The sequence below is a fragment of the Rattus norvegicus genome, chromosome 10, assembly GCF_021556685.1.
Source record: "Rattus norvegicus strain SHRSP/BbbUtx chromosome 10, alternate assembly SHRSP_T2T, whole genome shotgun sequence".
Lineage (NCBI taxonomy): Eukaryota > Metazoa > Chordata > Mammalia > Rodentia > Muridae > Rattus > Rattus norvegicus.
Window position 1 is genome coordinate 34,904,882 of NC_141543.1, and position 72,089 is coordinate 34,976,970.

The 72,089-nt window shown below is 43.1% G+C and overlaps 1 protein-coding gene and 1 long non-coding RNA gene across 3 annotated transcripts; one reads left to right on the plus strand and one right to left on the minus strand.

The window, feature by feature from the left end:
• Positions 1 to 9,188: 9,188 nt before the first annotated feature.
• On the plus strand, positions 9,189 to 17,689 carry LOC148002829 (uncharacterized). Its single transcript, XR_015632383.1, has 3 exons — positions 9,189 to 9,881; positions 11,249 to 11,429; positions 16,500 to 17,689. It is a non-coding gene; the product is annotated as an uncharacterized LOC148002829 (long non-coding RNA).
• An 11,323-nt stretch (positions 17,690 to 29,012) lies between these two features.
• Ublcp1 (ubiquitin-like domain containing CTD phosphatase 1) lies at positions 29,013 to 44,323 on the minus strand. 2 transcript variants are annotated; one of them, NM_001394310.1, is given in 11 exon segments: positions 29,013 to 30,095; positions 31,537 to 31,664; positions 33,310 to 33,426; positions 36,005 to 36,103; positions 36,589 to 36,626; positions 38,544 to 38,642; positions 39,919 to 40,004; positions 40,113 to 40,198; positions 40,548 to 40,639; positions 41,335 to 41,531; positions 44,253 to 44,323. In NM_001394310.1, coding segments are annotated over 10 exon segments (927 nt in total). In that variant the 5' UTR covers positions 41,489 to 41,531; positions 44,253 to 44,323; the 3' UTR covers positions 29,013 to 30,067.
• Positions 44,324 to 72,089: the final 27,766 nt, after the last annotated feature.

Sequence of the window (72,089 nt, forward strand, 5' to 3'; positions counted from 1 at the left end):
GAGAAACAAAAAGAGAACACAGATCTGAGTGAAATGGGAAAGTGCCCCGTGCTATTGTCTCGCCAGCAAGAACACGCGGGGACACACGAATCCTTCCGCAGCTAAACGTTTATTGAATCTTAAAGAGAGGGCCCGGGGCACCAGCATGACGAGGCTTATATACACCCTAGCGCGGCGCATCCACACCAGATTGGTCACTTACCCATGATCTCATAGGCATGCCCCGGAGTGGGCAAAGACCTGGCACGAAGGCACTCTTGCACATGTGCACACAGTTAACTTCCTGAAAGGAAGTCGTCTGGCGTGGCGGAGGCCAGCGCCATCTTGTAATGGCGAAAGCTATCCCGGCTTTCCACGTGGGGTGCAGTGGAAGCCAGCGCCATCTTGTGGTGGTGAATGTTATTGTGGCTCTCCATATCTCCCCCTTATTGTTTTACTAATATGAGGCTGGTCTAGGTCCCTGTAGTTACGTCCATCTGCTGTGGCTCCTGTCTTAGGTCGTTCCTCTATGTCACAGCCTTATCCGTCGAAGGGTAACCCTATCGCCACCGGGCCCCGTGTCTTAGATTGGTCTGTGCATGAGGAAAGTTGCCCGTCTCTGGATACCGCAGTGCTGTGTGACAATAACTGTTAAACGACCTAGGGCGAACTCTATAAAAGAGGCCAGCCAGAAAATGAGTTAGTGGGGAAATCATGATCACTCTATCATGTGCAATGAGGAAACCTCAGCGATGTAGAAGGGCTGATCAAAGAATCATTGAGTCTCTCTCATCCCAGTGTAAGAGCAGAGAACTCAGATATCGACTAATTCTTGAGCATAGATAACCAAATTCTAGGGGAGGCCCCTTGTTCAATGGCCACAAGTGCTTGAGTGATAACAACCTTGTCACGTTTCTGTTGAGATCTGAGTTTGCAAACCAACCATAGCATGAACACTAATCCACAGCATAGGGCTGCACCAAACAGAAGTAGTTGGCACCTCATCTGATTTTCCTCAGCTGCTACCACCAAGGGCTGTAGTCAAGCCGCTCCTATAATAAAATTTAGAATTCCCAATTGTTAGCAACTACTCCAGAAAGTTCACCCACTGTGCTTGCCTAACAATAGATTGGGGGAGGGTAACTTTAGACATTGTAGACACAATGGCTGCAGCAGTAATGGCTGCTACAATAGCAGCAAAAATAACAAGGTCTTTCCCAGGACAGTTCAGGATCAGCCATTCTTTTCTGGAACAACCAGCAGGCAATGGAACCATGTCTGAGATCTGCATAACCAGGACAGAGTTCCCCAGTCCACAGCAGCTTTACGCAGGTGGCATTCCTGTGAAGCTATAGACTGCAAAATGACAACACCAATTAAGGCAGCAAGAGTCACCAGGGGAATGAGGGGGGCAGCAACGGCTGGAGTCCAGTCTTCTCCAGCAAGCAGCAGTGCACAGAGGGTCAGAGAGCAGGCCACAGTGGGACGGGACACACACAGTGGTAACACTGACTACAGCAACGCCAAAATCTCTGTGATGACAAATGATGAGGGGGAATCTTCCATCTTCCTCTCAGGGCAGAGGAATGACTCCAGAGACCCGAACCAGGAGAGCTGAATCTTCATGCAACCAGGATCAGCAAGTCTCACCAGCCACTCAGGCAGCTGGTACACTCTTGTAGCATCCTGTAGAAAAAACACAAACATTCCCTCTTCCCCATATAAAATATCTGGACAGGATCATGTCAATACGTGGATCTTTCTATTTCACCTAGGCAGAAGTATGCCTAGTTGTAGGGTGTCATAAACACTCAAGGGTTCCTTGGCATCCAAATTTTAAAATTGAAATAAAAGGAGCATTATTTAGCATACAGGGATAACTCCCCCTTTTTATTTATTAAGATATAGTAAAGATATTATTTATTAAGGTAAATCCTCGAGGATTGAATTGAGGACACTGAGCACTTGTATTTATAAATTGACTTGAATACCAAATTATTGTCTCCAGCATTATTGTTTTGGATATACAAAGAATGAGATTTTTTGACTAATTGTTTCTATGTAAGGCCTATAATCTGTCTGGTATCATTGTCCTCCCTTGTTAAGGAGTCTAGGCAATCTAGTTTGAGTTCTTAAATGTCCTATAAAGGAACAGTACTTAGTGTTCTTAACCACTAAGCCATCTCTCTAGCACCTCACAAACTTTATTTACCTAAACATAAGCATTAATTAGAAATGTCAAAACCTATAAATATTGTCCAATTTCAGTCTTACTAGAAATCTCTGAGCTGGCAGGGTGAGGCTGGGAATTGAAAGTAAGCAAATGGAGTCTTCTTCTTTACATATCAACTCATTACCATTTTCAAAGAGCTGGGTCTATGGTTTTGTTTAGTTGTCTGAGCCAGAGCACTGAAAGGACAGTGAGTTGTCAGACACTGAAATCATCACTCACTGATTTCATGTAGAAAACTTGTCTCTAGTAAAGCATTAAGTAATTGAAATCAATTGTAAACCACAAGCCACACATTGGCTATCAGTATGTGAATTGAAAGCTTGATTTATAAACAGTGGCTAAACCACGGAATTTAATAATCTGTGTTGAAGCAACAGAAACTCAAGAGAATAAACAAGTGATCCAATCATACATGTAGCCTTTTCATTAGATGAACCACCTATAAATACAGTAAGCGCATTTCCTATGGGTTGTATGCACAAATATACAGGAAGTACAAAAGCATGTAAAGAGTAAAATTATCAATTTTGCCTGAAAATTTTGTATATGTAATAGGTCAAATATCAGTATTTTGTAATAACCAATTTACTGTTGTTTGGAATAAGATATGTTTTACCAGGTTTCTTTTTAAAATACTTCCATGACTCTAGCCTACAATTCTGTATTAACACAACTGAAGCTTTATCTCCAATGTGGATAACAAAGACCTAAGTCCTCTGGTAAGGTGAGGTACTTAGCCAATTAACATATCCTTTTTAGCTTAAAATTAGTTTCAAATATTCTTTTCTGGAGTAGTGTAACAGCTGCTCCCCAAATATTAAAGCTCATTTTGAGAGCAAAGGTCTGTAGTAAAAATTTCCATATACACTGAAAGATTTAACTTTTTACATTGAAGAAGCGACAAAATTACATAATACAAGGCTGTTAGCCATTTCTAATGATATCACTTTATGGGCTCTCTAAAATTATAAGCAAGCTCACGAAATGAAAACTCACAATCGCCAGGACGTAAATAAATTGTATAAAAACAATCCTCTAAATCTATCTTGAAATGGCAGTTGAAGTAAGCAAACTGGCTGTAATGTTCTCACAAGTTCCAAAACCTCATCAATCCTTTGTAAATCCTGTAACAATCTCTACCTGTTTGAATTTTTCTCAATTTTAAATAAGTTTGAGTTAGTCAATGTAACACTGGCAATCTTTAATCAAATCCTTAAGTTCTCCTTGTAACACCAGAGCACAACCACAAGGTCACCTGAGTTCTGAGTAGTGTCTAGGCAGCTGTTCTTGGGGCAGTGGAATTAGCATCAAAATACAGATAACTCCAGGGCAAACCACAACTTTGGAAAGCAAAACTCAACCTCCAGCAATGTAGTCTCTAAAATCCAGTCTCCAAGACACCGAGTCTAGCCTTCATGCTACAAAGTTTGACTGCTAATTCCTACATATGAACGCACGATGGTGTAGTCTCCAATACCTCAACAAAGAGACATTGTCCTAAATTCTTTTAGAAGCCTGGTTTCTAGAATAAGAATTCCATTAAAATAGTATCTCAATTTAGACCTGTTTCCCTAGGTTGGCTCATGCCACATGTTGTCTAGAATGACTCCGTCCAAATTACCAGTTTTATGTCAACTTTCTGTTACCAATATTATACCTTTTTAACCATATCCAATAACTTAAAAGCCAATAGTTCATAACCAAGGCATGTATAGCATATTTATACATTTAAAACTGATCAGAAACAAAATTGAAGTGGCTACACATGTCTTTTTTTTTCTTTTAAAATTGTTTATTTTATTTACATTTCAAATGTTATCCCCTTCCCAGTCCCCCCCCGCAAATATCCTATCCCCTTCTCCTGCTTCTATGAGGTGCTCCCATATCTGCCCACCCACTCCTACCTCAGCACCCTAGTGTTCCCCTACACTGGGTCATTGAACCTCTACAGGACTAAGGGGCTCCCCTCCCAGTGGTGCCTGATAAGGCCATCCTCTGCTACATATTCAGCTAGAGCCAAGGGTCCTCCGTACCATATGCACTCTTTTTTTTTTAAATTTAGAGAATACTTTATTAGTTTTTGTAATCAAACCCACGTAGATAAGACCTTACATATTTAATACAGTGTGTTACTCCTGTACAAATGGAAAAAACTTAAGTTCAACATTTCTAGACCAATATGGCTGTTAATTTCTGTACAGTGCCAACTCAACACAGTAAACGGGGATACTTTTTTCCAAAGTTGACAGCACAGCTAAAGTTTCAAAAAATTCAAATTATATATCTGTATATATATATTTATATTTATATAAAAAGACCAATAATAGCAGTGTGTTATGCAGCAACAGCTTTTCCAGGTTCTGCAGTCATCTGAACAAAACTGTAGAGACATCCAGCACACTCCATTAAAAAAAAAAAGTAAAAAAACAAAACCCGAGAAAACAGAACAGTTCTGTTACTCTTGTGGTACCTGGCACCATTTTTTTTTAAATTAGCTTCTCAATCATCATCTGGAAAGAAAACATTCTGAGCAACATCATTAAAAACAGCTCTGATAAAGCACGGTCACTACTACGTATCATAAAGCAGGTACAAGCTATTTTACATCCACAGAGGTATGATACAGTACTGTCCTACATCTATAATACTAGAGGATACAATTTAAAAGGCATTATTTGAGACTTGATTCTACTTTTCCAGCAGAGGGCCCAAAGGATGGTGTGACACAGCTTTGTAAAGAAACATACTCTAGACAGGATTTCCTTTCACTAGTGGCACAGTTCTAAGGATTCATTCTCTCCATGAATGTCAGCTAAAACCGTTATTAAAAAAATGAAATATCCCTAAAACAAAACCGTATAACCACCGGATTCACATGAAGATGACCTAGTGGAGACAAGCTGGACCTCACCTTACCAACAAGCTATCAAATCTGTTATACACATGTCTTTAATATTTAGACCAAGCACCATTTTGACCTTTTTAGCTATGATTTTAAGAGAAGCACCTTGTCACCTGTTGAGTCTAATAATCACAGTCAAAGATTTTCTAAGGGAAACAGCCATCAGTTTTATTACCATAGAAGCTGAGAAGCTCCTGGTGCCTTTAAGATCAGCTCATGCAGACGTTCAGCCCCCCGGGCAGCTTCTCCAGCTGACCTAGACTCCTGGCTATAGGTACAGGGCTCTAAAGGCCTGATTGAAACTGCTTTTTATTCATTTGTTCCTTTTTGAAACAAGTTAAAACCAAATCAAGGTGTGAACGACCAGCAGATTTTTTCTTTTGAACATGAAACATAAAACATTTAAGCAACAAGAAACAAAAACCACAGACATAAACTGACATATGTGGACAGCTTGGTGCACCAAGGACAGACAATAGACAAAGAGGGAAAAAGTTAGATGGTGTCCCGCCAAGGGGATCCAGATTCCAATCGGAGTCAGCAGAGAGGTAGGATTTCCCCTTTCCCACCACTTCCACGGTGACCATCCACTCAAGTGGAGTTGATATGGATGATGGATTGTCTCAATTCCTGGACTAGTCCATCAACGTGTTGAAACCAAATTCCTGTAAGATACTGAGATATATTACGGGATATCTGAGCAGCACAACTGACATTCACAAATGGTATGGAAGTGAAACACAGTCCTGAATATTTCCACTCACAACCCATTAACTCCATCAAACTGTGCATGGGCATTGAGATGTCCTTTTGTTTGATTCTCCTGAATAAATTTTCAGGCGGTCTACTTCTATCAAATCTGATCAGTATGACTCTGTGAAGCTCTTCTTCATAGCGAGCTGCCTCATCTTCTAAATCCTCTTCCTCAGAGGAGCCAAGCTCGTCTGTCTCTGAACTATCAAGCTCTAAAGCCTCTAACTCCTTTACCGGATAAAGGCTTCTCCTTTTCAAAACTTTTTTCTCCTTTCTCTGTTTCTCTCCCGGGGTGTTCTTTCCCCAGCCTCTCGCTCCCTCAGATCTGAAGTCTTTGGAAGGGTCTTTTTGCTTATATTTATCTTTTCTCTTTGAGCTCTTTAATTTTTTTATCCCGCTCTGTTTCTGACATGCTGCCTTGTAACTTCCCTAGCACTCTCTGTCCTGCTACCACAGTTGGGCGGCATTTCCCATCTTCTAGGCATGACCTCTGATGGTGCCTAGCGGCAGCCACGAAATCAAAAACCAAAATAGAAAGCATGAAGGCTGCTAAAACGATAACAAAAACTTCCGCCGCATCTTCTAGCAGGGGAGAGAAGTGGAACAGATCAAGACCAAACATATCTTTCAGAGCTTACCTTAAAAACACTGCAGTTCTGGATTCCCTCCGCGGACGGAGGACCCCTCTCTCGGCGCCTGGCGATGGTGTGGCATTTCTATCCCGGGTTTCGGCACCAGATGCCCCGCGCTATTGTCTCGCCAGCAAGAACACGCAGGGACACACGAATCCTTCTGCAGCTAAACGTTTATTGAATCTTAAAGAGAGGGCCCGGGGTGCCAGCATGGCGAGGCTTATATACACCCTAGCGCGGCGCATCCACACCTGATTGGTCGCTTACCCATGATCTCATAGGCATGCCCCGGAGTGGGCAAAGACCTGGCACGAAGGCACTCTTGCACATGCGCACACAGTTAACTTCCTGAAAGGAAGTCAGCTGGCGCGGCGGAGGCCAGCACCATCTTGTAATGGCGAAAGCTATCCCGGCTTTCCACGTGGGGCGCAGTGGAAGCCAGCGCCATCTTGTGGTGGTGAATGTTATTGCGGCTCTCCACAGGAAAGTGCTGAAACAAGTCGTGTGCCGTTTTTAATTTTACCGCAAGGCACAGGTAGGGGAGAAAGAAGGTTAATAGGAAAGGGGGGTGGTGAACCTGTTTAGTAGTAGTTCTTTTGGGGTGATTCCACTCTTTATTGTCAAGATACCAGTAGTCCAACTCAATCAATAGCAAACACCAAATATGAATCAGTAGCAAGGCCACAATCCAGCAGAAACCGCAAGGCTCCACTGAATCTGCACAAGTCAGCAGAAGGGGCCAGAATCAGCTGGAATACCACAAAAAGATCTTTGGCATAATTCTCACTATGAAGACCAGTGCTTCATGCTCAGCAAAACCAAGGAGGCCAGTTCTGGCTAACAAGAAGTAAGAAAATCCCACTGGAGAAATGCTGAAACGCCTTGGGTTTCCTGACAAAAGATAAAGCTATGATCATAGTTGCTTAATATCTCCAAGACCCAGCTTTCTCATCCTTCAATGGGATCGTTGTAATGCCTGCCTCATGGGGAAATTGTAAGGATTAACGAGGTATGGGATCAGAAAAGTGGATAACTCCTGTACCTAATGCAGGAGTCACGCCAACTTCCCCATAGCCAAGGCAAGTTAACATGAGAAAAATAGCACCAACTTTATCGAATTAAACCGTTTCAGAAATGAACGCAGGCTCAAAGCTCCAGAGGAAAACGTTCTGTGCTTTGATTTAATAAAGGGCTGACAGCAGATAGACATATGATCAGGTGAAAGGCTCTGATCTAATGGTGAGAGACTGGGGACGGGACCCCAGCAAAGCCTGTGTGTTCGTATTCTTCTTGGTCTCTTTGTGCAGCGGCCCTTGTGCCCAGCAGTGGAGCAGGACACTTCCGGTATGTGGGTTTTCGAAAAGGGAAGGAAGGAGGAGCGAGAGTGAGCTCATTCTCCAGGCTTTGTAGCTTGCTTGGGTGTGAGAGGCTCTAACTTCTATAATCTATCATGGAGAAAGCAATTTTAATCTATGTGAGTTGCTTTGGCGACAGAAGGAAAGAGGTAGGACACGAAGAGAGCAGAGAGAGTGATGGAACTAAGTGGCAGGTTTCCACAAAGTCACAGCATGTTACAGGTCTCACCTGAGAGGTTTATTAAGAGGGAAAGGCCAGGGGCACAGAGGCTGTTTCTGGGAGGAGGAAGGGAGAAGAAGGAAAGGGAGAAGGAAAACTGCGGCTTTTTCATTCAGGCCTGGGCGCATGCGCAGGAGGACATGTGACAGAGCCCACAATGGGAATGGGTCACCTCTGGTCCCCTGGTGAGGATACATCATGTTGTGCTGAGTCCCTCAGGACTCAGGAAGGTGCCTGATCGCTAACACTGTTGCAGGGTCCCTTTTGGGCTTCCTGGGGAAGTGCCTAATTGCTAGTCTTCCTCCTTTTCTTAACAGAAAGAGGAGAATCATAAAAGTGGGTGACAGTGCAGGAGGGATAGAAACATCGGATCTCTTAAACTGCTTCCCGCTGTCCAGGGGTGTCATCAATCCTCACCATCCGGACACATTTGATAGTTGTTGACTTCAGGCTCCTCCGTGGCCAGCGGTTGGAAATCTTGTAAGAGGAACTGATTAATCCTTTGGTTGATTTTTCTTTCTTTCTTCCTTCCTTTCTTTCTTTCTTTCTTTCTTTCTTTCTTTCTTTTTTTTTTTTTGATTTGTCGTTGGAGGAATGTGGAGAAGAGGTTGATGAAGCAGGGTGCAAATAGTAAACTCAGAAAAAAAGAGAAGAGGAGGGGTCAGGAAGGGAAGTATCCATTTCCATATGGGGTTTTCAAAGGCCCAGGATCAGAGGCATCCTTACCTTTTTGGAGGTCTGTTTGGAGTTGTTGGTTTTTGTTTTGTTTTACTAATCGGTCAGGTGACTGATTGACTGTAGAAGCAGCATTTTTCTTGGATAAAAAGGGGTTTTCAGGGTCTAGATTAGTATATTGTAAGAGAGCTTTTGTAACACACTCCTAAACTTGAGATGAATTTTCATGTTTGTCTTGGGTGACTTCTTGGAGTTTTTCATAATTTACTGAGTTAAGGGCAACCTTATAGAGAGGAGACAAGTTGTAAATTGGTCCCTAGCTAAAATGCCCCCTCGGGTATTATGATTCCACTGGGGACCCTGGTTGGGCACTGCCTCAGATCCAAATCCAACAGGGTGTGCTGTGTTAGCTTGGGGTATTTTTTTTTCTTTTTTTCAGAGCTGGGGACCGAACCCAGGGCCTTGCGCTCGCTAGGCAAGCGCTCTACCGCTGAGCTAAATCCCCAACCCTAGCTTGGGGTATTTTATCTACATGTGGTCTAGCCTGCTCCCAAACTCAGGGAGTAAACTGTTAGGGAGGTATATATGTATATATGGAAAGCCAGACTATAATATTGAGTGATGTACTGAAAATCTTTAATATTCTTTAATGAAGGTGGAGGAATTAAAAGTATAGGGTGTCAGTCTTGTTTTCTACTTGAGAAAGTTCACTTAAGGAAAAGGGGACATGTACCCTAATTAGACCATCTACCCCAGTGACTTCACACAAAGGAAGAGTCACGGCTTGGTTAGGGGGGTAGGGGAAGAAGGAGGGGTTTGGCTCCCAAGTGAGAGCTGGCAGTGGGAAGGCTAAAAGCCATAGGTGGGGTGCTAGAGTGGCTTGTGACTGGCCAAGGGAGGTAAGAGTGGAGAAGACAGGCCTGGAGAGGGATGAAGAGGACTGGCTGAAGACGCCAGGAGGGTGGAGGAATTTGAAGAAGCTAGGGGAGCAGAGCAGGCTGAAGAAGCCAGCGGAGAACTGTAAAGAGAAGACTCATCAGTCAGAAGTAGGATAGTGGAAGTTTCATCTGGCTGAGATTTCATAGCCTGGAGTCGGGGAACAGGAAGAACAGAAAGAAGGTTTGGAGTGAAGGTAAGAAAAAGCCTGAACATAAGAAACCTCCTTCCATTTTCAGCAAGTTCTGACAAAATTTCACACAGGTCTCATGTGGAAGGTTTATTAAGAGGGAAGGGCGAGGGGGACACAGAGGCTGCCCCTGGGAGGAGGAAGGGAAGAAGGGAGGGGAAAGAGGAAAACACAGCTTTTTATAGGGGCTGTGGTGTGTGCTCAGGACACGTTACAGGGAATATGTCTCCTCTGGGCAGCTAGTGATGATGCATCTTCTTGTCGCACTGCATTCCCAGGGGCTGGCCAGGAAGGTGCCTGATTGGTAACATTGTTGCAGGGTAATTGCTAAGAGGAAGATTTTGCATTGGAAGCCCTTCCAGCGCCCTTTTGCTTAAACAACTATGTCAAAGTGTCACTCTGGACTTCCCTATCCCAAGTCCCAGTGATGCTTTGGAAGCTAATTTTTACTAAGATTTATGTGTTGGCTACGTTTGCACTGCAGTAATAAAATACCTGACAGAAACCATTTCTGGAGAGAGGGTGTAAGTCACGTCTGAGACTGATATTGTAACAGGGAAGACACCAGGGGGTGTCCTTTTGACCACAGGAGAATGTTGTGAGATGTTTCACCTGGTTGTGGTTCAGGAAGAAGACTGAAAGCAGAATCCATAAGTCTGACTTCTCCAGGGAGATCTCTACTGATTTATCTCCACCAGCCAACCCCCACCTCTTAAAGGCTCTACAGCCTTCAAAATAGTGCCACAAGCTGGGGGCCAAGTATTCAAAACATGAGGCCATGGGTATGCCTCAGATTCAAACCATAATCAACTTACACTCCTTCAGAAAAAAAAAAAAAATCCTGATTCTGGACCTGAGCTCCGTGTAGGGGTGAGGGTGAAAGGCTGAAGTGTCTGAGAACTAGGTTGGGACCAAGGGATCGTTCATCAATGGGGGAGTGGGAAAAAGATAATTTGGCACAGAATCTTTTTTCCACAAATAAATTTGCAAACCCTCCTCCATGTGGAGCTATTAAGACACAGCGATCCCAGCCCCTGACTTCAGGGATCACGCAATCTGTTAAGAGAGTATTTAACACACCGCTAAAGCGAGTGAATTAAAACAAGCCAGCTGAGATAAAGGTATTTGCGCCATAAATGTTTCCTTTACAGAGATTTCTAGCTCCTGGGAGGAGCCCTTTTTTGTCATCTTCCCAGAATATAGTAATTTAGCGTCAACCTACCAATTCACCTTGCCTATAAATCAGACTCGAAGCAAATCCTTCTATCTCAGTACAGCCCTTCTTCGGGAGAGCATTTGTGAGGAAAATGTCTTTGGACAAGACTTTCTCCAGAGGGTTGTATTATACCAAGGAAATTAATTCCCTCTTTCAGGCTCATAAAATGCAAAACTAAAATCAGCATTCGAGCTGAAGGCTGAGGGAACCAGGGGCGCATACTGAGAAGCCTCCTTCTGCGGGAAGCATGCTGCAGGGGAGTCGTTTGCATTCATCTTCACGAGGGCCTAGGTTCTGCAGAGCCCCCCGCACTCTGGCTGCCCTCCCGCTTCTCCATGGTAAGGCTTCTCCACGCCAGGGCAGGATGGGCTTTCGAGCTTCACAGCTGCTCACTGAGCTCCTCCCACAAAGAGCACAGACCGCCTCCAAACTCCCCTTTGCCCAGCCCTCCTGGCACCCCCCTCAGTTGCTGGTAGAAGGCATTAACTGAAGAATGAGAGCCGACAGGGTCATGAGAGAAATGCGTCTCAGGACACCAGGTGTCCTCCAGTGGCCTTGGGTTTGAGGGGGAGGGAAACACAAGGGATGTCTACTGTGGTTGCTGGTCTTCTCGGGTCAGACACAGGAGAGGCCATCCTAAATCCTCTCCTCTTCCCTCCTCATGGTGTGGACCATGTGCTGATCCAAAGCTACGTTCTGCCACTTCCCAGGCCCATGGCAATGGGAGGGCTTCCAAATCACAGAACCCAAAGCAATGGCCTGTTCCAAAAGCCCATGTAAATTTGTTCTGCAGAACCTTCTAAAACATCCTCCTTTCTTCAGTTGTGGCCAATTCCCTTCACTGAAATTCATGCACCCAGACACACACACACACACACACACACACACACACACACACACACACACACACACTAAGGTTCCCGACCAAAAGTTGCCCCGTTGGTTACAGTCAGGGTCACTCTGTTCAGCTGGGCCTCTTAGACAAAGTGCCACCACACTGTGCTTTAGCGGGACGATCATAACAGAGTATCAGCTGCACCCACAATGCTCTGGTTTCTTTCAAGCAGAACGTGTTAGTTTATTTCCTGCGTAGTTAAACTTGAAACCTTGTGTGTCCTCCCATGAGCAGACAAAAGCAGACTTGTCCCACCCCAGGCCCCGGACTCTTGTTCACCACAGAGAGCCCTGGGGCTCTCCATACTCCCACAGCTTTGTGGGACACGGTTGAAGAATTTCTGGCCCTGTAAAAGGAGAAAAATGAAGGCGGTCTGGTGCCTTGCCCAAGGACTAGAGCCTGATTGATGTCAAGGCTCACACTTGAACTTAGATCTCCTGACTCCTACTTTGTCCAGCCCTTGTAATGAGTCATAATTCCCAGGAGATTGGCATTAATATGACCAGTCTGTTGCCAGAGTGAGACAGCGCGTTAAAATTTACTATCTCCCACAAGGGCTTCAGGGCTAATTACCTTCTCAAAATAGTGTCTGTCTCCTTGGATCGTGGTATTAAGAACCTGGGGAGCAGCTTCCATTCCACTCCATGAGAGGCTGGAAAAACACCAGCGACTGGGTGACTCTGGATGGTGGCTTTTCTTCATCTCCTGGAATCATCATGGAGACAAAGTCCTGAGCGTGTCTGGGCTTCTGAATTGGGTTTCCTGAGTCAGGAAGACCTGCCCTGTGTAAATGATGCACTCTCATGGACGGAGATTGCAGATGGGATCAAAATGTGCAAAGAAGCAGAGGACTAGTGTTCATCTCTCTCTGCTCCCTGACTGCAGACGCAATGTGTCTTTCACCACCAGACCTTCCCTTCCATGAGAGACTGCACTATCCAACTGTCAATCAGAACAAACCGTGCTTTGTCCTTAAGTCACCTTTGTCAGATATTTTGTCAAAGCAACAAGATGAGTAACTGGTGTGGTTTATCAGCATGGAGAGGTCATGGCTGGGCTTGTCCCACACTGCCTGCTGCAAGCCTTCGGTAACCCTGTGCTAATTAGGTCATGTGCCTGCTTCAGGCACCCAGCATCAAGTCGGCCCATGTATTTGGTAGCAGAGAGCTAGATTAAAGTCCTCACTTGATTCATTAGTCATCTAAACTCAATTAAAAAAAAAGTTGGTGCTGGGAGAAATTGAAGAAGGAGTTTCGTCCATTGTTTATTTCTTCTTTCATTTAGCAAATAGTTACTCTGCCTGCCTCTGTACGAGGTGCAAAAGAGACCACATGAACAAGGTGGCCAGAATGACTGCCCTTTAAGATCCTCCACCCTGGACAGGGCAGAGGACAGTGTGGTAAGAGCTTGCACAGGTGAGAAAGGGAGTTATAAGTTGGGATATTTTCAGCTACAAGTATTAAAGCTGGCTTGACCAACAAAAGGCCTGAAGGGTAAAAATGTTAGGAATTCTGGAAGGAAGATGTAGCAATTAATTAACCCAGCAATTCAATGACATCATTTACAAGCTAGGGTCATCAGCCTTAGTGTTTTGTTTTTCCTCCTACAAGATGGCTACTACATCATCAACCAACACACTGCCTCCTGTTATCAAGTATCAAAACCGGAAGGGCAGTTCTCTTCTAAAAGAGGGTTTTTGTTGATGTTATTGTTGTTGTTTTTGTTACTTTTGGTTTTGATTGTTTGTTTGTTTTTTTTTCTTCAACTGGGAAAGACAACCCCCCCAGTCCCCTGACACATGCCCTCATTTCAACTGTAACAGGAGCTTAGAAAAACAAGTCTTTCCACCCCCTGAGAGCCAGAAGGAGTTGAGAATGGGAAGGCGCAGTGTGTTAGACTGTGGACAGTGCCTGCTACCAGAGCATAGAGGAGGAACATGAAACCCACAGGTGGAGGTTGGGAACACGTGGCAAAGAAACATTGGTCCTATAGGGTGACCACCCTAGGTCCATTTCTGATGCTGTGGTAAAATGTTCTGACAAAAAGAAGCAACTGAGGGGAGAAAGAAAAGGGTTTGTTTTAGCTCACAATCCCAAGTTACGGCCCATTGAGAAATCAAGATGAACTCTGAACACTAGATACACACACCAATGGATATGAAGAGAGAGAAAAGAGCCCATGCCACCTGCATGCTCGGGGCAAGGTAAAACTGACAGGATCTATTGAGGGCACATGAGGGTGGAAGGGGAAAAAGCGAGAATGAGGTGAATTCATTCAACCCTTGATTGTTAGCATTCTTCAAAGACAGACATCACTTCAAAGACAGACACTCGGGCAAAACTGACATCATCTCTATTCACAAAGAACTTAGAGGTGTTTCACTGCCCAGCTTGGTCACTGGAGTCAGCCTTTGCTGCAGGAAAGAGAGCAGGTTTGATCTGAGGAAAGAGCAAAGAGTGAACCACTGCCATTTCATATCTGTGGCTGTTCATCGCTCAATCAATGGCAGGATCCTCCAAGGCTGGAATAATGGGTCCAGGACTATATGTGAGAGCTGGCCTGGATGATCAGGGCTAGAGATCATGAGAATGTACAAGGCAATGACCTTGACTCATTCCATAGGTGGGCATATAGTACAATGATCAAATAAATGTATGCTTAATGTGCAGAAGGACCCATCCTGAGTGAGTGGCCAAGTGAAGACTAGGACCGCCTTCTTGAAGCCATGCTGGCTGAACTGGTGACAGGAAGCATCAGGGGTGGTCAGTACAGACAACTGAATGAGGGAGTGACTGAGAAGGGCAAATGAATAAAACCCAATGGACAATCCTGTCTTATACTGCTTTAGATAACAGCGAGGAAAGCCTTGCTCTCTGCTTCACGGCCCCAGATTGTGCCCTCTTGTGGTTTAGATGTGGGTGCTCTCAGAATGGATCCTCTCCCTGGATGACTCCTGCATTCCCTTGGGAGGACTCATAAGCCTGACTTTCAATGTTTACAGAAAAGCAGATATTTCATTTCACAAGGCTGAGGTGGTTGAAGCAGGGGTGGGCAGTAATCAAACTGGCTATGGTATCCATGTGTGCAGTTCACTGATTCCCATCCTTGGACATTATGTACGGTATATGCCAAGAAATTCATAGGCAACTGTGGTGGTTTGAATAAGAGAAAACCCCCATAATCTTGGGAATTTAAGCCCTCAATCCCCCATTAGTGGCGTGTGGGGATTAAGTTTGTCTGGCCTTGTAGGAGGAAGTGTATCACTGGGGCCTGGGTTTGAAAGTAAGAATCTGTGTGTGTTCTATGTCCTCTATTCCATGGTTCTGCCCAACATGTGAGCTCCCAGCTTCCTGCCTATCCTTTCTCTGCCATTATAAACTCACATTCTAGAATGATAAACCCAAAGAAACTCTTTCTTCCCTCGGTTATCTTAGGCACGGTGTTTTATCACAACAGAAAAGTAATTAATCCAGCAACCATCTCCAATCCAGTAAGAAGTCTTTGGAATTAGAATCCAGGAGGGAAAAAAAAGTTCCACGGGGGGGGGGGGTGTGGGAAACCTGTTCTTCCACATACCAACTGTGCAACTACAAGATGGTTGTCTTACCTACTCTGCACATCAGTTTCCTCAGCCGTAGGGAGCACAGATAATGCCTATCAAGAACCAGAGGGAAAGAGCTCACCCTGGGTCCTTAACGTTAGGGTCGAAATTCATGTCACCCAGGGTATTAGTTTCCCAAGGCTCTTGTTATGACTTAGACAACAGGCTGGTGCGGCTGGTGAGGGCTATGAGGGATGGAGCTACACTGTGCCTCTCCTTAGTTCTTGCTGTTTTGCTGACTGTCCTACTGTCCCTCAGCTTTCTTGTTTGACACTTTTGTCTGCCTATACCTTTTTTTTTTTTTTTTTTCCGGAGCTGGGGACCGAACCCAGGGCCTTGCCCTCGCTAGGCAAGCGCTCTACCGCTGAGCTAAATCCCCAACCCCACTGCCTATACCTTCTTAAGATGCCTCTTTGTGTTCCCATGTATATCCAAAGTTCTACAGAATCAAGGAACATTGGATTAGGGAAGCATCTTACTGCCATAGAACCCCATCTTAATAATTACATCTTTGAAGGCCTGTGGGACTGTGAAAGGTAGCCTGGTTCCCAGTTGAGCTAAGTCTCAAAACTCCAGAGATTCTGAAGGGGCGGTAGGCACTTCACCTGTTCCTGGGTACCAGGCCCTGTCATTAGCCACATTCCTCCATAGATGTAGGGCCATCAGTCATATAAGGGCAATGCCCCAAACGCCTCTGCATGTAGAGGACGTGACCTGTGGTCATGTAGGCTTAAGACAGATCTCTATTTTAATGAGATACCTAAAGGCCTAGAGGGCTTAGCCCATAAGCTCTCCTTCCCAAACACTCCTCCCTGCAAAAGTATTTAATCTCAGGCCCACCCTGAGAAGTGGAGTATGGTTCTACACATCCACTTTCCACCACGACAATAAATGGCTGTCTCTTTTCATCAGGATCTGCCTTGGGGAGCCATGGAGAAGTCCTTTGCTTGTAGAGCTGCGTCTAATCCCCGGTAGAAGGACTCTCTGTGCTCGCAACTATGGCCACCACCCAGCCCAAGCTCAAGCCAACCAACCACGGTAAAGCCGAGGACTCTCCCGGAAGGACCACCCAACCCCCCCCCGCCCCCCAGGCTTGATCCAGCCCTCGGGGTTTGGGGGTCACTCCCTTCTCAGCTCTTCCGAGGCTCCCAGCAGTGCCTGGGTATCCAAGAGCCTGAGAACAGATACCCCCAGCCTCATCGCAGGCCCAGGGACCCTCAGGACAGCTCCAGCTGTCCCGTGATGATGCAGACTGTGTTTCCCCACCCCTGGAGCGGTGTCCTGGGATTTCCCTAGGGCCCAACACCTGCCCTGCAACAGTTTGGGGTAAGCATGGGGTAACTTCCCATGCCCTGCCTCCCCGAGTGGCCGAGCCCTGTGGTGGAGCAGATTCAGGACCCTACAACCCTACAAAAGCCTACTTCTAGCACATGTGAAAACACCAAGTTGCAACGCCTACATATGAATTTTACAGAATCATGTCCCAACCTCAACAGCCAAGCATTCTGGCTTCAAACATTATTGCCATACTCACACCAGATTGCCAAGTAAAGATATGTAATTTTTTCTTTTTACCCATTCAGGTTTTGTTTATTTGAGGATTTAAATTTTCATTAGCATTTCCTATTACTGTCACCAGATTTTCCCTAATGTTAACATAATTGCACTCTAATTACCTAAACCCGGAATTAATATTTGCACAGTATTATTACCTTACCCCTACTTCTTAATTCAGATCTGTCCCATTAATGTCCTCATGGTGATGTAGTAATCAACTCCAGAAGCCAATGCATTTGGTTTCCTACCATCACACCAACTCTAGGAAAGTTCCCTGTCTTCCTTACTCATACATTGCCCTGACACTTTTGAAGAACAGTAGCCAGTTTGTTGGTAATTATCTCTCATATTTGTCTATTTCCTCATGGTTAAGTCCAGTTCTTGTTCTTCTTGATCTTGTTCTTGTCCTCCTCCTCCTCCTCCTTCTCACTTCCTCCTCCTCCTCCTTCTTCCTCTTTTTCTTCTTCATCCTCCTCTCCACCTCTCCTCTTCCTTCTCTGTCTCATCCTCTTCCTCTTCTTCATTAAAGCCACACTGGTAAGCTTATTTTTTACTTCTTTTTTTTCTGTATAGTGGGGGAGCGAGCTGAGCATGCTCCAGCAGGATGTGGAGGTCTAATGGGGGAGCGAGCTGAGCATGCTCCAGCAGGATGTGAGGTCTAATGGGGGAGCGAGCTGAGCATGCTCCAGCAGGATGTGGAGGTCTAATGGGGGAGCGAGCTGAGCATGCTCCAGCAGGATGTGAGGTTAGAGAATAATTTCCAGTCCAAGACGGTTTGGTTCTTTCACCACGTGAATCCTGGGAACTGAACTTGGGTCATTTTTTATTCCACAGAGCCATTGCCCAGGTCCTCACACTAGCCATCCTGTGCCTGTCTCAGTGAATCCTGTCAGGAGGTTGACAATGTCAGGGTTGGTGATGTTAGCTTCGGCCCTGTGTTTTGAATGGTGCCTTCAGGGGTTCCCTACTGTGCTACTCTTTTCCCTGTGGGATGATCGTACCTCTGGAGGTGCCCTGTGAGACCCTGCTTATGATCACACTTATACACAATAACTTTGTGACATATCGCTAATACTTGGTTACAAGAATTATTCTTTAATGATGATTTTCCTATTTTCAGCCATTATCAACCTGCATTTCATTGTAATTTATGTAATGATATGTAAGACACACAGACACACACACACACACACACACACACACACACACACACACACACTCTTCCCATTAGTGTTATTTTTGTTTTTACTAAAGCCTCCCTCTAACTTTATATACTATCAGAAACCATTCTGTGGACTCCCTAAGACTTGCTTCTTGAGTCTTCCCCCTTCTGAACTATCCTCCACAGACTATACAAAGGAAAAAAAATCCTTTGTTTTGCATTTAAACCTCATGACTTCCCATTAATAGAATCTTTGAAGGCCCAGTGTGGCACATACTTCTTGGGGCGAAGAGGATGTTTAAATTATTCAAGAGAACTGTTTTTACACAACTGGATGTACACATAAAAATTAATGCTAATTACATACAATTTCCAACTATTCATTAAAACCAACCCCCAAGGCATTCCAGAAGGCCTTAGTTAGCCTAATGTTATTCTGGGTGCTTAAAACAAATCAGCCTTTCTTCAGAGAGGAAAATCCTGAGTCATGCTTCATAAAAACATGTATCCTCACTAGCTGTGAGCACGCCCTGTTCCCATTGGCTAGGTCTCCTTATTTCTTTCTCCCAGGCATCCATTCCACAACCATGTTTGAAAAACCTACTGTGCGCCAGCCAGCTCTCCACATGCTAGGTTGAAAGCAGTGAGCAAAATCAATCACAAAACCTGTGACTCCAGGTTCCAGTCTCATGGGAACCGATCCTGTCTGTAGCAGCTGCTTAGCGGAAAACCTTAACCACAGAGGCCCAGCAAGGTGACACGGGACAGAGAAGACTGTCGATTTGGACAACCTGACCATGCCTCAGATGAGGTAGAAGAGGTCAGGTGGCACAGAAGCCTGGAAAAGGGGGTCAGGAAGTGCTATGGCTTTAGGGGGAGGACAATCCAGGAAAAGGGAGCCCAGGGCAGAGCAGTGATGGACAGCACTGGCTAACGGGCAAGGCGGGGGCGGGATTGCCCTCCGACCACCCACCTACCTTCTTCTGGCTAAGTTTTAAGCTTCCCTCCTCCGCTTGATATTTCTGAATAGTCTTGAATATATTTCCGTCTCTAGAAGGTAAGTATCTTACATAGCTGGAGATAAGTGGAGAGAGATTAATGTAATACTGCTTCATCCATCTGTATTCCTTCCACGTTGCTGTTTCAATGGTTTTATTATGTGTATTATGTGTATGTATTTTTGCACGAGCAGAGACTCAGGGACAACTTTCAGGAGTCAGTCACTCACCACATGGAGTGAGGGATCAAACACAGGTCATTAGGTTCAGGAACAGCTTCCTTTACCCGCTGAGCCATCTCACCGGGCCCTCGTTCTGTCATAGTTACTGTGTTTGCTGTCAGGTCCCACCACCCTCTTACCCTTCTGCTTCCATATTCAGACCTAGACGAGCTGCTAGGAAAACCAGGAGTATTTCTCTGTAAATATCTCAATCTTGGGAAAGAAAACCACAGCCACCTCTACTGGCCTGTGCAGACAGGCACCAGCACGTAAACCCAGGACAAGCTATGCCAGTAAAAGACACTGGGTTAGTGTAAGAGAGTGTAAAATGACTCGCTAATAACAGTTGTGTTGTTTATTTATTATAGTCATATTTTAATATTAAGCTAAAATCTTATTAACCTTTATGTCACCTTTCTGTTAACTGCAGGTACAAGAACATTTTAAGCTATGAGTATGATTCATGTTCGTTCCTCTGGTTTTACTTCTTTTAGTCAGCATTCACCTAATAATGTTATGTCAGTAGTTTTGAATTTCTTCTTTGGGCATCTGTAGAATCTTCAAATGTGATTTAAAATAGTAAAGATAGAACTGGAGACATGACTCGGTGGTTGAGAATATTGCTGCTCTGAGAGGACTCCGGACATGCCCGAGATGCTCAGAGGGAAGCAGGAACACACATGTAAACGTAAATAAAAATAAATACATAATTTTCAAATTATGACAACGCTTCCTGGAGCTGTCATCATTAGTGAGGCTGTGAGCTGAAAAAAAAAAAAACAAACAAACAAAACAAAACAAAAAAAGACTTCACAAATAGAAAAAACCATTTTCCAATCATCCATGATTCTAAAACTGATGCCCGTCTCCAAATGACTGTTCAACTGAACTAAAGTGAGCAGAAACTGTGCCCACACCTTGAATTCCTACATAATAAACTACAACCTATTTTAGGAATTTTTTTTTTTGTCAGATAGCTGAGTCTTCGCCAACAGCAACACCCAAGCTTCAGACTATCACGGACTGCCAGATCATCAGACTATACCCAAATAAGGCAAAGGTCTAGTTACAGGGAACCCAGCTTCTCTGTCCCGCACCCCATCCCCTTTCCTGTCCTTAAAGATTCCCCGCCCTAGCTGCAAGATAGTCACTGAAAAATGCTAATGCAGGCGGCCATGATGGTGAGGTGTTCTTCAGGATCAACGAATAGCTATCAAACTTATTATGTCTAAAGTTTCAACAGCACCCATACCCCCCCCCCCCAAGTGACGGACAGCTTGGGAAAAATTTACAGCAGCGATGACATTAGAATCGAGAAATGCACTGATGTGCCTTGGCTTGCAAGCCTTGGTCCAATGTCTCAGGGCTGACGTCATATGGGAAACCCACCGCATGATGGGCTTCGGCGTTTCTAGGAGACTCTGTAACATACGCACTGTACTCGCCCTTAAAGAACGTTTCCGTTTTCTAGACCCCTGTCCATAAATCAGCAGGACCAAGTTTGTTGGGACAGGCACGGACCAGCCTGCTTTGCAGGGTGGTGTTTTGAAACAAACTATACAATCTAAACCATGCAGAAATGTTATTGTGTTGAAGAGGTTAGAATTTAGAACATGCTTGGCCGACTCAGCAATTGTGCTTAATTACTGCTGATTCTGGTGAGCCGGAAAGAATCCACCTCTGCTATTTAGTCGGCAATTTATGCCAAAGGAATTAATGCTCTGAGAAGGCACTGTGTGGGGGAGGGAGTGAAAAGTCAAGTGGATTGATCTGGATTATTATGTAAATACTGTCCCAGGGCTGGAGAAGTGGCTCCGTGGGTTAGGTGCTTGCTGCACTAGCTTGAGGGCCTGAGTTCAGAGGCCAGCCAGCCTGTCACCTACAGTGGAAAATAGCAGAGACCCTGCCTCACACAAGGTAGAAGGTAAGGGCCGAAACTCAGTTGGCCTCTGACTTCCACATACACACACACGACAACATACACACACACACACACACACGCTCGTACAACCACATACACACACATAACCACATACACACACATACACACACATATAACCACATACACACACACACTTATAACCACATACACACACACACACTTATAAGCACATACACACACACATAACCACATACACATACATACACACACGCACACATAACCACATACACACACAAAACCATATACACACACATAACCACATACACACACACACACAACCACATACACACACATAACCACACACACACACAACCACATACACATTCATACACGCACGCAATACACAACCACATACACACACACACTCTCACACAACTACATTCACACATATAACCACATACACACACACCCACATACACATACATACATGCACGCACACACAACCATATACACACACATAACCACATACACACACACATAACCACATACACACATAACCACATATACACACATACACACACTCATGCACAACCACACATACACACACATGCTCACACAACCACACACACACACACAAGCACATACACACACACGCACACACAAACCACATCTTTGCACTTTCCGAAAGAAAAATGCAATTCCCTAAAATGATTTTTTAATTTATGTAATTGAAAAATACTAAAGCAATTCTAACTTTAATAAGTAAGAAATTATTAGCTCCTACTCCCCATTGGCAAAAATATACACAAAAAAAAGCAAATCTATGAGTTTGTATTTAGCCCAAGGTTCACAAAAAGAAAACATTTCACTTCTAAATAGTAGAAAAATTACTCAAACTAGAAAAATCCTTATGTGTGGTTTTATACTTCCAGTTACAAATTGAAAATCTTGTTAAGTTTTACAACTTAACAATTTTTAGGATTAATCTTCAGTGTATGCGTGTGTACGTGTGTGCTTGTGTAAATGTATGTCACGTGTGTGCAGTGCTCACAGAGGCTAGAAGAGGAAATTGGTTCTCTGGAGCTCCAGTTACAGGTGAAAGACCCCAGCTTAGCAGCAGTAACGCCATTTTGCAAGGCTGTACTTAAGATGACTGGTTCAGGGAAAGGTTAGAACACTGAGTACACAGCGGCTGCCAAGCAGGATGTGTTTGGTTGAAGGCCTGGCAACAGGACGACTGCAGTTGAGCACCTGTATGAGAAAAGCCCCGGGAGAGGTCCCACACCCTGGTGGGGGGCCGAGTCAGTCGTTATGTTTCAAGAAGGTAGCTAAGAAACTTGCCCCCGGGCTGAACCCTTGGGGGGCTGAGTCAGCCGTTATGTTTCAGGAAGGTAGCTAGGAAACTTGCCCCCGGGCTAAACCCTTGCCATATTAGAATCCACCAATTATATCCCTGTAACCATGCATCTGCTTCTGTATGCTTGCTTCTGCTTCCCAAAATCCTATAAAAGCCCATCCTTGGTTCCGTGGGGCGCGCCAGTCCCCCGAGTGACTGAAGCGCCCGCAGGTGCCTGTGCCTGTGTATCCCATCAATAAACCAAATCCTCTTGCTGATTGCATCCTGTGGTGTCTCGGTCTGGTCTTTGGAGTTGGAGGGTCTCCATCCCGAGGGAAAGTTCTCCATGAGAGCTTTTCATTTGGTGCGTTGGCCGGGAAAGGAGATCCTCCACCCAGGGACCACCGACCACCCACTGGGAGGTAAGCCGGCCGGCGTCTGTCTGTCTGTCTGATTTTGTCTCGTTCTGCCTTATTCTGTCTGTTCTGTGAGCGCTCAGCCAGGTTCTGTGAGCGCTCAGCCAGGTCTGTTCTGTGAGCGTTCAGCCAGGTCTGTTCTGTGAGCGCTCAGCCAGGTCTGTTCTGTGAGCGCTCAGCCAGGTTGTTTGGAATTTGGGCGGGACGAAGAAGGAGCTGACGAGCTCGGACTTCTCGCCCCGCAGCCCTGGAAGACGTTCCAAGGGTGTTAGGGGCCCGACTTTTCGGGGCCCAATCTGGGAGAGGAGAAAGATCCGGACTAACGGCACTCTGTCTGTATTTTTGGCTTTCAGAGGGCCCCGGACCTTTGCCACCTCCATCTGACTTTTTGCTTTCAGTTTGGTACCAAAGCCGTGCAGCACGCCTGTCTGTTGTTTGTTTGACTGTTGGTGTTGTTTGTTTTCTCTGTGTTCTAATCTTCCTTAGAACTAACATGGGACAGTCCCTAACAACGCCCCTAAGTCTCACTCTTGATCATTGGAAAGACGTCCACGACCGGGCACACAACCAGTCCGTCGAGGTTAAAAAAAAAAAGAAAAATGACAGACTCTCTACACATCCGAGTGGCCCACTTTCGGAGCGGGATGGCCAGTGAATGACACATTTAATAAGATCATTATTTTACAGGTTAAAGATTGGGTCGTCCACGGACATCCTGACCAGGTTTCTTATATTATCACTTGAGAGAGTCTCGCCTTAACCCCCCCCCCGGGCGGAACCCTTCGTGGACCCGAATTGGCCTCCCCTCAACCCCCAGTCTGTCCCCTCGGCCCCGCCCGGTCCGCCGGCCACGTCTTCCTCTCTCTACCTTTGTGAAATCAGAGCCTTCTAAGAAACCTGTCCTCCCGGCAGACCCAAACTCCCCTCTCATAGATCTTCTCTCTGACAGGCCCGGCTAAAACGGAGGAGGCAGAGCCGCCGGCCAGATCAGTTGCCGGGCCACAGTCTGATAAGGGTTTCTCCCCTGTCGCAGGGAGATTGCACAATAAGCGCGAGGTGATGCCAGATACAACCTCCCAGGCTTTCCCACTTAGACAGGGAACCGGTGGCCAGACCCAACACAACCTAAATGCAACAATCCCTAAATGCAGTTCCAGAAAATTGGATGCCCTCTCCTGCCCGCCATTGTCTCCTACATGTACACAATGTATATATATACATACATACATACACACACACACACACACACATACATACATACATACATACATACATACATACAAGCAAATGGTCATACACACAAATATGAAGAAATCTTCCTATAAAGAAACATTTATAAACTACATCCTTTGGAAAATGTTGCAAGACTTTTCAAATTGTGCACTGTCCTCCTCTGGCCATTTAAACTTATTTTCTTTATATTTGCTTTGACTGAAATGTCATAAATCTTATAGTCAAGTATGCCCTGAAGGATTTGCTTGTCATGAAGCACCTTTCCGTCTATTTGTAAGAGATGCTGACTCCCGGGGACAACGGAGCCAGGATTAGGGGACACACTGGAGCTTTCATTAGAGCCTAGGGAGGAGGCGACAGGAACACCCAGGAGAAAGAACGCATCGCATGCATGATGCTCTGTGGATGGACCGCTTGTTCTCAGCTGCTCGTGTATGACCCATGGAGAGCAGTGCTCTGGCGACAGCATTTCCAGGGGGAGAATTAACAGGGCACTTCTTCCTGAATTTGCTTTGCCACATGATGCATGGCTGCGCCTATGGACACCTGATGTCAGGACTCTGGACAGAGAGAGGATAGCAGTCACAGATGGCGGTGAGACTTGGATACACTGAGCTTTCTGCTCTCCATATTGACTGACAGCGTGAGAAATATGGGAGGGCAGTATTTCCCGGGCATGTGCGTAGACACTTGCTCCTGGGGCAGGATCTCAACCTCTTGCTCCCACTGAATTCTTAGCGCCTCAGTCCATCATGATAGCTCAATAGTAATTGGGAAATTAAATAACAGAATGAAGAAATGCACTCTCCTCTGCTTACATTAAAAGGCTTTCATCTGAATACAATCTGTAGTCCCCAGACTGGTCGCAGCCTTTTACTTCTTAAAAAAATAAATAAATAAAAAATAAAAATAAAATACACACACACACACACACACACACACACACATAATCGATCAAACCAGAAGCCTTACACATGCTGGTCAAGGACGCCACACCTGATCTAAACCCCAGCTGACCTGCGTGTGCTCTTGGAAGGCATCACGGTAAGCCACTCTCTCTGGCTTCCTGCTCTGACAGTGTGAAATTTTCGGGCATAGTCTTATCACTGCTGGCCACGGTAGTTGGATAGAATCAGGAAGAGCTCTCCGAGGACTGCACCCATGGACTTTCAGGCTCTCTCTCAAACTGTGAATTAAATAAACCTCTTAACAAACTGCCTGTCTCAGGGCCCCAGCTTTACCTCTAATGCTGTGGTTAAGCATCGTGACAAAAGCAATTTTAAGGAAGAGACGGTTTATCCGGCCACAGTTCCAGGTTATAACTCACCATCCTGGGGAAACCAATACGGGAACGTGAAGCAGCTGCTCTCACTCAGTCAAGAGCAGAGAGACAGTGAATACACACATGCTTCTCATGCTCAGCCCACACCCGCAACTCCCACCACACACATAACTGTTCCAGGACTGAACGCCAGGGAATGATGTCATGTGGGTCTCCCTACATCAATCAACTGTGAACAACCCCATGTCACACAAGCCTACAGGCCAACCTCATCAGGACGGTCCCTCGCTGAGACTCTTCCCAGATGACTCTAGAGTGTATCAAGTTGGTAAATAAAACTACAGGGATGGAGAAATGGCTCGTAGACAAGAACACACACTGCTCTTGCAGAAGACTCCTATTTGGTTCCTAACACCCATGTCAGGCAGATCACAATTCCAAGGAACTCCAATGGCAAGGAATCAGACGCCTTCCCCAGCCATCTGCACTGTAATGCACACACCTTCACGCATACCCGTGCACATTAAAGTGGAACACATTTTAAGCTTCTTAGAAAACCAAGGTGCTACTATTTGCAAGGTATGTGTCTAATCAACTTCTTTCCTTTTAAAAGTACACTCTTAGTGATGAGAATTCCGGGACTAATAGAGCTTGTATAGGGATATAGGCCAGGGGTTAAGTGAGGCCCATTGTTCCCGCCAGAGCACTAGAAAAATATAAAGAATGGCACAGCTCACTTACAGACATGTGGCTTAAACTGCACGAACACCTGACCTCATGCCAGCCTTTGTTCAAAATCACTTGAGCCTCTGTTGCCCCGTTTAATCTTTGCCACAGTCAACGAGAAAAGCAGAATGCTTTTCTTTTTGGTGCTCTGTAAGGAGGAAAGACAAGTGCATGGCTGAGGTCACTTGCCCAAGGACCTCCTGTTGGTAAAGAGGGCCCTCTTTCTGACTCAACACTTGCACTTTCTTCTCAAAGCCGTAGAGGGGAAAGCACAGCCAGAAACAGAGACCCCAGAATGGGCTAACATCACATATTCATGACAAAATGAGGAGGAAGAGGAGTAAATGGTAGAAGAGGTGAGGGGAAGAGGAAGAACTATTATTGAAAGGCTTTTAGGTGTTGTGAGTTTTGCTGTTGTCTTGCTGGAGGAGTCTTGCTATTACCATATTCTACAGAGGACATCACTCTCATTTCCAGACATGCACGTCTAGCTTAAAGGTCTGAGAGTGGCCTGTCCTTTCTCTTCTAATGTACTGTTCTGTCCCAAGTCTTAGATCAATCAGAGAATCTCCAAGGAGTTTTCTTCAAGCTCAAAACACTTGAAAGTCCAAGACCCAGTTTCCCCAAAACTATTCTGAAAATTAGATCCTTATATAAACAGCTAAGCGTTTACTCTCCAAGGCACCTCTGAAGGCCTGATGCACAAGTGTTTTAGTGGAAACTTGTATTATAACATTCTGTATCGTGAGACAGTTCCGTTGAAGACTTGGAGGAGAAAATTCCCCACAGACTTATTCACACCTCATGATTGTGCAAGTCAAGTGTTCTGTCGCCGTGGCAAAGTACCTGAGGTAAACAACTTAGAAGAAGAAAGTTTAAACTGGAGGTGTCAGTGAATGGTCAGTTGACTGTGCTGCCTTTCAGTATTTGACAAAGATATGGTGGAGAACACTGGTTACCTGTGTAGGCAGGAGGCAGATTTCGTGTCTACAGCAAAACCCTGCTGCTGTGTCTAACAACCTCTGGATCTATTTATTAGGTCAGGACCCTTGGAGTCCAATTGCTTTCCCAAGGCCCCGCCTCTGAGCACTGGGGTCCAAGTCTTCAACACATGAGCTTTTGGGAGAAAGTTTTGAGAATAGTATTTTTATTAGTATTTACAACTAAACGATACTGAGCATTTTTGCATATTTTCTAGTCTCTTGCTCTGTGTAGGTCTATCACCTCAGAAGACAACTAGTTCACTTTCCGTAGTGGAACATGCTTCAGTTGCTTGCTACTCCCCTGCTCACTTGCCTCTGGGGCTGAATGCTACCACAGACACAAATAATTCAATATTCCAGTGTTTGCTAACGCAAACCCAAAGGGCTCCTGGATCTCACTCTCTGAACGTACAGTTTCATTGATGTTATGTAGTCATTAGACTAAATGTATTCCAATATCAGTTATTTTAATCTTGGAATTATGCCTGGTAGAAGTGAGTTTTGCCTCTGAACTGTCAACTGTGTGCCACAGAGGTAAGTCTTGAAAGTTAAAAGGTAAAAAGGGATAGACCTTGGATTAATCACACAAAGCACAGGATCCCAAACAGCCTCGGTGGTTGGGGACATACTGGCTAGCAAACTTTGGTTTGAGTGCCACCTACTGGTAGGAAAGTTAAAAAAAACACACCTGGCTAAGTGTAGTTTAACTTTTATTAAGAATGTATTTGTTCTTTCCTGACCTATGTTAATAACTTATCTTTCATGTTCAGCTCCCTTTAAAGTATGAAGCCCTTTTCTATTACTATGTGGAACAATAAACAGTCATCACACAAGGAAAATGAAGTGAATCTTAAATACTTTTAAAAACTTCTTGGTCTAAGGCTGGGGAGGAGGCAGGGCCTGAGGACCTGTGTCCAGATCACTGGCACTCATGAACGAGCCAGCACGGGAGCTGGCTCACTGCGTAGTGCTTGCCATCTGAGTACTGAGGACGAGCGTTTGGATCTCTAGTACCTACACACAAGACAGAGGCCAAGTCTGTAATCCCAGCACTCAGGGCAGGGAGATGGGGACTCCTGCTGTAACCTGGCTTAGGTTTACTCTACCTAGTTCGTCAAGAGACCCTGCTTCAAGTTAAGTGGAGAGCTATGGCAGAAAATGTCCAATGTCAACCTCTAGCCTCCATGTGCACCCACACATTCCATATCACATCCACATCCACATGAGGAAAAAGCCAAACACCACAAAAGGAGCCTAGAATCCCTGCACAGGGGAGGCGGACAGGCAGATCCTGCCGTACCAGGAAGAGATAACTGAAAAGGACAAAGGCACACGCAAACATGAGTAAAAACGCAAACATTCTACTGGCCCTTAATTGTTTTTAAAAAATGCCCAGATGTTTAAGAAACATTTAATAAATTATTTTCATTAAGCATGTTACCTAGCTGCTAAAACCATTTTGAATGTATAAGGACATACACAGAACAGCACACTTATTTGTTTGTCATCATTGCAGCAGCTGGCCTCCAGCTGATTCTTTCTGCCTCTGCATTTAATTTTCAGAGTCCTTGCCTGAACATGGTTGGTGAATTGACAAAATATTTGAGACATTATAAAACAGATAACCAATGTTTTAAGAAAAGATATTTATTATTTACACCACTGAAATAGTCCCATAAGAACAATGTACACCATGTTCATTTAAAAGGAGCAATTCCCTTCAATGCAAGAACTGTATAAAGCAATACTGTCAACATAAAACAATAGTCACATTACATATTTGCACAAGGCTTAAGCATTGCAAGTAACAGATCTTTTTACTCTCATGGCTAGATGTTTGGTGTTAGCAGTTACAATGACACTAGGTGGAGTAGGCAGAAATGCTATCCATGCTTCTGAGAGTGGAGTTGGTGACGGTGCCTTTTTACTACTGTGGTAAGCTGTGCTCAGGACTACAGTGTAGGCAGAAAGGCTTTTTCTACTTAGCCACCAAAAAGAAACATATTCTTGTCCTGCAGTGTTACTTCAGTCTGCTTGTTACCCTGTCATCTAGGGCACAGCCATATCACACAGATGTTCTTCATTCTTAAAGAACACTGACAACTCCAGCTTCAAGATCTTCCTGGAAGACTGCAGTAGAGAAACTCTGACAAGGAGACAACTCTTGGGAGTTTTCAGCATAACAAACCAGGTCATTACTTAAAAGCTGGTCTGGGATTTTTGGTTTTGCTTTTGGTTTTAAGGGGGAGAACACTAGCTAGTTGAAGATAGATTTGGTCTCAGACTCAGGCAGCGGATTATACAAGGAGACAAAAGCATAAAAGCATAAGACAAAACTCATTTCCAAAGTCACAGGATGACACTGGTAGGTATATTTTCTCCACTTTTCATTTTCCTTTCTTTTTTGCATGTTTAGAGGGTTTGGGAAACACCTCAATAATTAATGCCCAAAAACATTTCTTCAGGAGTAAATTAACACAGAGGGAAGAGAACTTTTTGTTTTGTTTTTTAGCACTTTGTTATGATCTTCAAAAAAATACAAAATTAAATTTACAAAGCATTGGAAGACCACAGCTAGGCAACCTGGCATCTGCTTCAGTGTCCAGCACAAACATGGTAATGCCTAGCAAAGAAAAAAAGGTCCATGGACCTCAAGGACCTTCAACTGTGAGTGTAACTGGTAACTACTGTCCTTGCTTCTTAGATAGATACCTGCAAGGAAAGAAATAAACTCATCAAAACGGAATCAGACGAAGCTCAGGAACGCAATCTACTTCTCCTGTCAAAGGACTTACTTCAGTGAGGACCTTTCAAAATGATATCGTTAGTAATTACTAGACATTGCTGAGTGTTATGTTCCTTGCAGTATTTCTCAGGCACGAAGGTTAAGGAGTTGCCAACTCAGGCTGCTCAGTTCACAATCAGCCTTTTAGAGGATGCAAACATCAGTTACCACATCATACTGCCTACTTACTAACATTAAATAGAATGGTGATTTCTAATTAACTCAGACTTCATTTAAAGATCTTATTTTTTTCCTGCAGTGAAATAAAAGATACTAGCGGGGGGACATACATATATGCACACACCCCACACATAAAATATATTAACCAAACAAAGGACTCTAGTAAAAAACAGAGAAGGCTGTAGTGAGAGGCACAGTGGCTGTACAGCATGCGTATGGCTAGGCTCAATGCCCAGCACTAGAGAAAGAAATGACTGTGTCACTCCTTACCAACTCATCAATAATCCTTATATTATTTAACAGGATTCACTACTAAGTTAAAACTTCTCACACTTAGAAGCTACCACCATCACTAGCAGTGTGGAGACAAAAGCAGGAAACAGATGAGTCTCATGGTGAAAGCTGCTCTCTGTGTGGCGGGGGCCAAGTATCGCTCGCCTGCATGACTCATACACCATTCATTATACACTACCAAGAAGCCCTGTATCAAAGTAATGTGGGAGCCAGAAGTGGGAGCTGAGGAAGCAAAGTGCCCACTGGCAGCTTTTTCTGGAGATTACACTGGGACCAAACTAATATAGGTCTGATTTCAAAGCACAACCCTCCCATGTCTACAGGTTTTCTTGGCTTCATCATTTAGATGTTGACTATAATTTATATTGGACTTCTCCATGGCTATATTAGAAAAAGAAGACCAGAAGATTCTACACCAATATGGTAATCTTTAGAAAGAAAAGTCATAAGGTTCTGTTTTCTATTTCTGCTGCTATACACAGAAGTTTCTTGAGTTTTAAACACTGTCATCCAGACACAATTTACAGTGTGATAATATTGGTCAACTTCTAGTCAGTCCCATGTGCTGGCATGTGTTTGAAATTCCAGCAGCTGGGAGGCTGAGGCAGGACTACAAATTTGAAGCCAGCATAGGCCACACAGAGACCTTGCCTTAAAGAATCATGATGGGAGGAGTAGGGAATTCTCAAGTTCCTACTACTGGAATACCAAAGACCTGAAGGAATGCGGGTTTATGAACAAATTAAAGGTTAAAAGAAATAGCTTTGAGGGGACTCCAAAAAAACAGTTCCACACCTTCCACACCTTATATAAAACATTAAGAGCACAGTTTGGCATTGCCAGAGTGTTTTTACTCATTGGTATCAAGAGGAAAGTGATGCAGTCAGCATTTACCGTTCCCAGTACTTGTGATTCAGCTCCAGGAAGTCATCAAGCTTGGCTATCTCCTTGAGGTACTGAGTGAGCTTCACCAGTTCCTTGTCTTTATCACGATTTAGATGAGCTTTCATGAAAGGCCGTATCTGTCAGAAAATGAACAAAGTTCACCAAACTTCATCTTGTGGCAAGAAAGTTAACAAAAGCCTGTGCTACTCCACCATTTCAGTCAGTTACTGAGGCTAACATACCAGTGCAAGTGACTTTCACACCACCTAAGTTTCTAAGAAGTCATGGGTGTTATTTAAGCTCTTCTACCTACCTATTCTACCTCAGCCTAACTGACAGCATGGCCTCTCCCAGCCCGGGGTCTGCAATGCTGCTCACCCTTGGTTTCTTTCTGACATTTGCGTGCTCTCTGCTAACTCATTTCATTGACTCTGTCCACTGTGAACAGAGCCAGCCGAGATTCGAGCTTGGCCCAAGCACAGCAGGACTATCCTTATCGGAGCACTCCCGCATGAGCTTTCTATCCTTGTCTCTGTATATACTGTGTGCCTGTGCACATCCTCTGTACACGCAGAGGACACTTCCAGAAGTCAGCTCCCCCTCCACCATGTGGGTCCTGTGGAGGGAGCTGCCATCATGTAAGCCCCATTCCTCACTTCTATACAGCTGGGATTATTATACAGTCATACCAGTTTTCTGCTACATTTTGCCATAAACATTTCACTTAGCCATTTATTTATAAAGACCAGTTTCCATAAAAAGGGCAATCAGTTATGTTCTCCCAAATTGTAAGATTGATAGATTTTATATTATTAATACTTCATTTAAAAGAATTACTTCAAACTATAAAAGTCAGGAAAGCAAACAGAAGTGAGAGGCTCAATCTTGACTACAATTTTGAATTATTTAATTTGACACACTTCTGAATGATTTCCCTAATTGCTTTTCTTTTCTTAAGATCAGTTCAGACATGTTTATACAACTTAACATAGCCTATCACATTTTACTTTTAATTTTAAATAAAACGTTTGGGGGGTTTGCTTCAGAGTGTGAGAAGACAGAAGACAGAGTACAGAGTGAGCACTCTTGCTTCTCGTCCAAGCCAACAGGCTACATCTGCAGGGATAAACCCCAGGCTTGCGTCACCACTCCTGACACACTCACAATGCACTAACACCAACTCAATAATTTATAAAGGCTTACGGACATACTTTGTACACGTTCCCATCCCTTTCTGTACTTAGAACCTAACTGGCTACATACATAGTCCAGGTCAGAGAAAAAACACCTTAGCACCAGGATTTCCAGTTCACATGGAGACATCCTCGTTGCTGTCACAGAGCACCTCTGTGCTACACGAGGCAGCTACGTTAGCAGCATTAGAAGCATTCAGGCTCTAGCGTTCTACACCGCAGGATACAAGACTCGAGTTCCTACAGATTTCATGTGACCTGTGCTCAGATTATCACTGACCAGGAGCCACGTCACAGAGTAGTCCAAACTCTGTCAAACACCCATTACATACATGACTTTGAGCAAGTCTTGACTTTTCATCCTAGAATAAAAATCACAGAATATTCTCTATATACACCTAAGCCTCATGGGATAGCCTGCTGCTCCCAGGCCACAAACCACATGTTCCTGTATTAAATACTATAGGCAACTGTAGCACAACTGAAGACAATGATAATACTAGTCCACTCTTAAGTGGAAGATCATCTAAAATTTCAGGGCACACCACGGTTCAGGCTACATGAGCTTAAACAAGTAAAACTTCCTTACCTTCAGTCCATTTTGTGGGTTCATTAGAAAATTTCTTCCTATGTCATCAAACATAATGGTGTTTTTTTTGCTGTAGAATTCAGAAAACTTTCCCCAAATGACACCAAGAGGCTTCACCTTAAAATAAAGGTTTGTATTTATCTCAGAACGTATTAACAGTTCACCCCATCCTAAAAGGAAAGCAAGGTCCTTCCTACCTGTGGGGCTGCTAATCACCAAGCACCATGTGAGCCTCGAATGTTCACCATTTGGTGCACGTCCAACTCACCCAACCCAACCACGACACTTTACATATTTCCACATGAACACTCGGGGCAAAAAGAGTAGGTACTTCCTGGACTGATCAACAGCCACCTCTCTCAAGACCGTCAGACTAGAACATCTTAGTGAGGACAACTACACAGGCTCTGCAGTTAATGCTTTTGACATCTAATGCTAAATAACCCCGTGGCTTCTGTCTGTAGTGTCTCTTCTGTTTTGTCACTTGAGTCTCGCTCTGCAGCCCAGGTTGGCCTTGAACTCATATTCCTCTAGCCTCAGGCTCCTGAGCACTGGAACACAAGTGGTTACCACTGTGCCCAGCTGATTTTTGTCACTGACAACTGGTGCCTGATTTCCAGGGCATTTGATCCATCAACTTCAAAAGCACCAGAATTTTAATTCTTGGTTTTGTTTCAGGACTACAAAGGTCTCTATACAGACATATCTGCCAACATTCACAGTTTCTCAAAGTCTAACACAACGAAAAACGCTTCTCTATAACAAGGTCACTAGCCTGCATGAAATTAAGGAGTATCTAGGATGGTGGTTCTCAACCTTCCTAATGTCATGACCCTTTAATGCAGTTCCTCATGTCATGGTGACCCCAACCATACAATTATTTTCACTGCTACTTCCTAACTGTGATTTTGCTACTGTTATGTGCTATAATATAAATATCTGTGTTTTATGAGTCTTAGGTGACCCCTGTGAAAGGGTCTTTCAGTCCTCAAAGGGGTTTCAACCTCCTAGGTTGAGCACTGCAGTCCTAGGAAGACAAGTTCACTAACTATAAACCTGACTTTATTTTGAAGAATAAATACACATGAATAAAACATTGAGAAAATGCCTTAAATACATTTTTAAAAAGTGATTCTTAGTGGCAGGAATCCCACTCAGTGACATGAGGACTAGGCAGCAAGGACAGAAATGCTGTCCTCGGGGCCTCCGTTCCTGCTTGGCCTAACATGACATTTTCTTCTCTACAAATTACTATTTTAATTTTGCTAAACATTTTTTCACCTAAATTATTTGCTATTTGTTTATTCTCAAAACAGAACTGCCCAATTCCTGAGACAAGAATATAGGAACACAGTAAGCCAGAACCTAGGGGTTTGTAGGGAACTTGTCTCAGGATGTTCCATGGCAAGACTGCTCAAAGACACCAGGACTGAACAAGACGAAACCCCACATCTGCTTGGAAATTAAGTCTGGCACACCTGTTCCCCCCAAACATGGACTACCTTTTAAAAGTTAGAACCCTAATATTATATTGCTGACCATAGAATAATCTGAAAATACAGAAAGGCACAAAGGAAGTTTCCAAATCAGGTACTAGACAGTCTGATTTATTTACCTCCAGGCTTGTTTTCTGTTTTGTTTTGTTTTTTAAATAAAAAAACTGGCTCAGGAAATTCACCAAGCTGAAAGGACTACTACAAAAGAAAGGCTAAGAACCATTCTCACTGGCCTGCCGACGCCATGTAGATACTCCTACTTGAGTCCTTAACTATTCTACTACATCAGTGGAGTAAGCGGATTGCAGCCCACTGTACCAGTCCCAGCTCTCATTCCTAGCCAAGGGCAGTTAGCTGTCCTTTGATGCCCCACGATTACAACCCTGCTGTACTTAGCAGTTCCTGAGCTCTGTAACACTTGTATGCAGTAGGTCGTAATTCTACTTCTCCCCTAGTGTGTGCACTGAGCAAGTCCTCACGTGTTTAGATGACTCTCTTCTCTTTTTACCACTGACAGCACCCTAGACAGCTCCAACATGCTAACCTCTCTCCATTCCTAGGCTGTTTTCATAAGACATGGATCTCTCTAACCACGCCTGCGGCAGGGTCTCGTAGAAGCAGTCACTTGAGGAGTAAACCGTGTTACATTTAGTCATTTTTTAAAGCCCGATCCTGCTGCTATTTTCTAGGGTAACATGTACGACCTGACCCTGTATTATTAGCATTAGCTTCTTCTAGAGAACAGTGAGTACAGTTTGCTTTGTTTCCAGCATGTTTCTTGTTAATAGTCAGTGTTTTTCTCACCTACCTTGTCTGCCATTTTCACAGCCTTGACACAGTTCCTTTCTTGATGGTCCTTCAATACCCTTAAGTGCATCATTGTAGTTCATGTATTAATTTTTTAAAATTAATTAATTTAATTTAATTTTTTGAGATAGGGTCTCATTATATATAGCCCTCACTAGCCTGGAATTCACTATGTAGATCACACTTAGCCTTGACCTCAGAAAGATCTGCCTGCCTCCTAACTGTTCCAAATCTTAAATACGAGGTTTCTGTCAACATTCAACTGTCATTTTACTACTTGTTCAGATGAAATTCTAAATTCTTTCTAGGTTTTTTTCTGTCAGACTCTATACAGAAAGTGTCCTATCTAAAAATACTGTTATCGTTCCCACCAGTGAGTCCCAGGTTCTTACGTCAATGAGCCCCCTCCGTGGTGTGTGCACAGTTATCATGGCGGCACTGTCTAGCATGAAGGTAATCTTATAGTTGGCATTAGTGCTCACTCCCAGCTCCTGTAACACAAACGGTCATAAAGTTAAAATACAAATGTGGGAATTCCAGACTTTCTAGACATTCTATCTGCAAAATTCTCAAAATGTCAATTTTCTACAGCGATGTACTGAGATACATTTTGCTACACGACAGCAAAGCGTTTGCTCTGCTGAACTGTGTCAGTGAGTAAAGCAGAAGTGGATTCACTAACTGACCATTTAGATATGAATCACCTCTTCAGTATCACACTAGAGCAAAGGGCAAAGCAAACATTGGAGTATAAGGGCAATACAAGGGGGCTTAGCTTTTTCTTGAAAACAGCTTAGACATTCAGATCAATCCACCATTAAGCAGGCTCACACACACCTCTACTCCCAATATTGATTGGCATTCTGTATCTACTAAAAGACAGCCAATAAAAGTGAAATTGATTTCAGTCCTAGAACCTCTGATCTCTCAAATGTGAATTCAAAACATGGTGAAATGGCTTGTTTCTAACACTTACTTTCATTTTAGCTTCAATCCACTTCATATTTGTTGCAGCTAAAACATGAGGAATAATACAATACATATGAAAAGTTTTGAGTTTCATTTTTTAAAAAAATTTTTGTTCTGAATAAATAAGCTTTCTATGCGAGATAACAATTTTAAAAACAGTCCCTAAAAACTTACTTTAGTGCTTCTTCTAAAAAGTATAAAACTTAAACCACTTTTATTATTAGACAGAGGTGGCCATTACACTAAAACCCAGGCTCCTTTTAAATCAGCCCTGCCACTATTTCTTCATTCCAAAATAAGTCTGAGATGAATGAATCCTAACTTTCTCTGGCAGCAGATCCAGGCAGTGCATAAGCATATGTAGTACCAATGTTCACATATAAAGTGTGGAAGACCAGCCAGGACTAATGACTGTATGCGCTTTGTCAGGCTTCCAAATTAATCTCATTAAGCCCCGCACCTTACAAGAACCAGAGACAAATGTATAAAGACCCTCTACACTACATGCCTGCTCCAATAGACTCTGACTGACAGTCACTGACAGAAAATCCAGTCTTCATCTTTGCATGCTCTCCTCGTCTCTTGCACTTTACATACAGAATTGGTCAGTAAAACTGTAAGTTTATAGAGTGTTCTATTTACAATACAAACATTAGTAAGAAAAAGTTAGCTTAGAACCTGTTCTACACGTAATTTCCAGATGAAAAACAAGGAGACACATAAAGTAAATAACTGCTCACTGTGAGGTAATCACTGTATGTGAGCAATGGCGCAAGTTACCATCCAGGACACCTAGTCTGACAACCCATCTAAAACACAGGTCAAGTTACTACTTCAAAGTGAAGAACACGAGGTTCACACAGATGAAATGTCCTCCCTGATATCACAAAGGACACGATTAATATCCTAGTATTTAGCTTCAAAGTAAAATCTTTCAATCTACAACAATAGGATAATTTACCAATAACATTTTTAAATATATGCTATAAAGGTTGTCTAAATGTCTAAGTCAAACTTAGTAACTGACTTTGTCATGTCAAAATGCTCAAAAAAAAAAAAAAAATGCTTCAGTGAGCTCTCTTCTCCCAAACTGAACAATGAAATCAGCACACTTTGATCATGTTTTTAATCCAAACAGGTGTGAGCTCAGTGTCAATGAACATGGGAAACATTCTGAGTTACAAGGAGAGTACAAAGGAAGCTTACAGACTCCACTGTCTGGCTTCTCATCAGATGCCTACTACACACTTTTACAATTGATGGGATCTTATTTCATTCAGGGCAACTCTCTGAGCAGGAAACTGCCAAGAAGTAACTGCAAATGTCTGCAGGGGTGGGGTGTCAATCAGTGCACTGCTTCATTTACCAGGGAATAGGACGAAAACTGCCACCCAGACCAAAGCATGGCCTTAGCAATACTTAAGTCTCTACTCTGCAGCAAACGCATGGTCTATTGTGGGTCTGCATGTCACTGAATGGCCAGACCTCAACTTCTGAAGCCTTCTGCTTCTGCTGTGTATTAATTTTTCCTGAAGCAATTCATTTCTTCATTTCTGTCCATCACTAAGATTTGTTGTTAAAGAGAATGTTTGTCTCCAAATAGTTGGAAACTAGAGTAAGAAAGGAAAGGAAGCATTAAAGATTAAGGGCTTGAAATATAGCACAGGGCACTGTCTAGTGTATGCAGAAAGCACCAGTTCAATCCTCAACTGCAAAAACAAATAACTACTTTTATTCTTAACACCATAGCCTACTCTTATCCTATATTCACGTACCACAATGTTATTAAGCAAACATACATGTACTTCATATAATAACCTAAGAAAGTCAAATATCATTTTAGAAATTTACTTAAAAAAAACTTTTTTTAAACAAGTCTTTTTAAGTCATGCTTTACACAGTAGAATAATATAAGTAACCACCTTATTTCCATGGAAATCTAATAAAAAAAATTAAGCTTACACCAAATAACAATGTCATAATCTTCATATGCAGATGTTAGAAATTCATGAAGATATGGCCTCATTAACTCTACCCCAGTCTCTGCACAAGACCTATGATCTAAAAAAAAAAAAAGTGGATCATAAAAACATTATTAGTTTATTATCAGGGACAAGTACTGGGTATAAAAAGTAGTCTATGAGATACAAGACACACAACTACAAGTCACATGAGACTAAAAGACACTGAGCACAGGTAGATGTTTTACAAAACACAGAATGTAATGCCTGTGAACTGCAGCGTCATGGACCATTTCTATATAATGTGCAAAAAAGCAACGCTGAAAATTCAGGCTTACATGATCTGCTGTCCACTTTCTTACCTAATCTGAATATCATTTACAGTAATGATCACTAAGGCCCCATACTCACATACTCATCATCTTGAGGAAATCGACTTCACTGCACAACAACAGTTGATTAATTCTTAAACAAAGTGCACATTAAGTTACAAAACATTTAATGTTTAGGGTTACAAGCAAGAAAATTCTAGTAGCAGAAATTATGTGTTGTCAAGGCAAGATAAAATGAATGCCTTTCTTTTTCAATTGAAATCAGTAATTTTAAATTTAAGAAAGGTGTCTGAATATAAACAAAAAACAAGGGTTAAATATAAAACACAACACTATTCTTAAAATAGTCCTCATAAAAGTGTTAGTCAGGATTGAGTTGGTTAAATTAGGATAAATCCTTATTCTGTGTCCCAACAAATACCTATGTGTACATACGAATATTTTTAGGTGACTTAGTTAGGGTTTCTATTGCTGTGATAAAAGACCATAACCAAAAAGCTCTTACAACTCTCAGGTCCCAGTCCTTCATGGAGAGAAGTCAGAATAGGAATTCAAGGCAGGAAGTATAGCAGAAGCCATGGAAGATTGGCACTTACTGCCTTGCTCCCATGGCTTAGTTAGCCTGCCTTCTTTGAGCACCCAGGAAAACCAGCCTAGGGGAGGCACCACCCGAAGTGAGCACCCCACCCCCCAACCACAATGATATGGAGACATTTTCTTTGTTAAGATTTCTTCTTCCCAGACAGCCTTGGCTTGAGTCAAGTTGGCATAAAAACTAGCCAGCAGCACCGCATGCCATTTAATTCATAGCAATAATGAAAAGGGAGATACATACAAACATACTTCTTAAAAGACATCAAAATATTAAATGTGGTCATTTTTTGTTCTTAAAATTACCTTAAATTTTAGGTAATGCCTCCTTTTGTGTATCTGTATTTCCTAAATTGTAACAATAAAGGAAGCTTTAAGTACACACTGAGTTGTTGGGGGGTGGGGGGTTGAAAGTATTAGGTAAAGGACAGCTGAGCGCCTTAACTGACTCACCAAATAGCGTATAATCAACATCCAGCACCAGAAGCTTCTTCCCTTCCCTGGGAGGGTTCAGCACTTCCACCTTGTACTCCTTGACCCTGCGAGAGATCTTCAATAGGTTTTCTTCCCTAAGAGAAATGGTAAAGCCAGATGAAAAGCCCCTTTTTCCCCATGTGACGATGTCTTTGAAGGCCAAAAGCACTTACCTATTTTCTACTTCAACTACTTCATCTTCAATGTCAAAATCATTGATGACATCATCATTGTCAGGGGGAGGACATAAGACATCTTCCTATTAAGACAGGAAAGTTGTGTTTCAGCATAACAAACAAATATCGGTAATTTAAGCTCTCAAGCACACATGGTGGAGAAATCCCACTGCTAACTACTTGTTCTGTATGTCCCCTGGGCAGATCTGCCATGTTACATTTTGCTGCATTGGTTACATTATACTTATGACTAACTACATACTAACATATCCCACTAGTTAGTTCTGCTGAGTTAATACCACGGTCATCGTGCAGTTATTTTTCACTGATCATTAGATGGAAATTTTTACCACAATTTAAACTATGCCATAATAGTACTGTGCACATCATAACACCTCCAAAGGACATATGGTAACAAAAGTAAACATTTACCAAGCTCTCCTCACGAGTTCCCATCATCATGATTTTAGTATTTGGTTTCAGTTTGAGAGCTCCAAGCTTAACATCATTTTCTGCAGGTTTGCCTACAATACAAGCAAATGACTGTTTTCTCACTAAAGTTCAGGTGCTGGTTCACTGTTCCGTTACATAAAAGCCACACATTACAGGTCTGGTAGTCTGAGGTTTCTTTTGTTTTTTCTTACATTGAAAAAGAAAAAAAATGCTACTACTCAGTATGTATCTAGCACAGTAAGTCACAAGTCATACAGGGGCTGGGTTCCTGAGTCCCATCTGGCCTGTTAGTGTACTAACTAAGCAAAAGCAACTCGTGCCTATGCCCAAGTTAAAGAAAGCGCTGTCCCAGAAGCCCCAAAGCCAGAGACTACACCACAGATTCTCTATTACCCCAAACTCACCTGTCAGAGACCTAAAAGATACAAGTAAGTTAGCAAGGAACACTGTCAATAAAATAGTCTCCACTTCTCAAACAGGAGAGACAATCTGGGGAGGATATAAGGCGTAAGTCATAATGAAAGGTAAGGTGCAGATGCCAGAAATAAATAATTCATCTGGGATTTCTGTGTCAACGCCTTAACAAGTAAATACCAACTGTCAGGGGAACCAAAGCCATCAAAACAGTAGTGGTATTTTCAACTAAGTTCACTCTTCTTATCTGTACCACTTAAACGAGTTTAGGAAAATCAAGAGAAGTTATCTTTTTTTTTAAAACAGTCTATAATGGCGAATATCAGTGTGGAAACCATGAAGTGGCCATTACCTTTTACTTTGAGCCCTAGTAATTTCTGGCGCTCTGGGAGCACTCCTGTAAGGGTCTTGAGGAACTGCTTGAGATCCAGCACAGTGTCATCCTCTGAGAGCGTGGTCACCGAGTATTCCTGCCCACCCCATTTCACAATGATGGGGAGTGACATTCTTCAAGCATATGAAGCAGCGGCTTCCTGCCAGACAAAACACCTAAGAGACAGGCGCATGTGAATGAGGAAAGTAAAACTGACAGGTCAAACACAAACTTGTGTGTGCAGCCTGAACTCTGCTGTACAGTCTGATGGTGGAGATAACTGTGCCTCCTCAGGGAGAGGCTCCCACAATGCTCCACATTACAATTTTCCTACTTGTTTTGGCTTATAGTAATTTCCCACTTTTTCAGATTCTTCCTCATTCACCTAGAAAGGAACAATGAGCTACCTACCCCTCCTGCTGTTTGGTTGGGTTTCTGCTGGAGGCAAGTCCCTCACAACAGATATCCATGTTCAATTAATGTTACAGAGGCATTCATTAGAACCCAGAGCAAACCACCTGGGCTCAGACCCTAGATTTCCCATTTACTATTTAAGTATTTCGCTTAGCACGCACTTTTCCTCATCTGTAAAACAAAGGAATACTATTTGTATCGTGCATTCTTATGAAGAGTAAACTGGTTAACATTTCGAACTGACATAGTGCCTGGAAAACTCTCTGTACGCCTAAATAAGTAAACCTAAAGCTGACCATTTAGTACGCTTCTGGCAGCCCTAGATTGTATACCATTGTGTTAGACATTTTACAAACTAACCAGATGCACGAAGATAATCTCATGTGATAAAGGTGTCTGATAAGAACATCCCTCTTTGCCATTGAGGAAACAGTTACATAATCTACCCACATGCACATAACTGGTATCAGTTTCCTGACTAAACCTCACCACATCCCTTATGTGCATCCCTTATGACACAGTGGTCTAACTCAATCTACAGGAGTTAAAGCATCAAACTGTAGGGTTGTTTTTTTAATGTGCTCATATAGATCCAACCACAGAAATGTTACATGGCAGCTGCTATTCTCCCTAACAACTAACGCAGGCTGCTTGTCCCATAAAGCTGTCGACACTTACAAACTCTCTTCCTTCACAGGTCAGAGAACTGAGTTTCCTAATCTCAGGGCATTTTTGTGGAGCTTTCGAGCGCCTGATGAAGTATTTGATCGCATAATTCATGTAATCATCACAACCAACTTTGAGAGAAGGTAAATTTTAATTAACAATCTGTAAAGACTTAGGAAATCTGTTACTGTGCTTGGAAGAGTAACAAATCCATATTCACATTGGGTTACCCATTTCTCTTTAGAGTCACACTTAAGACTTACTCATACGTTAATGATATTCTACAGAAAATTAGGCTAACATTGCTAACTCAGGGCAACAATGCCATTTTAGACAGATTCTGTCCCAAGAAGTTTTATGACCTTCAATAAAAAGGTGTGTGGGTCAATTTGAAATAATTTACATGTCATTTTTCTGTAAGACACAGAAATGGGAATGGTTGTTCACAAGAGCTAAGCTAATCTGTGCTTTGATGGGCAGGGTAGTCTGGAGACCATGAGATGATTTTGACCAGTGGTTTCCAACCAAGAGCACTGACCTAATTTGATAAAAAACTTCTTGGAAGTATCATCAGAGGTAAAGGGAAGGGACCTCACATGTACATTATAATCATGTTCTACCATTTCTGAAGCATACTCTGGGCATGCTGTTCCTCTAGGCTCCATATTACCAGCTTTAGAAAGACCTGCCAATGGCATGGGCCCCATGCACTTTACAAAAGGGCACTACTCCCTAAAGAACTTATGCCACACACGGTTAACAAGTTGACAAATGCCCCAAAATTCTGGGCATAGATAGAAAACAAAGGTTCTACAAACCTTTACCGCTTTCGTTCTTAAACTTTTTTTTTTTTTTAATTTTTGGATCTCATTTCATCACTACTGAGAATCATGCGGGACAAAAAACCACGATCATTTTTATACTTTCTTTCTCATACAATTCTAATAGTTTATGACATCTGTACCACAAATGGGGCAATTATGGCAATCCAACTCAAAGAGGTCTCTTATGGGCTACATAATCAGCATATATTTAAATTGGAGCTCTGCCTAACACCCTGTGTTGGCTTTGCCTAAGTCAGTTCTTACCTCTGGCCCTCAGCCTCCTAAGCCCTAAGATGAGTCATTTCATATGTATGTGTTTTAATAAGCGATAACACCTGACAGCACTTTTATAAGCTCCGAGAAGATAGAAGAACTGTCGCTACTTCGTCAACTATCTTAATCTTCACAATCCTGGACTAACAAATGACCTCATTGGTTTAGACTAGAAACCTGCAAAATAAGTCACAGCGACTCGCCCCAACACCGCATAACTAAAAGCAGCTAACGGCGGCAATTTCAAAAGTAACAGTGTGAACTTCTCATCAAGCTTGCAAAAGTCAGTGTGCGGGTGTGGGCCCCGGGCCCTGGCACTGGCCAGCAGTAGCCGCGCGGGATGCAGCTGGGACTGGCCCGGGAGAGCATCCGAAGACAGGCAGAGAGACCCAGAAACAAGCTGCCTTGGACGACTTCGACAACCCGCGTGAGGGGAGGGCGAGACAGACCCTGCTAGAGGGAGGAATGAGGCCTGCGGACGCAGAACATTCTAGGATGTGGAAAGCCTTAGGATCAGGTGAGAAGGCCGGATGCGAAGGCGGCGGCCACGACCCGCAGCGCGCCGGGACAGGGGCCTCTGGGTGCCGGGCGGGACAGCTGCGGTCCCAGCCTACCCGGACCGCAGCGAAACAAACCACGGGACGCATGCAGTTCAGTGGCATCCCCCAGCCGCAGCGTCGCCTTCACAGGCAGGCGCGCCGGAGAATCTCGCGTCCTCACCTGGAGCGCGGCGGAACCAGCTACAGCGGACGAAAAAGCCGGCCGCAGCGGAACCTAAGGAGACCGGAAGTGAGAGGCGGGACCGGAACCGGCGGGAGGACCGGAAAGTGTGGTTGAGACCGGAAATGTGCTGTAGGGGACTAGGCGACAGCTTGTTTGGTTTCTCCTCAGATGTTGTGCCTGCGGGGAGCCCTGGCCGAGTGTTTTCCTGACTGTGGCCTCTGTGAAAGAGACCCCCTCCCGGTTCCTGGGTGGCCGCCGGCTGTTCTGCGCATGCTCCGAACTCGGATAGCCGCTTTGGCCCTGTGGCGTATTTTTCCGCCCGAGCCGAGCTAGTGGAGCCCTTGACTCATGTATGTGGCAGTGTCCTGTTCCGAATGAAGCCAACCTTTGAGAACTGAAGTGGACTTTTCTATAGACGCAAGGAGCCAGGAATATAATTTTGGGGCCTTGGGATTTTACCGCTCCAAATGTCTGTTTGACATCTGTGTTCCAGATCGGTGTATCGGGTCAGAACTCCACCCACTCGTGCCTCTTTTGCCTCTTTCTTAAATACAAGAAAACTAGTTCACTTTACAAAAGAATTTCATGCTTTAATAGTTCGAAAACACGGAGAGACCGAAGCCTCGATTTAAATTATAATTTGTCGAATTTTTCTTTTTAAACTGCCGCTGTCCTTTGTTCCCGTGAGCTAAAACGGGAAAAGGGGCTTTTAAAGGCAGGTCACAATTCATTTCTGTAGAATTTTTACAGCTGTATGAGGAACTGCTTCACTACCCCCTGTGCGTAATGATGAGCGGATTTTACAGAAACCAGAGCTAGCAGTTAATCATTTCATAACAGTTCTCCAGTTCTGGGGCAGGGACAAAGAGTCAGAGTTGCTAGGAACTTAACCTTTTAGAAATTTAGAATGGGTGCCTCACATAAAGTAGAGTTTTCCTTAGCCATCAAAGTAGTCTCCATCTGAACCCCTGTAGGTGGTTCAGGCTGTAATTCCAGCATTTGGGAGGCTGAGGCAGTAGGATAGTGCATAAGTTTAAAGCCAACCTGGGCATAGGGAACTCTAGTTCCAGTCCTGGGATACGGACTGAAATTCACTCTGACTCAGATAGAAGAAAACCTCGAAAGGGCAAAACCTTTTGCATCCATTCAAGAAATTCCCAGTATCACTTGTTATGCAAAAATGTAAAAAGTAACTTGAAGAATGTTTAAATCATCAGTCCCTAGATAAGCGTATCTGATACTTTTTAAAACTTCAATTCCAAATTCAATCCCAGAGACCCATAAGAGCCATTGCCACCTCTTATGAAACAGTTGTACTCAGACTTCATGTGCCTTGGTACATACACACTCAGAAAAATTAATGTAATTGGGGGGAGGGGGAGACATGGTTTCTCTGTATACAGCCCTGGCTGTTCTGGAACTCACAGAGGTCCACCTGCTCCAAGTGCTAGGATCAAAGGCATGCACCAGCATGTCTGGCTAAGTTAATGTAATTTTAAAATTATAAAAACACGAAACCAAAATGTTTTCTTAAACCAGTTTACTTCAGAAGGGAAGGGAGAATTAAAAAGTAATATCGGTCCCATGTATGACTTTCCTATCAGTGGACAAGGCTGTACCTGGTTTTGTTTGTTCGGGTTTTTTTGTTTGGTTTGGTTTGGTTTAGTTTGGTTTGGTTTGGTTTGGCTTTTCATTTCTTGGGCTTGTTAGAAATAAAGCAACTAAATTTCCTGACTTAGCAATCCTTAAAAATATTTGTTTTTTAACGAGTATGAGTATTTTGCCTTTGGAACTGTACTTAAAGATGGTTGTGACTCCCCATATGAGTGACAGGAACCAAACCTAGGTCCTTGGCAAGAGTCATGGCTCCAGTTCCCACCGTAAGGGTTCTTTAGTTAAGAGATTTAGTCTTTTTTTTCCCTGCACTTAATGATAATGAGAATATCTACTCATTCAAAACAAATCCCCTGCTTATTAAAAAAGAAAAGACTTTCTGCAAAACCCACACTGAAGGAGTTTAACAGCACAGTCAAAAATGATCATCGAAAAGCAAGAAACTGATCTCCAAAATGAATATGCATTTTCACCCAGATCTCTCCCTTGCTCCGATCACCTATTAGCTTCTTGGCATGATCCGGTTCTATTTTCACCACCACAATCAGTAAATTTGTTAATCATTAAGGTCAACTAAACTGTGTGAAAGCCATGGCAACACTTCATGAAGAAGTCCTTGCTTTGATGTTAGAAAACCACGTGGCAAGAGGTCTAATAACTTAGCTATTATTATCAGACTGTAAATAATAGTAGCCAAGTGTTTAGTGGCATTTCTCAAAGAATTGTGTAGCAGAACGGCTTTGTCAAATGCCCAATCAAAAGGATGGTTCCAGTTCATCTTTGCTTGTTTCTTTTCTTCCTTGTTTTTGCTTTTTTTGTTTTGTTTTGTTTTCCGGAAATGAGTATCAAACCCAACACATTGCATATGCTAAACCAGTGCTCTACCAAGTGCTCTCCAGTGCTCTACCAGTGCTCTCCAACCCTTAACTTTGTCTCCCTGTGGCACCCTGCTGGTCCGTGGCTCTTCATTTTCTTGCCTTGGCCTCTCTATTTCCAGAATTACCGCATACACCAACATCACAGGCCATCAGACTTCATTTCTGTTTAGCTAAACCTTCATGAAATGAAAAATACAATTAAGAAAACAATTGGAGGGCAAGCCAGACAGCTCAGGGATACAGGAGGTTGCTATCAAGCCTAACAACTTGAATTCCGTCCCAGTGGCCCACAAGGTGAAGAGAACCAAACCTTGCAAGTCCTATGACCTCCACTCCTGTGTAGGAAAGTGTATATGTTTTCACACACCACAAAATAACATTTAAAATTTTTTAAAAAAAAGAAAACATGCTGTGGATCAAAAAGTATTATTATTCCTTTATTTTAACAAAGAAACCGAACTCTTGGTGACCAGGAATGACTGTAGAATTGACCTAAAAAAAGACCTCACAGCAGCTCACAACAGCCACTAAGAGAAATTCTCTGTCGTTGCTCTCTAGAGCCTCTCCTAACACAGGCAGAGTAAATGATACTCTTGGCCTCTCCTAGAGTCTTTGCAGTAATAAAAGATCTGTAGATGGCCTAATCGAGGGTTTGTTAACAGGTCTAAATAGCCAGTTCAACAAAATTAGATGCTAAATTTCAGATATCACTATGGCCATGGTTATTTTGGAAGAGCAAAAGACATTTCCTAAACTCAGTCTCATTGCTGTTGTATCTCAGCCTTTCTTAAGAACTACTCATTACTACTCTTTCAATCCTATTTTCTTTCTCTAGTAATGCTTTCTCTTCCCTCACAAGGCTCTGGAAGACACACACAGCATATATAATATCATATATATAGATATGCTTATATAAACATATAACATACATATGTATGTGTATGTACACATGTATATGTATATATTGTGTATGTTATTTAGCTCAACTCTAGAATTGTATTTCCTCTTTCTCTCTCCAGATACCTACCTCCTTGCCTCTCTTGCCTGCAATCACCATGCTAAAAATGGCTAGAATCTTCCCCACAGGACAGATTCTACAGGCACTTGACTAAGCCTGGCAAATTACATCCCCCTCTCTATTCATCTAGCTTTCCCAAAACAGCCACTTTAAACTTCCACTCCCCTCAGCCTTCAGACCTTCAATTACTCCCTTGTTCCAGGCAGGTGGCATTGTCCCAGATTTCTGCAGTTCCTCTTCAAACCTCTTCAGATCTATGAAGGAAGCCCTGTCTGCACTCACCTTCACTTCTTTTACTTCTGAATGAATCACAACAGTTCCCTTCTACCCAAAGCCAGCCCTTGTGCTTGAGTTCTGGCTCCATTCTTATCAGGAAACAGTCTACCAGGGTTCCAACCTTTCTGTCACAGGTTACTACTTAAAAGCATTGGTTTACACTTGTCTCATTACTAAGCGTACGCTACCCTTGAGCATTTCTTTGGAACATTATTATCATAACAGTCTCACCCACTGTACTGTAAGCTTTGTGAGGAAACAGACCATATGTTCTATTTATTAACAATTTTAGTTAATTTAGAACCTAGGGTGATGTTGGTTAAAGTTGGGGCTCAATAGAAATATGATGAATTAGTGAATAACAAATGTTAAATAAGGATGTGTCATATAATAACACACCTGCATGTAATACTGTATATCAATGAATACATACATGAGTGTAATACTCAGTGTTTTGAATGCTCTAAAATATACATACTATATAAATATATAATACAAATATTATATATTAATATAATATACCAAATATATATTATTATAATATCTTATAATCTTTATATCTGGCTAGATATAGATATACAATATATTATATTATATTCATTATATGTGTAATATGTGACACATTACAATATATAAATATTTTATATGTTTATATATTAGCATATATAAATATTAAATCACAATGTTGGCAGGTAATAGCATCATTACTGTGACAAAATACCTGAGATGATCAATTTGAAAAGAGGAAAGGTTCATTTGTGCTGTATGAGAAGTTCAGCACATGGCTGTTTGTCCTAATTAATTTGAGCCACTAATAGCATACGGGGTGTAAGAGATGATAGTCCCTTCACCTGATGGGAGCAGACAAAAGGAGTAAGGGCTCTAACTTTTCTTTCAAGAATACACCTCAAACAACCTAATTTCCTCCCACTTGGCATCACCCCCTGAGTTTCTATGACCTGCCTGTCGTGTCAGAGGCTAGGGAAAAATAACTCCACATGCCCTAGGGGTTGGCATTCCAGATCCAAACTAGCAGGTTTCTTAAAAATTCAAATTACACAGGTATGTGTAGATGATACGATGTGTTCTTACCACAGTTATTTTTTTTTCCAGAGCTGGGGACTGAACCCAGGGCCTTGCATTTGCTAGGCAAGCGCTCTACCACTGAGCTAAATCCCCAACCCCCACAGTTATTTTTAAGTTATCTGAAAATATATGCGTCATAGAACACATATATGTATGTACCGTTTGTATAGGAAGGTTTTTGAAAACAAATGCTTGTTTTGTTTTAGACAAGATCTCACTATGTATATCAGGGTGAACTCCGTGCCCCACCTCCTAAAAGCTGCAATTACAGGCATGTGCCGTCATGCCTGTGATGTTTTTAAAAACAGGTAATAATAGATTCACGAGAGGTTCGGAAAACAAGACAGGTGCATTCCTTACTCTTTTTTTCCCCCTAATGATTACATCTTCTGTACATGCGTACAAGGTGGGCATATAGTTCTCTGTCTCTTTACCCTTTTGTAGGGTTATAGAGCCACCACACCAGTCAAGATGCAGAACTGTCTGTCACCCACCGTTCATGTCAACTGTGCTCATCTGTAGCACTCCAGAATCCCTGGCCGGAGTGTTCAGGCAGTGAAAGTATATAACATAAGCCCCTGAAGTGGTAACAGGGTCCCAGACCTTAAGACAAGGGATGCTGTGGTGGAGGTACCATTCGAGCTGTAAGAATCACCATGCAGAGGACACCACCTGCCAAAAGAAAAACAAAGACCTAATCCGTTAGAGTCCATGGTTCTGGGAACGCCTCAGAATGTACTAACTTGGCTTTTTGACTTTTGCAGTTCTGCTTCTAGCTAACTGTTCTTGCTAACTGAGGTGTGTCAACCCAGGATGTGGTTTTCATGCTTAAACGCTTACCCTGAGAAAGAGTTGGGACTTCACAGGGACCCTGAATACCCAGTGTACTTGAGGGCCAGGAAGTAAAGACTTGTTGCCTTAAGCCCATGGCAGAGTAGTCTTTTCTGGTAGATAGTCCACAACAAAATGACCTTTTTAGTCTACATAAGGCCTTGAGATCCATTGTAACTTTCACTTTCTTTTATGACTGAGTGTGAACCCCTGGCATAGATTTATCACAGTTTAAACTCTGTTGGTCATTTTGGTGATTTCCAGTCCTGTGGCTCTTAGAGAGGAAGTGGAGTGTGTAAGTGTGATTGCTGACATAATAAGGTTTAGTCGTTCACATTCTTTTTTGGCCCCTGTTGTTTCTGTGTTTGGTTTTCTGCCCCTACCCCTTATCTTTCTGTTGCTTATTTATATTGTTTGGGATTTCATTGTGATTTGTGTATGAAGTGTATGAGCCTTGAGATACATTTTCTAGGGTCCATACCTTTTTATAGCTGCTATTCTAGTGTTGCTTATCCATGACTGGCCATAGTGACACGATTATACCGGTTCAAAAACTCGAGACCTTGAGCTCTAAGTTTCTTTACTCTCCCCAGTTTATGGTCATTATAACTGTCTCTGTTATGTGCATTGATAACTATGAGGAACAATGCTACAATCTTCGTTTCTATCATCAAACAAAATGGAGAAATTTCCAGAGAAATCTATTTTATTTACTCACATTTTGCTCTTTCCATTGTTTCTCCTCCTCCTCCTCCTTTTCCTCCTCCTCCTCCTCTTCCCCCTTCCTCCCCCCCAATATTCAGGATCCTCTTTATCGCCTTCCTTGTTAGAATGCTTTGGTGGCCATTTTCTCAGGTAGCTCATCATGATGGGGTAGGCATGACCAGACAAAATGCTTGACAGCAGAAACAAGAAGTAGGCTGATCACATTTTCATACACTCACAGGAAGCAGACAGAAAAAGAACAGGAAGTGGTGCAAAGCTATGAATCCTCAAAACGATGTACTTCCTCCTTGAAGATGCATCTCCTAAAGATTCTATAGCTTCCCTAAAATAGCCCCACCCACTGGGACCACTAGTTCAAACACATGACCATATTGGGGACACTAATGATTATTTGAGGTTTTTTTTTTTTTTATTCCTATGGAAATTCTCCAAATTGTTGGGTGCTGAATCCCATCTTATTATATAGCCTGAATATTTTGGAGACTCTGACTCCACTGAAGCAGGTGTGGATCTTATCCCAGCAGGTTTTCTTTGACACTGAGTTGGTAGGCAAAAGCAGTTACTGTGTGTGCTATGACTGCCTCCACAGACAACCCAGGTTCCGGGGAAGGTGGGTAGGTACTTCATTCCTGCTGGGCAGTGCTAGGGGAGGGACTTCATTTTCCTTACTTGATCCTCAACTGATACCCACTTGGCGGAAAGGAGAAAGATGCCTCTTTATTGCTTGTTCCTGGCCCTGTGCACACTTTTCAGTCTAGAGGGTAGCTGTTGGTGGTGGAAATTTGGTGAGATTCTAGATTTCCCATTTGCCTTTCTCTGACACCATGTTGGAGACAGAGGATTGGGTGTCTGAAAGCCTATAAAAACGAAGGGCCATCCTTCCCTTGTTAATGCAGACTGACACAGGTAGAGACAGGACTGGTGCCATCACTGTGATGGCGGAAGTGTGACCGTGTGCCACGGCTTCCAAAGACTCTGCCGTGTTGAGTTGTTTTCTAAGAACCCGCTCAGGCTCGCATGTTTTCATGGATGCTAATAATTCTAGCAGACGTTTACAGACAAAATCAGTGAAAGGAAAACACTCATGAAATCCAGAGGTGGCCAAGTCCCAGACTAAGGATTCTCTGCTAACTGCTTTTCTCGTCACTGTGACAAAGTGACAGAGGTAAACGACCTGAGGGAGGAAGAATTTCTCTGGACTTACAGTCTCAGCGGTGTCAACTGTAGTCTTTAGCCCTATTGACTTGGGGCTAATGTCAGGGCGAGCATCATGGCAGGAAGCATGCGGCAGAAGCTACTCAAGAAGAAGCAGAGTGATAAAATTACTACAAGTTAACAGATATATACCAAAAGGCACATTCCCAAAAGCCCTTGCTCCAGCCAGGCTCCACCTCTTAAAACTTTCCAACCTCCCAAAATAACACCGTCATATGGAGTCCAAGCACTCAACAGAACCTGCGGGGAGCATTTCCGGTTTAGGCTATAACAGTACCAGCGATGCCATACAGAAGTCACTTTTCTCTTGACTGTAACAGGTACAGGGAAGTTAGTTAGAGACTCCTGCCCAAAGGCAGAATAGGTTTTCCTGCCTAGTTTTTTGCCAGCTTGGTGCAAGCATGGGTTTTCTGGGAATTTGGCTTACACTGGGCTGGTGGTCCTAGGGCATATAAAAAAGTAAGCTGAGGGAGCTCTGGAGAGCAGGTTAGTAAGCGGCATCCCTCTGCGTTCTCTGCTTTAGTTCCTGGCTCCAGGTTCTTGCTTGAATTCCTGTCTGGTCCTCCCTCAACAATACATTGTCCCGTGGAAGTGTAAGCCAAACAACCCTCTCCTAACCCAGTTCCTTTTGGCTAGGATGTTTATCATGGTGACTGGAAAGCTAACTGAGACGTATGTCTTACAGATACCAGAAGTATATTTTACAGTTACCAGACTCTCAGAAGGAACGCAGGTCTGAGCAGTGTAAGTAGCATAGTTTGCCAAGGCTGCCAGGATAAGTTTCTCTCACCACTGAGGGCATGTTCCATATCCACGTAGGAAGTTGTTAGGTATCACGGACTTTGCAAACAGGACTTCAAAATGAAAGTGAAACATATATACTAACATATAAACACGTATGCAAATATAGGGTTAAGAGTCACCAATAAAAGATGAAAAAAAATAGTACTTTATTGTACTTATTCTAAAAGAATGCGTTTTCCCTGGATCTACAGAAAATATTTAATCACTATGGAAAATGAATTCACTTTTCTGGCTTAACATTGCAGTGTGTGTGTGTGTGTGTGTGTGTGTGTGTGTGTGTGTGTGTGAGAGAGAGAGAGAGAGAGAGAGAGAGAGAGAGAGAATGAAATGAAAATTTCAAAGTCAAAATGGTTTCAGAGTAGACGAGCTAGACTCATTTAATCTTGCCTTTGTACTTTGTATCAAGAGGAGAAACAAAGACAGTAGCCATGGCAAAGGAGCTGAAGCGCAAAGTGCTGAAAGGTGGAGGTGTCTCGGCACCGATGAAAATACCCTTTGTGAGATCGGAGCTCTTCCCTTGATGTCCCAGTCTTAGTGGGCAAAGATTTCCTTCATAAATATTCTCTGAAACCAGGCAACGGAATCTTGGCTGAAGATGAGCACCAGGAACTTTTTCGATGAACTAGTAAAAATAAAATTCAAAGATGAAATTCATTCTGGTAGCCGGAATTCAAGCACACTGGACTTGGTGGGCGACTCAGCACTCTTAGGCCGCACTGGGATGGATGGTGTCTTAGTTCAGGTCCTATTGCTGTGAAGAGGTACCATGACCACAGCAACTCTTACAAAAGTAAATGTTTAGGTTGGGGCTGGCTTACAGTTTCAGAGGTTTAATCCATTATCATCATGTTGGGAAGCATGGTGGTATGCAGATGGACCTGGTGCTGGAGAAATAGCTAAGAGTTCTACATCTTGATCAGTGGGCAGCAGAAGGGATTGTGTACCACAGTGGGCATAACTTGAGCATAGAAGACCTCAAAGCCTACCAGCACAGTGACACACTTTCTCCAAAAAGGCCATATCTATTCATCTAACAAGGCACACCTCCTAATAGAGCCATTCCCTATGGCCAAGTGTTCAAATACATGAGTTTATGTCTGTTCAAACCAGCACAGATAGATTCATGGAAATCCTCAAGAGAACAGCTGCCAGGGCCCAGGAGAAGGATCAGTCAACAGGAACTTGTTGCAGAAGTTGCTGGGGGCAACAGGTCCCTCATAGCCAATCTTTTTGTTTCCAATTGTTATTAAAATGAAAAGCATGTGGATTTAGAGAAAGGGGGCTTTGGTAGGAAAAGCAGGAGTCTAGTATACGGCTGGCTTTTTATTTTGTAGTCTTCCCAAGGACAGTATTAAAGGTGGCTCAATGTGCTTACGAAAATAACATGCTCTCCACTCTAAATCTGTCTGCACCAGCTCCCGTGGACTGAGGTCTACATGCAGGTAAGGGCAGGCACAAGATCAGGCAAGGTCTGTGACTGGACGGTGAGAAAGAAAGGCGGGGACAGAGTTTTTGAAAGGTAGGAGAGAGGGTGAAGAGGAGAAACGAAGATGGAGAAGGATGACCCACCCTTGTGTGGCTTTAAATAGCTATGAATATCTTATAAGGATGGATAATTATAGGACAATTTGTCTTTTCTAGGTGGGCAGTTTATATCAATATCAATTGGCTCTGAGTTTATTGTGTGGATGTTTTGTAGAGTGAGAATTTACTGATATAAAGGTGATTGATAAATTACAAGCTTTCAGAGTTTTGATTTTAACGGATTACTGGGAGTTGTAAGTACAACCACAGGGGATGACCTGCACCATGGGAACTAGAAGGGCAGTCGCTTCTGGGGCTAGCCATGGGCGGGGAGATCCACGAAGGGACCAGAGAGTAGCTGGCAGCAGCATGGGATGGAAACTGGGGACTTAGCGAGTTAGGTGGAAATGATTTGAGAGTCTGGGCCAGAGAGCCTGCCAAGTCCAGCTAACTGAGATGAAAATACACCGCAGATGCCGGGTGGCCCTACAATGCCAACAATAGTGTGGGGTGGCGTCTCGTTTTTTATTGATATCATCTACTACAACAAGCTCCTTCGTGGAATCCTTGGTGAAAGTTATGCCTTATGTGCATAACCTTTCCGGAAATGGAATGGAAGCTGCCACTTTTGCTAGAGAGATCAAGAGTTTGAGACGACGGGCATTAAAGAGATAGAAAGACACAAGCTCTTCCAAAGGTGAACTCGGAGAGGCAGCGAATCGTGATCTTGACCCACGAGAGAAACGGACTGTAACAGCTACAGAAAACTCACCGCTTTCTTAAGAATGCTGTCTTAAGAACGGAAAGAAATGGGCACAGGTGAAGCAGAGACCCATTTGGTGGAGGATTTCCTCTCTCAGATGTGCTCTAGCAAGCCCCTGGCCGAGTGAATGCAGCTGTGCTGGGGCACTATGCAGCAAGCGTCAGAGAGGAACTGGCTGTATCTCTCCTAGAGAAGCCAGGCCTCGCTGATGAAAGACCAGAAAACCCAGGCTGGGAAGCACAAGCTCTTGTGACAGCTTCCCTACAGCTCCCACGGCGAGAAAGGAGAAACTACCTGCCATCTTTCCCCCCATAATTCCATTCTCAGTTTAGCAGGCCCAGGACTGCTCCTACAGTCTTCAGTCTCTCTAAAACATATAAAAAATACGTTTATTTCCAGTGTGTTGGTGCCTCTTAAGTGTCAAACAGTAATACTGCATTTCAATAGAATGGTTTATTTCATTTTCAATTCCTTTGTGAATTCATTTATGTTTAATAAATTGGTCAATTGGGGTTGGGGATGTAGCTCAGTGGTAGAGTGCTTGCCTAGCAAACGCAAGGCCCTGGGTTCGGTCCCCAGCTCCGAAAAAAAGAAAAAGAAAAAAAAAAAGGTCAATTTTATATTTCTGCTTTCAATGCGGGAACATTTAATATAAGATTTTTTTTAAAAGGGTTTAAGCATAACACCTCAATCTTTGGCCCTTTATATAAATATATTTAATTTGGAGGTATGTGTGTGTGTGTGTGCATACATTGATAAGTTACACACACACACACACACACACACACACACACACACACACACACCTGGTGATTGGTCAAATAAGATACAAAAGTGATTATCATGCCAAATTATTTCAAATGTACTTCTCAATGTGGATCGAGCCCTGGAGAATGTTGGATACTCAGGTAATTTTCCTAACTTTTCATTATATTGCAATATTAAAATCATAACCTGCTACTTGCTTTTGCTACTCTGTAATTTGACACAAATAAAAACCTGTCATAAAACAGTGGGGAAGAAGAGTAGAGATTTCCCTGTGGTAGACATGGAGATGCAGCATGGGCCCCTCCTTTGATAGGCTGCTACGCTGTTTCCCATGCAGCGTATTAGTGCGGACAGTAAAAGATATGGTTTTAGTTACCCATAAAACCATGTGCTCAGGAGACGGTGCTGTCCTAATCCTGGGAGCAATCATTTCAGATATCCCTACCCACAAACCCTAGGCTAATGAAACTGAGATGAATTTTAGCATAATATATTTGTGCCTAATCAACCACCAATTGAAGATCATAAACACTGAATTATTGTGATGTGGCAGTGTTTCCCATTAGGAGAGCAATCTCATTTATCTGCGTGTTCTATCATCAGTGACTCATCAGTGGACAAATTAATGTGTCCCATGCTTCAGTAAATATTGATGGGATGTCTAGACACTTCTAGCCTAAGCACTCACAACATGACAAACACGTTTGATCGCCAGTCAGCCGGAGTTATGGATAAGTTATCTGTTGTCCCAATTCATTCCGCATCTGATCTACAAGAGACATTTCTTTAACAATGTGTTTGTTTTCAAGGAACATGAAGTATCTAGAAGCAGTGTTGTCTAAAATTATCCACCTGACCTTGAAAAAAATCTATTTCCCCGGACCCCGGCTACCCTGTTTGTTAAAGTGAACACACTGAGGAACAAAAAGATTTTTCTTTTAAAGTCATATCTTTCAGAGTCAGTTCAAGTAGTTCTGAAATAACAGCCTATGGCCGAGGGCTAGCTTTCGATAACACTTCCTTCAAACTTCCAACTACTAAACGGAAAAACCTACAGAGTCACATAGTATGGAAGTAAACGTCATATTGACACAAACTGCACACTGACAGACTTGCCAGAGAATTTAGAATTAGCATTTAGAATTGTAGTGATAACATCAATGTGGGAACATTTATCTTGATATTTTGTTTATTTTTTTGTAGAAGGTTTTTTTTTTTGACATTTTGATTGTGAGCCCAGTCCTTAATACCTGAGCCATCTCTCCAGCTCAAATGACTTTTAATTATTTTTATTTTTTTTTTTAAACAAAAGAGAGCTCTGCACTCTGTGTGGTGATGTGTACCTACCAGCCAAGCACTTAGAAATAGGACTGAAGGACCAAGGGTTCAAAGTTAGCTACTTTGCTACTTTGTAAATTTAAGTCCATCCTGGATTATATGAGACCCTATCCCAAACAGAAAACCAACCTCCCCTCATAAAGGGGCAGAGGAACCCAACTCCTGTGAGGTTTCCTAAAAACAAAACAAAACAAAAAACATTTTACTTTATTCACTTTTGACCAGTCCATTCTGGCACACTTCCAATGGTATCAAAACATTTGGGTGTTTTGCAAATTCAAAATTAATGGCACTGTTTGTCGGACACACTTTGACTGTCACAGCATTCCACTGTATTTTCCATTTCCTTAGAATCATGCTGTTGCCAAGAAGGATGGTCAAGTTGACCTTCCTGCCCCGTCTGATTCTCTTCAGAGTATGCTTGGCCACGTGTGCGCTTCCCACGTTTTTTGTTGTTGAGCTAGAGATCCCCCTGCCTCAGCCCCTTCTGTGCTAAAATTAAAGGAGTATGCGAGCCTGCCCTGCTTTTTTCTCCCTACTTTTCATAACCAGTCAGAGCTGACTGAATCCAATTGGATCTTTCTTGAAAGTTGCTATTTTTACGTCTTAAGTACAAGACCTCCTTCAATCAGTAGCAACTACCGTGACTGCGCAGGTGAAAGAGAAGACTTCCCATAATGCCGTGCTCTTGGAGCGAGAGCCAGGAGTTATAGATATTATTTCTGGTTTTAAGGTCAGAAACTAAATCAGGTTAGCCAGAACGCAAGAGGAGTGGGTGAAGAGTGGGGAGAGACATTGCGGTGGCACAGTGATACCGACATTAGGTGAACATTGCCAAAGGAAGAACCAAGATGACTTTAAGGCCCTCAACGGTAAACCCACAGGTCTCATCCCTAGGATCCTGCTGTCAGTCTGCCTCGGGGCCCCTGTCTCTGTAGTGCTTAGCTCCAAAGCCTTAAACCTTATTGACCTAACTAATCATGTGTCCATTTCTGAACCAATTAGTTCTCTGAGGGAACCAGTGTCTGTCAGGGATCCGGGCTTCTTTGCAAGCTGAATAACTACTCGGACTACACAGCTAGTCGATTCTTTTCCTGATAGGTTCCAATTTTCTTTCGGTTGCCTTATAATTAATTTGCTATTTATTCAGCTGTTCTCTAATGATTATCACATTTTATCCACAAGCAAATAATTAATTTTCTTTTTCCATATCTCAGATCTTTGGATTTACATAAATTTCAAGTTCTCCCTCTTGAAAATGTATTTTCAGACATCATCATTACACAGATACGTAAGAAGTATTAAAGAGTTCCAAATTATTTATGGTTCTCAAGCCCTGAAGTGTTTCACATTTTAAATTAGCATAGCTATCTACATTAATTTCGTCTTAGAATTGCTTCCTCCAAATTTGATTACGTTTTAATAATTCTAATCTTTACATGGCTCACAGTTACTCTCTTCTTGACATGGTGAATCAAATCTATAACGCATATGAGGTAACTCCCTCATAATATTACACTTTAATATTCATAAGCCCCTATTATCATAGATAAAATTTTTCATTTGGTTATTTAAAAATATTTATGCATATGTGTGCATGCCCAACTATCTGTATGTATGCTACATGTGTGCAAGTATCTGTGGAAGCCAGAAGAGTGTGTCAGAGTCCCTGGAATCACAGTCATGGTAGTTTTGAACCACTCTATGTGGGCGCTGGGCACTGTGTCTTCTGCGAGAGCAGCAAGTGCTCTTAATCTCTGAGCCACCTCTCTGGCCCCCTTGACTCAATTCCTACAACAATTAATAAGTAGCAAAATGTTTTTTAATTGTCCCCAAAGAAAAGTGATTAGTGAACTCTCTATGCAGTGGTTTGTTTGGGGCTGGAGAACGCCACCAATAGTTTCTTTAAAACAAGAATTTGTTGCCTCTGAGTTTGATTTGATTTAGATCAGGAGTGCTGAGAAAGGACACCGCAAGACCATTTAGCAGCCACACAGGTGTCACTGTCCTTCCTTTGTCAACAGTATGTTAGTGTTTAATGACTGCAACAGAGTACTCAAGACATGGGGAATTCTGAAGAAAGGGAGCTTGTTTGGTCTATGAGATTGAATGGCATGGCACCCGCAGTGGCTCAGGAGTGCTAAGAGGCCTCTGAAGCTGCAACCCCCTCTGCAATGGTGAGATCTTGTTCAGGAACAAGTGTCGGTATCATTAGACTAACGGAAAGATAGGGAGCCCCTTTCAAAGATTCCCAAGCCCCTTTCAAGAGCATATTCAGTAGTCTCTACTTCTTGGGGATCGACACCTCATCAACATCACAATGCATGAATCAACATTCCCTCCATGTTTTTCTCTGTAGTGATAGGAAGGAGCAAGAGGAAGAAAACTCCGAACATTAACCATCAACTTGTTTGGTTTTCACTGAAGAGGGTGGAGAAAAAGGAGCAATAAACTGCTCCAGCACTCCTTCGATTTTCTTAGTTATATCCTGTTTCAGTTTGCTTCCTGTTGCTATGATAAAACAACTTGACCTTTTCTTCTCGGGGAAGAAAAGGTTTGCTTGGCTTACATTTCTAGATCACAATCCAGCACTGAGGGAAATCAAGGCAGATACCATGGAAGAATGCTGCTTACTGCTTTACCCTCTTGCTCAGTGGTTCATTCCCAGCTACTTTTCTAATATAGCCCATGCCCACCTGCAGAGGGATGGCACCACCCATAGTGGGCTGGTCTCTCACATGGCAATCAGCAATCGAGATAATACCTCCCAGACATATCCACAGGCCAATCAGATGTAGGTAGTTCCTGGATGGAGAGTCCCTCTTCCCAGGAGGCTCTAGCTTATGTCAAGATGACAGTAAGAATTAATCAATATATATCCCGCTTCCAAATCTGTGCTAAGAATGAGTTCACCCTTTGGTCATTCTACTGGTTATCTCAGTTTTAACTCAGTGATTACCTGACACTTGCCAAGATCAATATATGCAGTAGTCATTCAGGTTGAATATTAACATTACAACCCCTGAGCAGATAAGGAAACCACGATATCGTATTTTTAAGTGCTTAAGTTTACACCTTAAGTCCGTGGAGGATTACATATAAACTCCAGCAGTTTCATTTTAAAACAGCATTCTTCCAACAAAACGGTAAGTTCTGTTGTATACACTGTTAAAATGGTATAATTTTAAGTTTCTCAGTGGCCAAACCTGAGTATATAGTAACAGAAGAGATTATTAAGATTATTTTATGTAACACAATGCATCCAAAATATTTCAGTTTCTGATTAACATAGAAATGAATGTGATTCATACAAAGCTAAATCTATTCTTGCTCTATGATGTAATGATCTAATTAGTATTTATCCACTGGAGTTGAAAACTTGTCTACACAAGAACCTGCACCATGAATATTTATAGTACTTATAGGACTCACGTGTACCCTCTCCCCCATGCAAACCCAATTTCTCTACCTAGCCAGATCTTGCACATCCTTCTTCTGAGTCTGGTCGGGTGAGTCTCCCTGGTCCCCCTTCCATAAACCCTTCCCACCACCCATTTCTATCCCCACACTCCAGGCTTGGACCAGGAAACACAGCCTTGTCTTCTGTGTCCACCTAATTCATTCCACCTAAGCCTTAGGTACCCTCTAAGCTCAACTTGACCTGTCTGTCCTCTGTTCTGCTCCAACCTGCTCTGTTCATATTAGACACAGAACTAGCAAAGGAGTTTCAGATGCCCAGATCTCATCCCAAAAATATAGTAGCTTTATTATACAATTTGAAAGGAACCAAAATATCCTTCAGTAGGCAATAGCCAAAATAACACACTGGTGCATCTGGATAATGGTCAACTAACACCCCGAGGTGAATGCTCTGTCTTCTAATGCCTCTGTGCATCCTACAGCCACACCTGTGCACTCAAGCTAGGCTGGTTAAGTTTCTGTTATTTAAAACCAGAAATGAGAGACTGGAGAAATGGTTTTGCAGATAGTAGCATGGGCTGCTCTTCCATAGGACCAGGGTTCTATTCCCAGCACCCATAAGTGGTTCATAACCATTTGTAACTCCAGTTCCAGGGAATCCAGCATCCTCTCCTGACTTCTGTGGGTAACAGGCATTAATATGGTGCACATGCATATGTATGTGCAGACAAAATACTAACACACATAAAATCATGAAATAAATAATTGAATAAAACAAACAATGAAATCTCAGACAAGAAGGTCCTGGCATCCTAACTCTGCTATGAAAAGCTCAGTATTGTAGAAGTCCTTCTTTTCTCAATTCTGGACCATGGTGGCAGTTACAAAGACACACGCGCGCGCGCACACACACACACACATCACACACACATGCATGCATGCACATACACAAATGCACACACACACACAGGTACACATGTATATGCAGGTATACTTAAGCACCCATGTCTGTGCATGTCAGAGGCCAGAGGCTAACCTTGGGTGTTACTGTTCCTCAGGTACAGCCCATACCCACGTCACCTTTCGTTTAGGGACAGTCTCTCATTGGCCTGGAGTTTGCTTGTTAGGCTAGGCTAGTTGACCAGTGAGTCCCAGAAATCTACCCCCCCAGCAGGGAGATTAAAACCTCTTATTTACATGTGTTCTGGGGGTACACATGCTTGGATGGTAAACAGTTTGCTACAGAGCACGTCCTCCCTGGGGTTCTTCTTCCTTGTCAGTAGAGACACACAGAACTTGATGGGGACTCCACTCTCACCATCACGTGAGATTTGTTTCTGTATCTTGGTCTGAATACTCTCTATAGTTCCTTCAGCTGTGCTCCTTTTGGGATACCAACAAACTGACCCTTGATGCTTTCTCCCAAGACTTAAATGGACTGAATTTCTCCCTAGGGTGAGTAGCCTACAAGATAAATGATCAGCTTGTCCTAAGGGTCTACATGGGCATAAAATAACACAAAAACATTTGCATATCTGAAGCTTTGTTTCAAAGACAGAAGAATAGAGGCACACTAAAGAACCATTTGTCCTCAGTGCCATACCCCCGCTCCCCAAGGATATTCCTTTGGACATATTACCTCAGTGTTTGCTTTAGTTCTCCAATCACTAAAATTGACACAATAGTATTTATCTCACAGACTAATCTCTGGTATGTTGGTGACTGCTCCGTAAATACTGTCTTTTTTTCTTTTAACTTATTCACTTTACATCCTGCTCACTGCCCCCTTCCCAGTCATCCCCTCCTACAATCCTTCCCCCAGTCCCCTATCTACTTCTCATCTGAAATGGTAAGGGTCCCCTGGGTATTCCTCCCCGACCCTAGGACATCAAGTCTCTTAAAAGCTAGGCACATCCTCTCCCACTGAGGTCAGACAAGGCAGCCCAGCTAGAAGAACATATCCCACATACAAACAAGAGCTTTTGGGATAGCCCCTCACTCCGGTGGTTTAGGACCCATTTGAAGACCAAGCTGCAGTTTGCTGCAGATGTGCAGGGAGGCCTAGGCCCAGCCTGTGTATTTTCTTTGGCTGGTGGTTCAGTCTCTGAGAGCCCCCAAGGGTCCAGATTAGTTGACTTTGTTGGTCTTCCTGTGGAGTTCCTATCCCCTTCCGTGGTCCACAATCCTTCCTCCTTCCATAAGAGTTTCCAAGTTCCATTCACTGTTTGGCTGTGGGTCTCTTCATCTGTCTGAGTCAACTGCTGGGTGGATGGATCCTCTCAGAGGACAGCCGTGCTAGACTCCTGTCTGCAAGCATAACAGAATATAATTAATAGTGTCAGGGATTGGTATTTGTCCATGGGTCTCAAGTTGGGCCAGTTATTGGTTGGCCATTCCCTCAGTCTCTGCCCCATCCCCCATCCCTTGAATCTCACTTAGAAGGGGGAATAAAATAGATCTAAGAGGCAGATGAAAGGAGGGAACTGAGTGGAAAGGGGGACAGGGAGGATCAGATATGGGGGGGGGCAGGAGAGATGGCTAGATAACCATGAGAATAAATGGGAATCTACAACTGATGGGGGTGAGGAGGTAGACGGCATCTCCAGGATGAGACAGAGACCTGGGATAAGGAAAGCACCCAAGAATCAATGGGATTGATCTTAGCTGTGACTCACAGCATTGGGGATATGGAACCTGAAGGGTCCCCCTCCAGTAGCCAGGCAGAAACCGCAGTGGAGTGATAGGGACACCATCCACCCACGAAACCTTTTATTCAAATACTATCTTCTTTAATGGGTCTATTTTACTATGATCTATCAAGCACCCCTCTACACCTCCTGGTAATTGAATAAAATTCTATAGATTACCTTTCAGATAAGTGCACAAAAGGGGAATTAAACATGCCCAAATGTAATGACACTCATTTTTGAGGAAAAAAAAGTCTTCTAAACAGGATAATTTCTAGTAATTATGCAACATTTCATGGACTCAGGGAAATTTCAGCCGCGCAAAGTTGGAGAATGGAGAGTTGCTTAAAGTGTAGGGTTCCCCAGCATCTGCTTTTTATTCCTCCTTGAAGACAAAGAATTTGAATTATTGAGCACTTCCTTCTTCTCAGACCTTGCCTAATGTCTGTCTGGCAGTGTTCCCCTTCATTTAGGTCTTGACAAAAACCCGTTCCCAATGTGCTCAAAGCGTGAGGCACCCCTGCATCTGGGAACTCAGCATTAGAGATGACTTCTTTTTTTTTTTTTTTTTTTTTTTTTCAGAGCTGAGGACGGAATCCAGGGCCTTCCGCTTGCTAGGCAAGCACTCTACCACTGAGCTAAATCCCCAACCCCTAGAGATGACTTCTAAAGAGAGGAGAGAGAGCCCGGGCATCTTTTCGTCTTACTAGTCACGACTCCAATGTGCATATCACGCTCAAAGCTTATTTGAGAGCGTATTGGCTGTATTTCAAGTTCTCCATAGCACATGTGGCTGGTGGCTACTGTTCTAAATGGCATAACTCTGAAACACACCCTAAATACTTAATCTTCTTCCCATTTGATTTTTCCAGCTTATGTATCCCTCTATTACGATTCTTCTACATTTCCTTAATTTCTGCAAGTTATATATGCAACAATAGAATTGACATGGTTCATCGGGAGCTAGAGAGATGGCTTAGTTGTTAAGACTGTGTACTATCCTTGCAGAGGACTCCAGCACCCGTGTGTTGTGGTTTAAAACAGCCTAACTTCATCTCCAGGAGGATCAGACACCTCTAGCCTTCACAGCACCTACACACATGAGGGACACACAAACACACATACACACACACACACACACACACACACACAACACAATGCACAAAAATAAACCTCTAAAGAAATAACTCATACCATTACTTCTGGAAAAGATTTAGATTGTGCTACACAAAAGGATAGATTCGAGCACTCCAAACTCTGAGAAAACTAACATCGAAGTCATACTTCATTTGTGAAGGAATTGGTACATTTTCATCATTGGCTATAAATATGATTTTTGTCTTCAAAAAATCCTTTAACGAGGAGTTTAGTTGCTGTTTAGTGTTCCTTGTCTGGACTGGACTTGGAATCTCTGAGACATACCCGGAGAGAGACCAGAGTGGGCTTTTCCAGATAGGCTTAGCTGAAGCGGGAAGACGTGCCCTGAGCAGGTAGTAACATTCCACGGGCTCTATCTAGTTGAGGTAAGTGGCGTGTGAGGCAGTGGATCTCATTGCATCTGCAGCCAGGAAGCAGAGAGAGATGAACGTTGGCACTCGTTCGCTTCTTCCCTTTTCCATCTGTATCCAGTCTGGGACCCCAGCCCGTAAAACGATGCCACTCACATTAAGGTTTGGTCTTCCCACCTCAGTTAAACAACTCTTCCTGGCTACTGATGTAAATGGACTGGCTGGCTCACACCCCAGCCCCAAGTGTCTTTCCTGTAATAACGGACTGTTTCCTCTACAGTAAGCAGAAATAAAAACTCGCTTCCTTAAGTTCTTTTTGTCAGGCATTTTGTCCCAGTAACAGAAAAGTAACTGACACGGTGTCTGTGGGTTCAGTTTTTTTTTTTTCTTTACTCAGCATTGGTTGGCTGGCAAGGCGTCAGAAACTACAGTACTTTCCAGAAGCTAGACAAAGACTCTATGGTGGTCTGAATGCAAATGATCCCCATAGACTCAGGGCGGGGCACTGTTAGGAGGTGAGGCCTTGTTAGAGTGGGTGTGGCCTTCTTGGAGTGGGTGTGGCCTTGCTGGAGGAGGTGTGGGCTTTGAGGTTTCAGAAGCTCAAACTCACTGTTTCCTCCTGCTCCCTGTAGAAATACAACTCCCAGCTATCTCTCCAGCACTCTGTCTGCCTGCCCGCTGCCATGCTTCCTGCCATGAAGATAATGGACTAACCCTCTGAATTGCAAGCCAACCCCAATTAAATGCTATCCTTTATCACAGTTACCGCGGTCCTGGTGTCTCTTGACAGCAATAAAGCCTTAGGTCAGACTCCCTTCTCTTAAAAAGGAAGTGAGATCTCCCAATTAACAATATTTTGATTTATACTTTTCCAATTTTAAGAGAAAAACTTGAATGTGTCATTATTGTGCGTGGAGGGGTGGGCATATGGTGTGCACGTGTGAGTGTGGGTGGGCGGTGCCCACTGTGGATTTGGAGGAGAGGCCTCGGGAGGCAGTTCTCTCCTTTCACCTTTACCTGGACTCTCCAAGATCTAGCTTAGGTGGCCAGGTTTACGCAGCAAGTGCTTTTATCCACTGATAAGGCCATCTTGCTGGCTTTTAACTTTTTAACTCCTTGAATTTCTATTTTGCCTCCAAGTCTCGTGAAAGAAGGTCTTGTGATACAGGACAGCAGAGCCAGCCAATGCTGCAGGTCAGCAATGCCACCAGGAGGGGAAACAGCTGACTGTGATGTTAAGCTGGGTTGCCTAGTGTGTGTAAAGTGCACTTTTGAGTTGCCGAGGGCTTATTGATAAGCAAAGCCATTTTAAGTCAAGAACCATCCAGGCCTCGTCTGTGAGAGAGTATGAAGGAACTTGTTACTGCTCTTTCCAGCTGCCCTCAGTAGTGATTTGCCAGTCTTATCTTCCACATCAGGTGCCAACCCCAAGAAGAACCTCATGATTATAGGCTTTCTTATTTCCGAGGTATATTTTGCCTTTAATAAGTGTAAGATTGTGTTGCCTAAAAGAAAACCCACATCCCTAAGGGTCTATGTAGCATGCAAGGCAGAAGAAAAATTAAAATGTACGTTTTCCTCAAATACCTCTTTTAAATCATGAAGAATAAAAAAAAAATCCCTTAAGGCAAAGGTTAAAATGTAAATTTATTTATTTAGGTAGATAGATCTTATTTTTTTTTTTTTTTTGGTTCTTTTTTTCGGAGCTGGGGACCGAACCCAGGGCCTTGCGCTTCCTAGGTAAGCGCTCTACCACTGAGCTAAATCCCCAGCCCCAGATCTTATTTTTAAAACATTTATCTTATTTTTACTTACGTGTATAAGTCTGTGTTAGCGTCTGCAATGTGTGTGCAGGTGCCCTTACAGGCCAGCTGAAGTCACATACAGTAGTGTGCCTCCTGCATAGGTGCTGGGGACCTAATTCAGGTCCTTTGCAAGAACGGTACATACTCTTAACCACTGAGCAACTCCTCCAGCCCCACTGATCCTTAGTGCACGTAATTTCAGTCCCCAGTATGTAGAAATGGGCTTTTAACTTTAAGCCTCTGCATGTGTTACAAACTGCTTGTGTACAATTCATAACTCAGCTGCCGTTCCTGGCCCCGTGGCCCTGATAAACGCCCACAGTTGAAACCCTATCCTTATACAATCTAGGGACCGAAGAAAATTAAATTTCCTTTTAGGTTAATCTTTGAACACTCTCGTAAAAACTTTTAGTCCTATCGACCTCCCATTTGAGCGGCTGTGTAATCAAATCACGACTCCAGGAAAGCTGGAGATGAAAAATGGCTAAAGCAGTTCACAAGATAAACATTCCTGCCATTTTCTGAATCGATACCATAGAAGAATCTTGTTGAACAGTGGCATAAAAATACTATATATTGCGTGTAGAAATTAAATAAAACTGAATCAACTTTCTGATTAAAAAAAAAAACCTCTCTTGCAAACAGTGTATCTGTGAAACTCTGCCCTGAGGTCTGGCATTACAATGCACTCTGTTGTGTTCCCATCCCATCCCTTGCCTGATAACTTAGGAAGAAGCCATGAAGCCAGAAGAAAATATTGACATTTACTTAGGGAGGCAAAAATTCTTGTTGTGTTTCTGAATGATTTTAGTGAACACATCAAGCTGTTCTGTTGTTTTCAATAGCAATAATAAAAAGTGGTAATTGTCCCACCTCAAAGTGGACTGAAATGGTAACAATTTACATTTGTGTAATCAACGGTTACCAAACTGTATCTTAAGAATTTCTACCCTGTCTACATTCCATTTCAAGCATAGAGTGATCACTTAGTGACAATAAAATTAAGACAGGATGTTGCAATGACGTTAGAAGGAAATAAAATGCATGTCTGGTCTCCAGAAATTGGCCTGCTAAAGGCTGGATCAGCCTTGAAGGTGCACAGCTTCTCTTTTTGAATTGTGCGAGGCAGAAATGAAGTCTAGTACCTCCGTAAGATGCTCTGTGGAAAGGAGTTTTGGAATGGTCTATACAGGCACATGAGGCCATGACAGGAGGGTTTCTGTCTGGAACTTTCTCAAAACAGTTCGGTAACATCTGATCTCTAGCAGGAAACTGAAGAACAGCAGAGCCTGGAAGAGAAGCTGCTTCCTCTTCCGGTAGGAGGATTGGCTCCGTTATAATTCGCTGCCCAAGGATCCCCAAGGTGATGTCACTCCTGCTGACCTCCATTCTAAAGAAGTGTGTCTTTTACTGTTCTCAAAACAAGGTCCTGATGCCTGGCAGTCCCAGGAGCCCCAGGAGAAGCCCGATCTTGCCACCATGAAGGATCAGGATACAGTTGTCCTGACAGAAGAATCTGATCTCTACCCAATGCAGTGCGGGATCCTTAAGCCATCCTTGATCCTTTGGTGGGTTCATTTCTGGAGACTAGAACATGTTTTTTTATTTCCTTCTAATGTAATTCTGACATCCTACCTCATCCTTCATCTTTCCCCTGCTTGGGATTTCAGTACCTCTTGAAGTTTTGCCACGTATCCTATTGGAATTTGACGGGCATAAAGATGGTGTTTCTAAGGAGCTGTAATTTAAGTTCTCCGTAATCATTTTTCTCAAGTACAGATTTTAGTTCCTTGAGTGGTCAAAGTTTTTCTCAGCCAGTGAAACTGAAGATCTCTCTCTCTCTCTCTCTCTCTCTCTCTCTCTCTCTCTCTCTCTGTGTGTGTGTGTGTGTGTGTGTGTGTGTGTGTGTGTGTGTGTAAAAATCTGAACCAAATGATTTTTTTTCTGATTTTTCTAGAATACCTTTGACTTGTATTCTGAAGATGCCAGGTCTTCATATGCATACAAATATACAAATATTTTACCTATTTATGGATCATCTCTTTCAATTGTTAATCATTTACAATGGAGTACAGGGTGATCATTTTGTTTTATTGATAAGGTTTAGTATTAACTTTGATGTCTTTGACAATGCTCTGGGATCTCACTTTCAAACTGGATTTTTGGTCTTTCTTTTGGATTTTTGAGACAGGGTTTCTCTGCGTAGCCCTGGCTGTCCTGGAACTCACTCTGTAGACCACACTAGCCTTGAACTTAAGAGATCCACATGCCTCTGCCTCCCGAGTGCTGGGATTAAAGGCATGCACCACACCACCTGGTTTAAACTTTGGTTTTCTGACTGCAACAAAACCACTGCGTTTTTGAGACCCTAAATGTTATCCGTAAGCTCACTTGTTATTTGCAATCCTTTAATAATTTAGTATAAATTTTATTGGCTCCCCCTAGTCAGGTTTTTCTTTTTTAAAGATGCAGTTACCCCAGTCATTAATTTTGTTGAAGCGCTACTTCAGGAGGCTGGAGAGATGCCTCAGCAATTAAGAACACTGGTTGCTCTTCTGGGGGACCTGGGTTCAATTCCCAGCACTGATCTATAAGCTCCGGAGCACCCAACTCCAGTCCCAGGAGACCTGATGCCTTCTTTTGGCTTCCACAAGCATTGCATGCATGTGGTCCATAGACATGCAGATAGACAAAACATCCATATAATGAAATTAGTAATCTTTTTTTAAAAACTCCATTTTAATAACACAGATGTAAACCTTCATGGCCATGGTTTACAAGTAAACACATAAAAAGATCCTCATATCAGATATTGTTGGGTAAATGCAAATCTAAACTTCAGTAAGGCTGCCTCATGTCCACTGTGTTGGCTTAACGGGTATTGCTTTAGATAAAGAAACACATCAAATATTGGCAAGGGAACGAACAATCAGAGTCTACTGATAGGAGTGTTAAATAATGCAGCCATTGTGGAAAGGAGTTTTTTTCCTACATGCTGAAAACAGAGCTGCCCTGCGAATTCTTCAGTTTCACTCCCAAGGCATACCCAAGAGGACCAAAAGATTCTTCAAGCACGACGCGACACATACATGATGGTCCAATATGGTCTTATTTTAATAGGCGATTACATTGAAACAGCTGGATGTAGTGGTTCACACCTTTAGTCCAGCACTGAGGAGGCAGAGGCAGGTGGATCTCTATGAGTTGGAGGCCAGCCTGATCTACAGACCAACTTCCAGGACAGCCAGGACTACACAGAGAAGCCCTGTTGACTTAGTTAAGGTTTTACTGTTGAGTTGGGAAGGCTTCTCTCCAGGGCCTGTCCTGGTCCTCTGCTCAGAGCCTCAGCCAAAGGCTTGGTCCCTAGTGCCACCTTTCTGGTCCCCAAACTCCAGAGCTTTTCCCAAGACCAGATTGGCACCTGGGCTCTCAGTAATCTACACGGACTGCTTGAGGGAGTTGCCTTGGCAGGAGTCCACTCCCAGCTCCTTCTAGAAGTCAACATCTAGTCATGGAAAAGCTGGAACCAGATCCTCTTTCAATTTCAAAAACTGTACCAGGAAGTCCCAGCAGGTTCAGTTGTCCGAGAGCTCCCTGAAAGACACCACGACCTCTGAGGTCCCAGTTCAGTTATGTCTCGTTGTTCACAGGAATGCCTCCAAAGCCCTCCAGTGCTTGAGAAACAAAGAAGAAAGGCCCTGGGGAGAGGGGCCCCCTGAGACCAGAACTGAGGTAACAAGAAGCCAGGCTGTTCTTTCTTGGCTTAGAAAGCCTGATGACTTTATTAGTATGAAGGAGTTTAGAGGGAGAAGTTACAGGGCTGTCACTAAGCTGGGCTCTCCGAGCGTAAGTTTCGTTTGAGTTGACAAAAATGGTCTGGGAACATACTTTAAGGCACTGGTTCAAATACTTTGAAAAAGAAAATGATTAACTCATGCTTCCTGAATTTCACCTCAATAAAACCCCTATTTATTAGTCTTCAAGCCAATCTTCCCTCACTGCCAAGGAAGCGAGATCCTGCTTTCAGATCTATTAGCCAAGAACAACAGCCTAATCTTAAATTCCCTAGAAGTTTTAACCTCTTCTGTTTATTCTTTTCCTTCCCTTTAACTTCTTGTGAATACAGACTTATACTTTTGAGACGACAGGCTCTTGCCCAAGCCACCTTTTGTTAAGGCTGTGCCATTGTCCCGTGTGTTGACCTTAGGGCTGTTTCAGGTCACACCTTCTTGCATTGGACTTCCCCTGCACTTTCCAACAACCACCTCTCTCCTTTTCTGTCAGTCTCGGCTCAATTGGTTCTGAATGCTCAGATTTCTCTTTAAATATCTGCCTGGTAAACTATGAGGCCTTAACACATACGCACATAAGCAACACTAAATGGACTCTGTGGGGTATCTGTGTGTTTATTTATATTCAAGGACCAGTAATGATTAAGGAAGGGGGACATGAACTTGAGAGGGGGTGAAGCGGGCATGGAAGGAGTTGGACAGGCAAGAGGAAGTGGTGAAATGATGTAAATAATTATGCGTGCATGAAATTATCAAAAATTAATTTAAAGAATCTGTTCATTTAACCCCCTGGGTAACGAATAGGATATTTTCAGTTATTGTTAAAACCCTCCTTTTAAAAAAAAAAATAAGAAATTAAGACTACTTGATCCCAGGCTGCCTTTCTAAAAGAAGATTGAAATTGGGGGTGTACAGATGGCTCAGTGGTTAACCGTGCTTGCCGTGCAAATGCGGACCTGAGCTCAGATCCCCAACACCTAAGTAAAAAGCTGCTTGTGGACTCCCGTGTCTGGAGCAGCACTGGGAGCCAGCCTGCCTGAAACGTGGCCAGCTCCAGGCTCTTTGGGAAAGCCTCGCTCAAAAGAACATGATAGAGCATGGTAGATCAGGGCAACCGACATCTTTCAATGACTTGCATGAGTGCACACACGTATGCACACTTGAAACACACACACACACACACACACACACACACACACACACACACTGAAATCTTCTGATTATATCGGAATGGGGTTTATAAAAACATCAATATGCTTTTCTTTCTTCCCTTTGAGGAAAGGCAGGCACTTCAACCTCTCGTCTCTGGCGTTTGGGACATAAGTGGACACCTTAGTATGATGGAGCCATACCATTGCGCACACATCGCTTAGACTCTAACATCGGAGAGGCATGGTCTGATCCATTCTCTCATGCTTCACACATCAGACGGAGTGCCCTTTCCTCAGGATACCTCAAGACGAGTCCTTAATTATGACTTCCAGGGAAGCCTGACTCTTTCCTTCAAAGACTCATTATGGTTTGTAATCACACGCCTGCCCTTACCAAGAGGTAGCCATTATCCCTAATATGGTGTTAAGTTAACCCTTGTTTTTTCTGCCTCCCACCACATGTGTCATGGTTCCAAACTGTTTATAATTTGGAATTTGTTTTTTTTTCTCACAATAAAAATAAAAACAAAAGCCTACAGTTAAGTCATGTCAGGTCTGACTTTCTGTGGCTTTTCCCTTCACAGTGGATCTGGGACCCATCCACTTGTCTGTGACGTTGTGTTCTTCCTCA